The 72,089-nt window shown below is 41.9% G+C and overlaps 2 protein-coding genes across 2 annotated transcripts; one reads left to right on the top strand and one right to left on the bottom strand.

The window, feature by feature from the left end:
* Positions 1–20,696: 20,696 nt before the first annotated feature.
* NGLY1 (N-glycanase 1) lies at positions 20,697–43,281 on the bottom strand. The gene is made up of 12 exons (XM_075827184.1): positions 43,116–43,281; positions 39,842–39,956; positions 38,713–38,868; positions 37,260–37,422; positions 36,040–36,259; positions 35,392–35,513; positions 34,626–34,771; positions 34,232–34,342; positions 33,250–33,414; positions 32,473–32,658; positions 22,411–22,588; positions 20,697–21,736 (listed from the first exon to the last, which is right to left on the bottom strand). The coding sequence occupies exons 1-12, from the start codon at positions 43,220–43,222 to the stop codon at positions 21,564–21,566; spliced, it is 1,842 nt and encodes a 613-aa protein (XP_075683299.1). The 5' UTR covers positions 43,223–43,281; the 3' UTR covers positions 20,697–21,563.
* OXSM (3-oxoacyl-ACP synthase, mitochondrial) lies at positions 43,130–68,276 on the top strand. The gene is made up of 3 exons (XM_075827185.1): positions 43,130–43,337; positions 46,671–47,680; positions 67,675–68,276. Exons 2-3 carry the CDS (start codon positions 46,698–46,700, stop codon positions 68,075–68,077), a joined length of 1,386 nt encoding a protein of 461 aa, XP_075683300.1. The 5' UTR covers positions 43,130–43,337; positions 46,671–46,697; the 3' UTR covers positions 68,078–68,276.
* The last annotated feature ends 3,813 nt before the right edge of the window (positions 68,277–72,089 follow it).

The raw sequence follows: 72,089 nt of genomic DNA, 5'->3' as shown, positions 1-72,089 counted from the left end.
AGACGAGCGCCAACATCTAAACCGCCCGAGCCTGATGTGGGCATGTTTTATAGACTACGTGTTTGTCCTATGGGGTGGACAAGAAAGGAACTTTGTAAGCTACAGTAATGCATTGAACAAAAACATAATTGGTCTGAGGTTCAGATCTGAATCTAATCAAAGTTTATCATGTTTGGAAATATATACATCCAAGAATGGTAAAGGTCTAGTTTCAACTATATATAGAAAACCAACCTCCACAAACAGCCTTTTAAGATGGGAAAGTCATGACCCCGTTTCATTAAAGGGAATGTGTCGCTAGAAAAAAAATAAATAAATATATATATATATATATATATTTATTTATTTTTTGTTTTTTGTTAAACTGTTAGTATATAAATGATTACACATTGTTCTAATTTTTTTTATTTTTTCATAAGTCAGGAAATATTATATTATAAATTCCCAAAATTGCAGCATTGGCATGTGGTAAAGCAACCTCATTGCTTTATGCTGCAAAATTGGAGAAGACACACTCGCTCTAGTGTCCTCAAACAATTTATCCTGGCTAGTGCCAAGTGAAAGGAGGGGGTTGAATGTTCAAACCTCCTACACTGTGTGCCGCCATTTTTTGAGCGAATGCACAGTGTAGAAGGATTAGATACAGTGGTAATCACACAGTATAACACGAACATACACAAACATAACTTTCCTGCTGCCTCTGCTCCTAGTCCTTGCTTCTGAACATATGGACGGAAGCCGCGACCGGAAGTAGTCCTCTTACTGTCCGGCCGCGGCTTCCGGTCCACATGAAAATGGCGCCGGATGTTGCTCTGCCGAAGACCTTCCTTTTGGACTGTGTGGGAGCGGCGCATGCTATAGTGAATTGAACGGCTCCCGTTCGCATTCTCTATGGGGATGTATGTGCCGTATTCCATCTCTGTATGTGTCATTAATTGACACATACAGAGATGAAAAAAAATGGCAGCCCCCATAGAGAAGTAAAAGAAAGACAGAAAAATGTACAACACAAAAAAAAAAAAAATATTTTAATGACATACTACAAGCAATTACATATAAAAAAATAAATAAAATCGTGACACCTTCCCTTTAAAAAGGGGTATACCAAAGGGACAGTACCTCAGACTTTGACGTGACTGCTCCAATGAACAAGAATTCATAGAGCAAGCAAGTGATCTTAACCCCTTAAGGACTGAGCCTGTTTTGGCCTTAAGGACACAGCCTATTTTTTTCAAATCTGACATGTGTCACTTTATGTGGTAATAACTCCAGAATGCTTTTACCTATCCAAGCGATTCTGAGATTGTTTTCTCGTGACACATTGGACTTTATGTTACTGGCAAAATTTGCTCGATACATTAAGTATTTAATTGTGAAAAACACCAAAATTTAGCGAAAAATTGCAAAAATTAGCATTTTTCTAAATTTATATGTATCGGCTTGTAAGACAGATAGTAATACCACACAAAATTGTTGCTAATTAACATCACCCATATGTCTACTTTAGATTGGCATCGTTTTTTGAACATCATTTTATTTTTCTAGGACGTTACAAGGCTTAGAACTTTAGCAGCAATTTCTCACATTTTCAAGAAAATGTCAAAAGGCTATTTTTACAGGGGCCAGTTCAGTTGTGAAGTGGATTTTAGGGCCTTATATATTAGAAACCCTCGATAAGTCACCCCATTTTAAAAACTTCACCCCTCAAAGTATTCAAAACAGCATTTAGAAAGTTTATTAACCCTTTAGATTTTTCACAGGAATTAAGGCAAAGTAGATGTGAAATGTTCAAATTTCTTTTTTTTTTTGCAGAAATTCATTTTTCATCTATTTTTTTTGTAACACAGAAAGTTGTACCCGAGAAATGCAACTCAATATCTATTGCCCAGATTCTGCAGTTTTTAGAAATACCCCACATGTGGCCCTGGTGCACTTATTGACTGAAGCACCGGCCTCAGAAACAAAGGAGCACCTAGAGGATTTTGGGGCCTCCTTTTTATTAGAAAATATTTTAGGCTCCATGTCGGGTCTTGCGGTGCCAAAACAGTGGAAATCCCCCAAAAGTGACCCCATTTTGGAAACTACAGCCCTTGAGGAAATTATCTAGGGGTATAGTTAGCATTTTGACCCCGCAGGTTTATTGCAGAAATTATTGGAAGTAGGCCGTGAAAATGAAAATCTACATTCTTTCAAAGAAAATGTAGGTTTAGCTAATTTTTTCTAATTTCCACAAGGACTAAAAGGAGAAAATGCACCACTACTTTTGTAAAGCAATTTCTCCTGAGTAAAACAATACCCCGCATGTGGTCATAAACGGCTGTTTGGACACACGGCAGAGCTTAGAAGGGAAAGAGCGCCATTTGTCTTTTGGAGATCAAATTTAGCAGGAATGGTTTGCGGAGACCACGTCGCATTTGCAAAGCCCCTAAGGGACCAAAACAGTGAAAACACCAAAAAAGTGACTCCATTTAGGAAACTACACCCCTTGAAGAATCCATCTAGTGGTGTAGTGAGCATTTTGAACCCACAGGGGTTTCATAGATTTTATTAGAATTGGGCAGTGAAGATAAAAAAAATCCTTTTTTTCCAATAAGATGTAGCTTTAGCTCAAAATTTTTCATTTTCTCAACAAATAAAGGAATAAAAGAACCCCAACATTTGTAAAGCAACTTCTCTGGAGTACGGCAATACCCAATTTGTGGTCATAAACGGCTGTTTGGGCATACGGCAAGGATCAGAAGAGAAGGAGTGCCATTTGGCTTTTGGAGCACAGATTTTGCTGGATTGGTTTCTTGACACCATGTCACTTTTGCAAAGCTCCTAAGGTACCAGTACAGTGGAAACTCCCAAAAAGTGACTCGATTCACGAAACTACACCCCTTGAGGAATTCATCTAGGGGTGTAGTGAGCATTTTGACCCCACAGGTGTTTCATAGATTTTATTAGAATTGGGCAGTGAAAATAAAAAAAAATCCTTTTTCTTCAATAAGACGTAGTTTTAGCTGAAAATGTTTCATATTCTCAACAAATAAATGAAAAAAAGCACCCCAACACTTGTAAAGCAACTTCTCCTGTGTACGGCAATACCACATATGTGGTCATAAACTGCTGTTTGGGCACAGAGTAGGGCTCAGAAGGGAAGGAGCGCCATTTGGCTTTTGGAGTACAGATTTTGCTGGATTGGTTTCTGGGCGCTATGTCGCATTTGCAAAGTCCCTGTGGGACCAAAACAGTGGAAACCCCCCAGAAGTGACCCCATTTTGGAAACTACACCCCTCAAGGTATTCTCCTAGGGGTGTAGTGAGCATATTAACCCCACAGGTGATTGGCAGAAATTGGTGTGCACTCGATGTTGCAGAGTGAAAATGTTTTTTCAATAGATATGCCAATATGTGGCGCCCAGCTTGTGCCACTGGAGATACACACCCCAAAAATTGTTAAAAGGGTTCTCCCGGGTATGGCGATGCCATATATGTGGAAGTAAACTGCTGTTTGGGCACACTGTAGGGCTCAGAAGGGAGGTAGCGCCATTCTGCTTTTGGAGCGTGGATTTTGCTTGTAGTAGTTTTGTTTGGAGTCTTACTGGTGTTTCCGTTTATAATGTCGGGGTACATGTAAGGCGGGCGGAGTATATAAGGGGCATAGTCAGGTGGTATAGTGGGGTAAAAAAAAAACAATAAAATAATCCATAGATGTGTGTTATGCTGTGACACAATCCTTTCTGCACCGGCCGGTGTCGCACTAATAAATGGTCTTTACTTATTCCCCTTTTGGTCCACACTCCGCACCTTTGAAGTTTGGGGAATTTTGCTGGGAAAGTGTTGTCCTGGTATAATACGGGCACCCTCACTTCCAGCAGATATGTTTGGGCCCTCCCCTTCCTGGTTCCCTAATTTTAGGGGCCTTGATAATTCGCCACTTGAAACAGAAGAAATGTTCCCCTCGAGCCGGCACAACTACATATTTTTCTTTCCTGATTTATTGGTGCCTTGACTAATTTTATTTTTTCATAGACGTAGTGGTATGAGGGCTGGTTTGTTGCGGGACGGGCTGTAGTTTTTATTGGTACCATTTTGGGGTACATGTGACATTTTGATCACCTGTTATCCTTTTTTTTTTTGGGAGGCCAGGTGATTTTTTTAGTTTTTTTTATACAGCGTTCACCACGCATTATAAATTACATGTTACCTTTATTCTGCGGGTGCGTCCGATTCCGATGATACCTAATTTATAGCACTTTTTATGTTTTACAACTTTTTGCACAATAAAATAACTTTTGTAAAGAGAATGGATTTTTTTCTGTTGCCAAGTTGTGAGAGCCATAACGGTTTTAATTTTTCGTCGACGGAGCTGTATGAGGGCTTATTTTTAGCGAGACGAGTTATAGTTTTTATAGGTACCATTTTTAGGTACATGCGACTTTTTGATCACTTTTTATTAAAATTTTTGGAAGACAAAGTCACCAAAAAATAGCAATTATGTCAGTATTTTTTAGTTTGTTTTTTTTACGCCGTTCACTGTGCGGAATAAATAACATAATATTTTTATAGTTCAGGTCGTTACGGTCGCAGCGATACCAAATATGTATGGCTTTATTATTTTTTTCAATAATAAATGACTTGATAAGGGAAAAAGGGCGATTGTGTTTTGTGTTATTATTTGAAACTTTTATTGTATGTTTTACAACTTTTATTTTTACTTTTTTTACACTTTTTTTTACACTTTTCTTTAGTCCCACTAGGGGACTTGAAGGTCCAACTGTTTGTTTGATGTTCTAATACATTGCACTACCTATTGCACTACCTCCGGGCGGGGCCTAATCGGCTAACGTAATGGCAGATAGGAAGCCATTGTTAGGCATCCTGTTGCCATAGTAGCAGTCGCCAGCCTTGCCATCGCATGGCAAGGCTGCCGATTGCATACACACCACTTTGATGCAGCGATTGCATTGAATCGCTGCATTGAAGGGGTTAATGGCAGGAATCGGAGCTAGCTCCGGTTCCTGGCGATAGATCGGGGTGTCCGCTGTAACATACAGCGGACACCCACTGCTGATGACGCCGGCTCAGCTTCTGAGCCGGAAGCTGAGCCGGCGCCATCTTGCCGATGGTACCGGAAGCCTCCTGGGCCCCGCCGACGACGGGGCATAGGAGGATTCCGTTACAGGCTGATCGGGAGGTAAGCATTAGCCCTCCGATCGCCTTTGCAGCCACCGGCAACCCAGCGATCACGTTGCTGGGGTGCCGATGGCTATAAACTCCTCACATGCTGCGATCTCTATTGAACGCAGCATGTGAGGGGTTAATCGGTCGGATCGGAGGCTAGCTCCGGTCCTGGCCGATACCTCAGGGTGCCAGCTGTAACATACAGCTGTCACCCGGCGGTGATGTCGCTGGCTCAGCTCCTGAGCCAGCTTCATCTCCATCACGTACAGTTACGTGGAGATGCGCGAAAAGGCCATCTACCATCACGTAACTGTACGTGAAATGGCGCGAAGGGGTTAAAGCTTAATTCTTTGAGAGAGATTATCCGTTAAGAACCCTCAAAGAGGCCTATCAACATGCAAAACAAAAGAAGAGGGAAGAACTTCTTGTCCCAAAAAGAAAAGAATTGGCTAAACAACCTATACGATTAATTGGTACTTTCGATAGATCAGATCAAAAAATTAAAGAAATACTTAGGAAACACTGGGGGTATCGTGAAAATGGATCCAGACCTTAAAGAAGTCATATCCCCTTGGGCACAGGTCTCCTATAAACCATAAAAACAGATGTTACTGCCAAAAATATCCAAATCACAAAATATCCAAATAAAAAAGCAATACCCACTTCAATGGCTAAAACATTAAAACTATAAACCTTTTTTTAGGGGTTAATTGAGTGTAGTTATCTGTATTTGTTTCCACAGGTACTACATCTACACTACAAAGTTATATGTATATATAGATAAAAATGTTATCTATATATACATATACATTTTTTTACCGATAACATGACCCAGTAGTCGTTTCCAAGCCGACTCCTCTCCCGAGCTATATAACAGGGAGTTTGTCAATTTCAATCACTTGTACATCACCTGAGGAAGAGACCTGTCCGGTCTCAAAACATTTTTGTTGTGTTTTGTACAAAATAAAGACTTGTTTTACTCACCTTGTCTGTTGACTGAGTAGAACGAAAAAAATCCAACACCGGCTGCGCCAGAGGAAATATCCGCATTTTCCTATGTCCTATTCTTACTCTGTCACAGGATCCTCCAGAAGAAACGGACTGATCCTGCCAGGAGGCAGCCTCTCCAGTACTAGTTTGAAATGTGGACCTATGGATAGAACCCAAAGAGGAGCATGACATTTCCCTGGCACTTTTTAGCCTTTTACGTGACCTACCAACTGAAAAAGCATTGATCTGGGTGCTATTTGGGACGGTGTAAAAGGAAGTGTTTTATATATTTATATCTATGTGAGTGTAGATCCTATATATTTGTCCCTCCAGAAAGGGGTATATTCCTACCCTCCGGGGAGGGGGGAGAAGACAGGGGACACATCCAGTGCATTCCCACTGCCTGCCCTTCCCCCTCCCCTCACCAGGTAATGAGACACCCTCGGAGGTGGAAGCCATAAGCAGTGAACAAATCCTGTATTTCCAGGAAGCAGGAAGTTCCCACTGCTTGCCCCCCCCCCCATACCAGGTAATGAGATTCCATGGGGGGAGCCATAAAGAGTCACATGCCCCCACCACTTGCATGTGATGTCACACATGTGCACGGGATGGATTAGAAGTACAAACTGTCCCACACTCTTGGCTCTTCCCTCTTTTCCTGCCTCCCTCAGAGACCAACTCACCAACAGTATCCACGTGTAGCAGCAGCTACACATAACCCTCTCCACCCTACACACTTAACCCTTTACTGCTCTCCCCCTATATACTTACCCCTTACTTCTCCCCCTACACAACGAGCTGGTGACCTATCTGCTTACACAACACTTCCCTGGTCAACCCTTTCTCACCTGCCTGCACATTACCTGAACCCTTTACACAGCAACCCATTCCCCTTGTTAACCCTTGCTTACCTGCATATCCCCTGGTACACGTTTTAACCCTTTTACCTGATTAACCCTTAGTGTACAGGGACAGTTATGTTAGGAGGGAGTGGGATAGAAATAATAAGCGTGTATTGTATTGTAACTGTATTCGTATGTATGTTTAGGTAAGTGGGTGGTGGTATAAAGTAGGATTGTGATACCGTGTTTATACTGTACTACGTATAGTGTGAGTATACTCAGTATATATTGACTTGTTATATGTATTGGGGTATACTGATACTATACTGTGATCAGTTACTGTGTTCTGTGTATTTTCTATGCAAGTGTGATTATTGTTAGTAATACATATTACACTTTATTTACTATACAATTGTATTTACTATATGGTCTTATACGCTTACTTAGTAGCAAAGGAAGTAGACTACATTTAATACAAGAAAAAGGTAGGGGAACTAGGCATAACCCTAGTGACCCTGATTATAAAGGTGGTAGTAATAGTGGATGACACGAGTAGGTGAATCCCGCTATGATACCAGCCCTTTAACAGACTCTAAGCACTTTAGGGACTCAACCAAAGTGTGGGTGAGTCTGTAAATTTTCCCTAAGGCCTGAGTAAAAGACCTCGCCCATTCAGGGAGCGCCATATTCTGGGAGAGTGCAATATCTTGTGTGGTCCTGGATTGCAGGCACTGTGAGCATAGTGAGTTAGACTTGTCGCGAAAAACTTTAATACAGCCCTGCGGGCATAGTACATCACTAGGCCCATCTTAGGCAGCTGCCTGTCTGAGTCCTTCCCAAGATGAAGACCTGTCATAAGAGGCAGGATTGAACACTGAGTGAACTCAACAGGGGTTAACTATGAGGCACCTGACTGCACAATACTTCTGATTTAGTGAGATTATTCTATTCTCAGTTGCTATGATCCATGCTCTGTACTTTCTCATACCATGTCATAGTGACTAGGGATGCACGATGCATCGAAACTTCGATATTATTTAGATACTCTGCATCCCCAAACAGTTCGCTACCGTTATTTCATGTATTTCGATACTTAGCTGTGCGGCTGCGCTCCTGCCCTGATAACAAGTGCGCGGGGTCAGGATGATGCGATGCGGCTGGCGCTGCACTAATGAGCGGCGGTACTGAAGACATAACATGATCGCGGTCGCACTACAAAACAACCCCCATGTTCTGTCTTCAGAGCCCGTGCCGCCACTCATTAGTGCAGCTCCGGCCGCATCACCTCCTACTGACCACGCACGCACTTCCTGTCAGGAGTGGGGCAATGGCTGTATTACACAGCCACAGTCCTGCTGGCGGAGATTAGAGAAACCTCATCTCCGCCGCTATTCCCATGAATGCTGTGATCACAGCTGACTGCAGCATTCAGGGGAAAATTAGAAGGGGGGATTCCCCTTGGATCGCGTCACAGGGAATTCTTGTGACGCGATTGAGGGACATACCATATATGGGCAGACAGTCAAGGGTTCATTTAAGGACCCCAGGGCTGTCTTACCATATTTCCTGTTAAGGGCATACTTGGTACACAGGCAGTTAGGACATACCTATCAGTACACAGGCTAATGAACTGTAATATAGACATATATGCCAGTACATTAAAGTTTAAAAAATAAAGTAAAAACATACAGTAATGTTAAATTAAAAAAAATACACCTACACCTTTTTTACAATAAACATTAAAATAAGTCTCAATACATAAAATCTCCACATTCAGTATTGTCGCGGCTGTAATAACCTGCACAACAATTTTTTTGCATCTTTATGATGTGTGCGCTGTAAAAAAATAAGATGGGATGAATTTAACCTCCACGTGCCTCACAATAATAGTAATTAACCACATCATGTACCTTACACATTAACCCATTATGGCTGAGAAACATGATGGGGTTAATTACTATTAATGTGAGGCACGTGGAGGTTTAATTCATCATCATACCACGAGCTTCACATCAGAAAATGGAAGAACTTTTTTTTATTTTTTTATTACTGTTGGCAAAGTATTGAATTGGTATAGAAATCGCAATACTAAACTAAATTTCGGTATCGAAGTCCAAATTCTGGTATCGTGACATGTCAGAAGTTTGGATTGGTAGGGGTTCGAGAACTGAGACCCCCACCAATCTCTAGAACGCAGCAGCTGAAGTGCTCGTGTTATCGCTCAGCTGCTTCGTGTCTGTTCGCCTATTTCCGGAAATAAATTTATCGGTGTGCGGACTCCATGCAAAGTCTATGAGCACGTACACGATACATCGGCTTTCCGGAAAAAGCCGAACAGAAACGAAGCAGCTGAGCGCTAACACGAGCACTTCAGCTGCTTCATTCTAGCGATTGGTGGTGACTCAGTGCTCGGACCCCCACCAATCCAAACTTCTGACATGTCAGAAGTTTGTCGAATGTTTAGCTACACTTTAAGCTTTTATGGTTGAACATTAAAAAGTTATATTTTAGTTAAATTTATCACCTAAGCTGCGATTTGTATTCTGATTTTGATGGGGTGATATTGGCCATCTCCACACTATGAGAGGTAGGTCTGGCAACACTGCTGTTACTTTGGATGCTCCATCTAGAAGAAAATAAGCGACCCCCTAGAAAACAAAAACTGAAAAATAACCCTCTAGGCTAGCCTACCAGACCCTTGATGCTGTACCGCCAAATGTCCAAACCAGAGACTGCTGAAGATTGCTGAAGAGCAGACTGGGGCTGCAGGAAGATACAGAGCATGTCTGAGCTTGTGATGCCGCAAGAGTGAGCAATCTGTTAGAAGAAACGGCCGCTATAAAGCCTGCACTGACAGAGGGGTCACCTCCAAAAAAGTCTGCGCTGACCAGCGGTTGGATATCCAGGGGGCACTGGCCACCAGTAGCAAGCGCCACGTCCATATGCTCGATAGGACAGATGTGATCGCGGGATGACCACCAGATCTGTTGTGGCCGCTGGGGACTAAATTAAGTCCCTCTCAGTGGCAGCATGCTATCGACGCCAATTGGCAAAGGAGAACTGTTGCAGCCTAACTGCTGGGTGAGTAGTTGTGCCTTGATGCCCGGGGCTCTGACTTAGTCTCCCTTTGCTGCAATCAGGAGGAAAAAAAAGACTTCCGCAGGCAAGAGAGAACTATGCCGTTTGGCAAGGGGATGTCGAGGGGGAAAAAAAGCACCCATACACTCACCCTCCTGCGGCTTTGCGTGCGTGCAGGCTCCCATCTTCAGTAACCTCTCGCATATAGTTGGGTTACCGGCTTAGCACCTGCAAAAGGATTAGGTGACCGGCAGTGAAGAAAGCGCAGAGAATTGCCTTGTTTCGTGGCACCCACAGGTGGTTGATTAGGCTGGCAATGCAGGCTGACAAACCAACCTGAGCTATGAGGTAAAGAACTAAATTAAAATTACTGAGAAAACACTTTTCCTACCTAGTGTCAGCCTCCAAGTGGTGCTGGTCTGCCCCAATGATATTAATGAGAAATGTAACTTTTGTACAACTTTCCCCTAATAAAGTAAAAATAGTTATTGCTATAAAAAATAAAGTATGAACAGATAGCCCTGTTACGATAAAAACAACGCAAACATAATTTTTGTAGCCCCCCCACCCTCAAAAAAAAGGGGCTGTTAAACTACCAAAGCATATGTAATGGTCAGCGCACCCAGATGTAAGTAATGGTTCACGGATGGCAGCCATGGCACGCTGAAACTCCATAATAATAATAAAAAGGAGGATATCCAGCACTCATTAGATGATCAAAACCATGATTCTTTATTAGTCTAGATTTAAATTCACAATAAAAAAAACAACAATACAGGCAGCAGGGTACACTGATGCGTTTTCTGGATACACTAATGTCAGGGTAAACGTCCTTTTCCCCTGTTAGTTCACACGAATAACCACCTCTGTAAATTGAAAACTGAACCATGCATGGAAAAAAAGTACACCAGACAGACAAATGTTGGTAGATAGCTTTCCCTCAGTCAAGTAGGAAGTGAACTAACTTTATTTGAACAAAGAAACACAAAAGTTCCCTCCCTAGAGATGTGGGACGTGCTTAAGCCCCATTGGCTCCTCAGCTGTAAGTTCTTCTGTACACTCCTCTTGCATTCCAGGGGCGGTGTCTCCATAGGCGTGCCCCTAATACATTCTCCATTTTGTTAGATTCCAGTTCTTTGTGTAATATACTGATATATACATACATATATGTGAGGATATTTTTGCAAACAATATACATGGTAATGATCCCTGACAGTCCCCCCTAAAAATATTATTACTCTATCCCTGAGTCTTGCCTAGCAACCTACCACTGACCACTTGAACCAGGCGGGTAGGGGTTTTGATTTCTTCACCAGCTTGAGACGAGCCACTCCTTATGAGTAACCCCCCTTTGTACCTGGACTTCCAAGGTTTCGGAGTGGTCCTAACTTTCCCTATTCTCCTCAGGATACAGGATGGTTGTCTTGGTATAATCTACAAACCGCTGCTGGTTGTAATATATATAACTAATCCAGTCTACATTTTTATTAATGGTAATAATTGTTGCACTGTCACTTACTGTCCTAATGGGGATTTTACCCCTGCAGATATAACCGGTCATGGGCAGCATCTTCCCCCAAACCTAAAGACCCCCGGGTAACATGACCTCCGGGCTCTCATTGCTGCCATGTACTTCTTACATATGAGTGACCACAACCAGTGACCTCCACATAAACCTCCTAAGATCGTACTTTGCAGCACCGCGGAATATTTGCACACATTATAATTATAAACCTATAATTATAAGCCTCAGCTAATCATATAATGCTATCACCAATCTCATGCTATCACCCTCAGGTTTTGGGTCCCATCAGTTCATTGCCAGTCCTGTACATCATCGTCCTCTTCTTCTGTGGAGTCAGACTGCACAGTGGTGTCCAGTGGGGGATTTATTACTATCCTCCACCTGGTCACTTACTTATTAGAACACTTGATACTGCTGACTGATTCACTCAGGTCTTTGGTCTTTACTTTGATCTTTGCTGATGTCATTAGGACTTGGCTTGGTCCTTCTCATCTGTCAGACACCGTCTCTTTAGTATACGTCACCGGGCTGTACATAGCACCTCATGCTGTGAGCTTCGGGTGAGATCCCACGTAGACGGATTAGTGGAGTTTCATTGTGACTACCACAAACCCTCCGTATCCTCTTCCTCTGGCAAGTTACTTGTCTGCGCGGCTGCTTAGAATCGTGACACTGCCGTCAGTTCATGATAAACACGTTGTAGTGGCTCAGGCTGCGCCTGCCGCATCTCCGTGATGGAGTTCATCATATTAAAAGTCTTTTAGTTCATGTTTACTGGCATTTACCGGGGACCCCCAACCCTTGTCAATTGTTAAAATAAATACTAATCTGGTGATATCATCCGCATACACTATAAACGTTGTTCTAAGTACATACAGTAATAATGACAGGCCCTTAAACGACATCAAACAAACACCTTTATGTAAGAAAAGCTTCTCTGTTCCACTGGACAGGGCACCTAGAAAATGTGTAGTTACTGGGTACATTATATTTGAACTTGGTGTTTACACTTTCCAGCAGGATTTATAACTTATTCTCAGCTGATTACCTGGAACATCTTCTATTCACAGAAATATACACAGATTCCACATGTTTATCTGACAAGTGTCTCAAACCAATTTTTTTCCCCCCTACTCTGCTTCGTTCTACCTGGGAAGGCCTCTCAAGGTCTGTTCTCTTTGTGGGAGGCGGGTATGATAAGGTTGACACCGGTCTGCCAGGACTGTTCTGTAGGCAAATCAAACAGCTCTAACAGAATTTAGCAGCATCAGCTGTAAAACCTAAGGCATACCAATTAGATCTTACCACATCGATCCTTGCAGTCTTGGGGCATATGTGAGGTCACACCATCAATGCAAGTGCCATCAAGAGTGCCTTGGGTGGTACCGGTTTACCTTCCTTTATCCGTCCACATTCTGTCAGAATCTGGTTCTCACGCCTTCCGCTCCCAGTTGGACTCTTCCTGTGGAGAACAATCTTTTCAACGCATAATCAGTAATTGATCTTAATCAGATAATTAATTTGAAGAAAAACATTAACAAATAACATCTTTACATTAAACGTTCACATTGAGCAGTAACTAGAAGTGATACATGAAAACTCATTTTACTTCTTATATATATATATATATACACATATACACTGCACAGAATTCTCTGCTCTAAAATTTTATCTTTAAAATGACTTGCAACCATTTACCTGCAAAACATCTCACATTTTCCAAAATAACATTTAGGCAGCACTATAGCACGTGCCTCATGTGTAAAAACAATACAATTGTAATTAGTTATTCAATAAAACGGAAAATATTATATCTGGTAATAATTACTGCAACCCAATAAACTGTATATAAGAATAGGGAGCAGTGGGGGCACATACATTTTCAAGACCCCGTGTCTCACAATATCTGTAGTTTAATACATTTGAATTATCAAAACACATTAAATCTTATCACATCATAACACATAAATATGCAGCGTAACTTTTATCAACAACAGCGCATGCGCAGAGATAAGAAACTTTCCTGTACACAGAAAGAAACTGATTTTAACCCCATACACAAAACTCTAAGAATTTTTGTTTTTAGACATTCCTTCTGTTAACAATAAGAGCATACAATATAGATCCAAATTCAGTGCAATATTGTAATCCCCTTGTCTCATCTCATTTATGCCCTGTACAGCAGTCAGTCTGCTTTTCACACTGCACACAGCCCCCCTCCTCCTCCCAACCAAATTCTACAGGAGGGGGTCACACACACTCACTCCTCACAGCCTCTGTTCTCACAATCTTAACAATTTCAATGCTGGCAAAACAACGTACGTATCTGCAATCATTCATCACACTATTGTATAGGAATTATCTACGTTCAAAACATCAAACACAATCTGTAACAGTGTCCAATCTGTCGGCCACTATCTCTATATTATAATGACGTGTCTTCACACCAGTGCACAGCGTCCTGCAGGACGGAATCTAGAATAGAAAAAAAACACTGCAGCATGTGTTACTGAGGGAAATGACAAAATTAACAAGGCTATCATTTCATACGGATTGGTTGGGCCGGGCGTGACCTCATCAGGGGGTGGGGGCAGCCTCTCCCACAGGAAACACATTGCTCAGCTGTGAGGGGGGTTTTGCTGCCCACAATGAGGACACACTCAACATGAGGTACGGACGCCATTATAGGGCGGCGGCTGGTCCTGTGTATTCTAATACATATAACATACAATACCTTTCTTATTCCTAACTAACATTCGCTTCACCAAGTCATACGAATAGGATCGTCCGGGTACAGGTGATCCTGATGATTTGAATATGGACCGTAAACCATCCATTCTAACAGTCTATATTATACACATAATTTATATAACAATTTTCGGTCTACAACTCTCTTGGTCTGGCCGGAAATATTAAAATTTCGCAGTCTGCAACTCTCTCTAGGTCTCGCCGAAATATTACAATCTCCAGTCTGCAATTTTATTAAATCTCGCTGGAATATTACAATCCCCCAGTCTGCAATTTTATTAAATCTCGCTGGAATATTACAATCCCCCAGTCTGCAATTTTATTAAATCTCGCTGGAATATTACAATCCCCCAGTCTGCAACTCACAGGTCTTGTTGGAAAATTACTCACTACTTATCGTGCCCCTGTATAAAACAGGTTATATTTTCTATCTAGTCCCTAATTACCCAGAGGATGGTTAGTCGGACGCGACTAATTTCTTACGGGTTCGTGACCACACAGCGGGGATGTCGCCTCTGTCACTTGAGATAATCACGCCAGTCGACCAGGGTTCTACAGATTCCCACAAGACCGTCCACTAACACAGATAAGTCGAAAATTAATAAAATCAACTGACTTACCGTGTTATTGTGGAGGTGATCAGGCTCCTTCAGTGGGTAGTCCTGGGTCGTCTGTTTCACCCTGTGATTGTCGGTTGTCCGGATTCCGAAATCCCCTCAAGTGTGTCCCCACGTTCGGGCGCCAAATGTCAGGGTAAACTTCCTTTTCCCCTGTTATCTCACACCCAATAACCACCTCTGTAAATTGAAAACTGAAAGCATGCATGGAAAAAAGTACACCAGACAGACAAATGTTGGTAGACCTCTTTCCCTCAGTCAAGTAGGACGTGAACTAACTTTATTTGAACAAAGAAACACAAAAGTACCCTCCCTAGAGATGTGGGACGTGCTTAAGCCCCATTGGCTCCTCAGCTGTAAGTTCTTCTGTACACTCCTCTTGCATTCCAGGGGTGGTGTCTCCATAGGCGTGCCCCTGATACATTCTCCATTTTGTTCGATTCCAGTTCTTTGTGTAATATACGGATATATATATAAACATATATGTAAGGATAATATTTTTGCAAACAATATACATGGTAATGATCCCTGACAATATCACTTAGTCAAGCTACCACATGCTCAATATTGCTAAAAAAAAAAGTGTTTGGTCATTAAGAACCAAAACACATTAACCCCTTAACGCATTATCACGTTCACATGTGATAAGAGTTATAGGGAAGTACAGAGTAGCAGGCTCAAAGGCTGAGCGTGCTCCATACACTGCGGGTGTCTGCTGTGTATTTAACACCTGACACCTGGGAATAACAGGCGAAAAAAGTGATCGCCGGAAGTCAATGTATCAGAGTGTGGGCTCAATAGAATGTCTATGAGCCCGTACTCGGATACATCGACTTTTCGGAAAAAGCCGAACCGACAAAGCGGATGAGCGCTCACACGATCACTTCTGCTGCTTCGTTTTAGCGATTTGGTGAAGGTCTTAGTGCTCTGGCCCCCACCAATCAAAATTTCTGACATGTCACTGTGAAAAGGGTTCGGTCCTTAAGGGGCTTTCTCACAATACTAAGTAATGGTCATACCTTACTGATTATCCAACTGCCAGGACCCCAACAGATCCTCAGAGTGAAGCGGCAGCAGCAGTGGTTGAGCTCCTTCACACATTTGCTTTCTTTCTCATGATTGGCGGGTGTCCCTGAGGTCGGCTCCCCACCGATCATAATGTTTTGGCATATCCTAGTGATGTGCCATAACTTTTATTAGATGAAAATACTCCTTTAATATACACTGTTAAAATGAACCTGACCAGAGTCCTCAAAAGATAGGCTGACCTCTTCCCTGACAACTCCAATCACTTCTATTTCTTTTGCCATCTCAAAAGTGGTATTCCCCATATTACAAAGTGATGGCATATTCCTAGGATATGCAATCACTTTGATTAGTGGGGTTCAACCTCTAGATCCCCACCCTCGATTCTGATCATTTAGGGGCCACAGCGCTGATTTAGTTTTCCCTGCACATCGGTACTCTCGGCCATGCAAGGAACTGCAGCCAGCCCCATTTACTTGAATCAGCCCGAAGAGGAAAAACGTTTCCTAATTCTCCTGTGTTATAGACATTTTAGGTGGTTATTACAGATATTGCTGGACAAACCATGTGATCTCACAAATTGTTAACCTGGGATGATTGTATCTCTGCACTTGTGAATTGTATTGGAGCAGCAGTTGGTAAAGTTTTACAAAGAGAGTGGAGTAGAAGACAAAAACAGGCACTAGACACAGTATCTGTGGTGGTTAACAGCTACTGGATGCTGTAGCAGAGCGGAGGTTTGTTAGACTTAACAGACGTCAAATAACCGAACCTGAATCAGGGACCCAAGTGAGATTGTTCTAACAGTTTAATGCACAATGTATGGAGATGGGCAAAAGGTGGGCCTGTAGGGTAGCCGCAGACTCAGGAAGGTTGCTTTGCGACGGCTGACTTATGAACAATGGGAAAACTTTATTAAACAGAAAACGTGATAACCTGCAGTCCTTAACTGTGGCCTGGGGAATGTCGACCACTGCAGGAGTTCCCCTTTGAGTTGTGCCAGAGGATGTGCAGAGCTTAAACCGTTCTGTGATTTTCTCATGCCCCCATAGGAGCCACCCACTAGCACACCGCTTACTCAGACCTGACCCGGTTGTCCAAGCTGTACCACGGCCAACCCTCTGTCCACCCCGGGGAAGATCTCACGGCAGTAGCCCTCTACCTTTCACAACGACTAGCAGCTGACCTCTAAATGCGCTACACAATGAGGGGCAGTAGTAAGGTTCAAGACTGCTCAACACAGAACAGCAGTTCACACTCAAACGTTATTTTGATATACCACCCCTTTAAGCACAGTTTGCAAATAGTCTTAACTGGTGTAAAAGGCTTTCAAATTACTTTACAGTCCACAGGCTTACAAAGTCCAACATATGCTACATACAGACAAAAGATATTCACGTCCAGACGTTGTTCGCTTTCTATTAGTGAAGAGTAGTAGCGAGCAACAGTGTACTAGGCCCAACTTCAGATGGATACACCGTCTCGAACAAGGTATTCCTTACCTCCGCACCATAGCCACACTCGTAACATAGGCTGGTCTTCAACAACAGGACTCAGAATTATCGGGGGAATAATTCAGTCCTGGTTTTGGGCCTGGAGGCAGCGCATCACTCTTTTAATTTCTCTATCATGTTCCTCAGGGTCTTACTCTCTGTGGGCAAACACTGCCAGGTACTAGTCACGGTCTCCTTTGTGCCCTCTAGCACACGTGCAGGACCTGTATCTCAGTTACCTGTTTTTCTACTCTCCCTCTTAGGAAGTTCTGGTTGCCTGTTATGGTTGACAAATGGAGGACATCTTTCTGCCAACCAAGCAGTGAAGAATTAAAGAGGACACACACTAGAAATATGGCAGATGCAGAGGACACAAGAAAGCTAACACAACAGAGGACTCTTAATCAATATATACACTTCACCCTCTTACAGGCCAACCAAGTATTAAAGTAGGTGCTCATAATAAATTCCCCCTAAGTGTTTATTGTAATATTTCTGATCGGACGATCATATCAGAATCATCATTTGCGTGCCAATGCAGTTAAAGGGGTTTTCCCATCGTGGACGTTTATGGCATATGCACAGGATATACCATAAAAGTCCGACAGACGCGGGTCCCACCTATCTCTAGAACGGGGCCCCCTAAACCCCGTTCTAGCTTACTAGACTCCGCTGCTTCTCGGCCACTTTCTGGTTAGGTGGATGGGAGTTCCGGAAACAGCCGAGAGCTCGCTGAGTTACGCCATTTCTGTAACTCCCATAGAAGTGAATTGGAGTTCCGGAAACCGCGTAGCACACCTGTGGATATGCCATAAATGTCCAAGATGGGAAAACCCCATTCAAGGGTTGTGGCACTGGCGTTTGCTAAACTATTACATAATTGAAATAAAAAAGTGCCAACTGGCATGACATGTCTTTATCGCTCGCTTTGTGCATGTACAGAGGACAATTGTTAGTGAAAAAAAAAAAGACTGCCCACCCCCTCCCCAGAAAGATGCCATTCTTGTCCATGAGCTATGTCGAAGACTCAAAGGGCAGAGCTGCAATACCTGGCATAGCCCAGATACAAGAGTGGCACTGTTTCTAGGAAAATAGCAGATGCTTATAATCTCGCACAACCCCAAAAAGACAGCTTATTATCAATTGTATTGGTTGAAAATTACCCCGTGTACTGTATATGAGCCTTCATACAAGAACTATATAAATTGATATTAATAAAGCAGCTACTACAAATATATAAAACACACAATTAACATGGACACAAAAAGAGCTATAGAAGATGCAAAACCTATAGAAATAAAAGTGATTGATTTATTTAAATATGCAAGACATGACAATGTTTGTATGAACTCCGTTTGTGGTAATGCTGCAGTCAGCCTTCCCTAACTCAAATACAAGCTACACCGGGCTAGAAGGATCTGTAACAGTGATAGACTGCTCCAATGATAGCAACTTAGTGTTTTACATTGTAAAAACTGGAAAGCCCTTAGAACGCTTTATTGCACAGGATTTCATTCTTATTCCATTCAAAGATGTTCAGTCCTCCTTGTTGCCTTGTACATAAATACAATTAAAAGAAACATCTGGCCTTATGCAAATAAAAATCTAGAAATAGGCCCTCGATAGATGTCAAATCGCAACAGGACTACAAGTTACAGCACACCCAGCTAGCCAAGGCCAGATAGGGCAAACTGGGAGCTAAAAGTCCGCACTGGTTGCCTATCCACTACACATTGGAAGAACTGCACTACTGATGCTATACCCTCAACTTCCATCCTCACCGATATTGTGGTATTATGACTGTGACAGATATTGCGTTATACAAGCATTTTTTCTCTTCTCTGGAAAACCAAGAACAGATCCTAGGTAGGGCAGAAGGTTAAAACTTTTGTTTTAGGGTATGTTCACATAAACATCTTAAACTGAAGCTATAAATTAGTATTTGTTTTTTTGGTTTTTTTTTAAGAAGAAACCGTTCAAGAAACGTTCCTAGGGTTACGTCTATGCATTGCAGTCCACATGTAAAAATTGCAAATGCCATAATTCAATGAGGAAAAAACTGATGGAAAGTGTTTCTTAAAGGGAACCTATCACCAGCATTTCACCTATTAAACCAGCAATACCAGGTGGTAGTGGGTGAAAAATCATTTCTACATAACCTATAATTATCTTCTTAGTCGGCTCTGTAGCTTTAGTATGCTGTTTTTTAGTGTTCCCACACCGTATGCTGATGAGCATAAGAGTCAAATCTTCGTTTGAAAAGAGTCATATCTTCCTTCCTGAAGCCTTTCCGAGTTTACCCCGCCTCCTTACTTTTGATTGACAGCTCCTCGCCTTCCCCAGCACCCAAAATCCCGCGCTAGTGCATTGGTGTCCTCTTCTGGTGTGTGCGCACAAAGGGACACCGGATTATTTACCGTCTGAGGAGGAGTTTAGGAGAGGGGATAACGGCAATGAACTTTTTATAGCAGCAGCCAGTAAGGGATAAGTAAAGTTCAAAAGGTGAAATGCTGGTGACAGGTTCCCTTTAAAGAGGACCTGTCCACTATCCTGGCATGTCTGTTTTTAGTAAATACTTTCATTCCCTATAAAATAGGATTTCTAAATAATCTTTTACTGCAACTTTACATTACCTTTTTCTTTTGTTATTCCTCCTGGTAAAGTAGAATTGGCAACTGGGTGTTACTATTTCCCTTGTCAATGGGACATGTCCTTATACACGGACACTGTCCAATCTGTGCGGACCGGATTAGACTGTGTAGGGACACACCAAATTGGCAAGGAGAATGGTAATTTATTTATACATTTCCAGTAATCACAACAAAGTGAGGCTTCGTTCACATCTGCGTTGTGCCTTCCGTTCCAGCGGATCCGTCAGAGACCACAAGTACAGAAGTTAACGTTTCAGTCAAAAAACCCATTGATTTCAATGGGTATTGTTTTTGCATCAGTTAGGCTCCGTTCTGTCAGGTTTCCGTTTTTTTGACTGAAGCAATAATTCTGCTGTGCTATTGTTTCCGTCGGAAACCTGACGGAAAGGACCCTTCTGGGTTTTTTTTTAACATTGTTTCCGTCATCCATTGACTTCAAACGGATATGCCATCCGTTTGGATCAGTTATGCATTACGTTTAATGGATCATTTGTTTTTTTTCTGCACATGCGCAGTCTAAAAATGAAAGCAAGAAAGATGCAAAGATAAAACCGGAGACTTAAAAATCGAGTATAAGGCCCCATGCACACGGTCCCATGCAAAAGAATGGGCATGTTCCATAACTCTCAGAACATTTCTACGGTACGGACACCCATCCGTAGCGATACGGAAAGGTGTCTGCGGCCAATAGAACTGAATGGGTCAGTAATTGCGGACTGCATTATGGTTCGCAATTACAGACAATTTTGACGCTCGTGTGCATGGGGCCTTACTGATGACAAACGGAAAGAAGTCTTTATTTTTTTTTGGACGGATCCGGTAAACTGATCTGTCACAAACAAACATATTTTACCTTCTGTTGCATTCAGTCTGGCATCAGTCAGTCTGTCTATTTTTTATTTCAACTGATACAACGCAGATGTGAACAAATCCTAACTGCTCAATGTTGAGTTCTGAGAATAGATGCTTCATGATGGTTATGTCATGCGGAAAACATGTATTTACTGTGAGGAGAGGTCCCAGCATAAAAATTGCACATAAAGCAGTATGTGTTACCATACCCGAAAATCTGTTGCCACTTTGCATGTAAAATGCCACACCTGTCAGCGCCCTATGCTTCCTTCTCTATCAAGCTACAGATATGGTTTCCTATATAAAGAATTTTAATAAAACATCATAATGTCCAATGGGGTTTTTTTAAAACGCATTATCACCTTTCAAAGTTTTATATCCTGGAAACTCCGATCCAGAAGTAAACCAGCGTTCTGAAGAGCCAGTGTGTCCTTATATGTGAACCTCAGGGAAAACTGTACAACAGCAAAGGTAAAAGCTGTAATCTCCAAATCACATGTCTGGATTCCAAAAGAGACATCTTTTCATATCAAACAAACTATACTTAAAAGGTTAAAAAAAAATTAAGACCGATTTCTAAAGTTCTTTAAGAATTATAATAATTTCCAAAGAGCATTCAGTCGCACTTAGGCTCTCTCGAAACAGTTGCGTATGTTGCCACGCAGTATTTCCTTCTCCACCACATAGATCGGCTTCCAATATTACTTCTGATGCATTAACAAACTCTGGATAAGAATGGAGGTTCTTATCTGCAAGTACAAGACAAGTTTGTATTGAGTCATTGTAGATACATCACAAGGAAAAATATATTCAAAAAGGGAATTTTCTGGGTCAAAACTAAAAAAACTGAATTACACCAAATTCAGAGTGCAAGCCTCACTCTCTAAGGTGCCCTAAGCTCCACCAGGTAGAGGTGCCAGGGCAGGACATAGAAAGATGACAGTGGCGGTGTATCTCTGGAACGGTGTCTTGCATCTGCGGAGTACAGCACAGGCGGGGGAGCCCACTGCATATAGATTTATACAGCTCCAATTTGATTCAATAATCTGTATGTAGTAAGCTTCTAAGCTCCCCCTAGTGGCAGCTAAAGGTAGGCTGAATTTTACTATGTAAAGAGCCTCGGTCAACTTAGGATATTTAAATTCCTCCATTTTCACATCCAGATCAGTTTACCCATACTTTAATTTAGATAAAAATGATTGGCTCGGGGGCAGGGGAATAAGGGCTTATATCCTCTGCAGGAAATACAGAATTATACCCACCCACCAAGATTAATGGATTAATCCATTGTTCTTGTTATACACTGATGGTCCTCCAGAGCTAAGAACTTTAATATTTTCAGGCTTGGCTAGGAGCTATGGTGCATTTTTTTTCTCTTCTAAAACTTTGATAATTGTCATAATAAAGATTAATGCAAGCTTACCGGAATTAACCTCCGCTTGTGTTTCTAGATAGCGTAACTTCCAGTCTATTTTGCCATTGTTGAAGGTCTGGCTACTTGTGCGCACACTTATACTTTCAACACTCAATCCCACTGATGCACATTCAAACTTCCAGCCAATTTTAGCGGAGGATGAACCTTCTGTGCGTGCTAAATATACCTAGAAAATATTAAACATATTTAGTTATCGATTCTGGAAAGAGAACTGGTATTTATATTCAATAGTTTTTCATTATTTACATATTTTCATTTTAAAATGACTTTTAGATTAAAATACATATAATTAACCTATAAAATAAGGATTCGTGAACAGAGGCCCTCATAAACTAGGTCATTTTTCAAACCTTGCTTTAGGCCCTGTTCACATGGAGTTTTTTTGCCACGGAAACATCGGCAAAAAACGGACGAGATTGCCTCCCATTGATTTCAATTGGAGGCGGAGGAGTTTTTTTCCCCGCGAGCAGAAAATAAATTCTTCGGGCGTTTCTGTCTCTGACCTCCCATTGACATCAATGAGAAGCAGATTTTTGCACTGCGTTTTTTGCCCACTGCGCCCAAAGGCCGCGGGCGAAAAAAGCAGCAAACTACATTCCAGACGGAATTTTGAGGCAGATTTTTCTGCTTGCAAAAAACTCTGTGATATACTTGCGGGCGACGCGCGTACTTTTCACGCGTGTCGTACGCACCTACATTAGTCTATGGGGGCATGCAGACAGTCCGTGAGTTTTGCTCAGCGTGAGTCCGCTGAAAAAAACTCACGACATGTCCTATCTTTGTGCGCTGTTCGCGCATCACGCACCCATTGAACTGCGTGATTCGCGCAACAGCTGTCACTCTAAATGTAAACAGAAAAGCATCACGTGCTTTTCGGTTTACAAACATCCAAACGGAGTGTCATAATGATGGCGGCTGCGAGAAAATCACGCAGCCACGCATCATACACTGATGACACACGGAGCTGTTAAGTGCCTTTTGCGCACGTAAAACGCCACGTTTTTTGCGTGCGCAAAATGCACACGCTCGTGTAAATCAGGCCTAGAGGCCAGTATTAAACAAGAATCGGTATCTGTAATATAATGAATTTAAATGAACTATAACACTGCAGAGATAAAGGGTTGTGTTGGATTACAAAAACTTGTCTGCGTTCCTCCAGAAACAGAACTACTATTGTCCTTTGCTTTAAAGGGCATGTGTCGCTAGAATTTTTATTTTATTTTTTTCAGTTAAACAATTAGTATTTAAGTGATTACACTGTTTTAATTTTTTCACAAGTCAGGAAATATTATAAATTAGATTCTAATTTATAATATTTCCATGTGCTGGGCACTAGAGGGAGCAGTTCCCAAAATTGCAGCATGGTCACTGTGGTAAAGTAACCTCATTGATTTATGCTGCAAATTTGGGGTGGACACACTCTCCTCTAGTGTCCTCACACAATCCCCCCTCCCTTCTTCTTGCTAGTGCCAGGAGAAGGAAGGGTTTGACTCTTCAAACCTCCTACACTGTGTGCTGCCATTTTCTGAGAGACTTCACCGTGTAGGAGGGAGGATTAGATACAGGGCTCAGCAGACCGTATCACACTAACATAATACACACATCACATACACGAATATAAATTACCTGCCGTCACTGGTCTACGCTCCTATTCCTTGCGCCTGAACGTATGGCCGGAAGCCGCGGTCGTTAGTCGTCATCTGACTGTCCGTCAGCGGCTTCCAGTCCACATGAAAATGCCACCGGATTTCCCTCTGCGAACGAGCTTAGTTTTGGTCTGTGTGGGAGCGGCGCATGCACCGTTCCCACACAGACAGCGTACGCTTCTGAGAATGGAACGGCTCCCGTTCGCATTCTCTATGGGGATGTATGTGCCGTATTCCATCTCTGTATGTGTCGTTAATCGACACACACAGAGATTAAAAAAAAATGGCAGCCCCCATAGAGAAGTAAAAGTTTGAACACAGTAAAAATTAGAACGTGACAACACTAATAAATTTTTGTTTATTTTATTAATCGCCATATAATTAAAAAAATAAATAAATCATGACACCTTCCTTTTAAATGTGACGGAGCTGTAATATCAGATCCTGATAGAAAGCAGACATGTTTTTTCTAATCTCGTACAACCCCTTTGAAGCTGGCTATAAACCCGAGATCTAAGGCTTCGTTCACATCTGCGCTAGGGTCCCATTCCGACGGAGCGGGACCCTGACTGACTCAAACGGAAACCAAAGATTTCCGTCTCCATCACCGTTGATTTCTATGGTGACGGATCCGATGCCAATTGTTTCCGTTTGTCTCAGTTGTGCGCAAGGGTTCCGTAGTTTTTACGGAATTAATAGCCTAGTCGACTACGTTATTGATTCAGTCAAAACGACGGAACCCTTGCACAACTGAGACAAACGGAAACCATTGGCATCGGATTAGTCACTGTTGAAATCAATGGTGATGGAAACGGAAACCTTTGGTTTCAGTTTGTGTCAGTCAGGGTCTCATTCCAACGAAGAGCTCAGACGGAACGGGACGGCATGTTTGGGGGGGGGGGTTTGTGTGGTGGTGCGGGTGGGTTGCGGAAAGTCTGTGTGGGGGTGGTGTTGGAGGGGGGGTTTGAGGGGCGGCTGCATTTGGGGGGGGGGGGGTAGTAGTCACATGATGTGACAGAATTATTACTAACTATTAATATTTCTGGCACATCTTTAGGTCTCATGCATCACAATAGAAACTAGTTAATTAACCTATTTTGTTTTGTGGTGCAGGGGGAAAACAGACGTCTGCTGTAGGGGAGTATAAGATTTTTTTGTTTTTCATATTACTAACGTTATTTTTTGGGTTTTGCAGGTTCCGCTGGACCATTTGAACTACATCATAGATTTGATGGACAACTGAGATGATTTTGTTTTTTTTTTGTTTTTTTTTAAATAAAATGGTTAACGAGGGTCTTGTGGGGGGAGTTTTTATTTCAATATAAAAATATATTTTCTTATGCCTTTTTGTTTTTTTAATACTTTACTAGCGCCTTAGTAATGGCAGTTGTCAGTTTGTAGCATCCATTACTAAGGCGGGGCTTATTGTTAGCCACCAGGGGTACCGGGAACAGCCGGGTATGATCTAGTACCCAACCATCTGTAGTGATGGTCGGGCATTGGCGTGGCCGCAGGTTGGTATCATTAAGCTGGGAAGAGCCAAAAACAGTGGCCCTTTCATCCTGGTAATGTTAGGCTGTGGCTTTATTGTATCTGGCTGATTATGAAAAGCAGCCACATCTTTTTTTCAAAAATAAATAATTGATGAAAATGACGTGGGGTCCTCCCCATTTTCATAACCAGCCAGATACAATAAAGCAGCCACAGCCTACAATTACCAGGGTGGGACGGTCCACCGGTTTTGGCCCTTCCCAGCTTGCGGCCGCCCGAGTACACAACAATCACTATGGATGGTCTGGTACTGGATCGCACCTGGCTCTTTCCGATACCCCTGGTGTTGGTGGTGGTTACCGGGGTAATAATGGTGGGGGTTCCGCAGGACCATTTGGACAACATCGTAGATTTTTTATTTTTTTAAATAAAATGGTTACCGGGGGTTGTGTGGGGGAGTTATTTCAATAAAAAAAAAAAATTCTCAGGGTGTATTCACACAGTGTGGTTTTGCAGTGCGGCTGAAAACAGATTTAAAAATTTGCGGTGAAACTTGGTTTTCTACTGCGTGGGGAAAACCGCACTGTGTGAATACACCCTCAGGCTCTGTTCACACTGAGTTTTTTTTGCAGACAGAATTCCGAGGCAGAGTTTGAAGTGCCTGGACTTTTTTGTCCGGTTTTTCTGGCAGTTTTTGCAAAACAAAAAAATAAAGTTTAGTAATATGAAAAACAAAAAAAAACTGTAAACATGTCAAATACACTGTTTCTTTGGAGTGCTTTTTAAAATGCAGGTATTTTTTACATGTTTATCGCGTGTTCTTTGACGCATTTTGTGTGCGTTTTTGCCGCATAATTAGGACTCCTATTGACTATGGGAACATTTGGCGTGTTTTACGCACCAAAGAATTGACCCAATGCCTTTTTTATTGCAACGTGTTTTTTTAAAACTCTTGCATAAAAAAAGCGCCTTGTATGTACGAACGGCTCGCTTTCCCATTGATGTAAATGGGAAGCCTAATCAAGCGTTGACGCATTTTTCACCGTGTAAAATGTGCCAATAGACTCGTCAAATACACGCCGTGTGAACCGGTCAACTGAAAAGTCATTCAACACAGGGTATTCCCTCTTGACTTTCATCATTCTTAGCCTTTTGGTGTCCGCTATAGCTGCTGCCAGCTACCATTTGTAGAATCACTTAAAAAACGGAGACAATGCTTGGTAGTTTGAAGACACCTCTTCCGGGCTTGTAGCCAAAAATAGGGAAGGGGGGGGGGGGGGTCTCTCCCCCCACACTTACAACAGCTGTGAGTTGGTTTGCTTTGCCCGATTCACCTTGCTGCAATACTGGGAAGTGCTCCTCCTGGTAGCCAACACAGGAATACATGTTAATTTAGTATTTTATTTTTAATACTTCCCACCTTGGAGAAGAGAGAGAAAAAATATATATTTTCATTTGCGACACATTCCCTTTAAGGCTCGGACCCCATTTTTCAAATCTGACGTGTCCGTTTATGTGGCAATAACTTTGGAAAACTTTTATTAATCCAAGGGATTTTTAGATTGTTTTCTCGTGACACATTGTACTTCATGTTAGTGGTAAAATTTGGTCGATACATTCAGTATTTATTTGTGGAAAAATAGCAAACTTGAGAAAATTTGCAAAAATTAGCAGTTTTCTAAATTTAAATGTATCTGCTTTTAAGACCGATAGTGATACCACACAACATTGTTACTAATTAACATTTCCCATGCGCTTACTTTATGTTGGCATAGTCTTTTGAAAGTCCTTTTATATTTCTAGGATGTTACAAGGCTTAGAACTTTATTAGCAATTTCTCAGATTTAAGAAAATTTTAAAAGCCTTTTTTTCCTCTAAAGACCAGTTTAGTTCTGAAGTGTCTTTGAGGGGGCTATATATTCAGACACACCCTATTTTAAAAACTGTACCCCTCAAAGTGATCAAAACAGCATTTAGAAAGTTTCCTAACCCTTCAGGCGGTTCACAGGAATTAAAGCAGTGTGGAGGTGAAATTTGCCAACTTAATTTTTCTTGCAGAAATTAAATTTACCAGAGAAACACAATATTTATTGCCTATATTCTGTAGTTTTTAGAAATATCCCACACGTGGGAAACACAGGCCTCAGAAGCAAAGGAGCACCTAGAGGATTTTGGGGCCTCTCTTTCTATTAGAATATATTTCAGTCACCATGCCAGGTTTGAAGAGATGTTGAGGTGCCAAAATATAGAACCCCCCCCCCCAATAAAGACCCTATTTCAGAAACTACACTAATCAAGGAATCTGTTTTGGTTGTTGTGACCATTTTGACCCCAGTTTTTTTCATAGAACTTATTTTAATTGGGCTGTGAAATTATTATTTTTTTCCAATAATATGTTTTTGCTAAAACCGTCCTACTTTTACAAGGGATAAAATACCCTATTTTATTGCACAAATTTCTCCTGGATGTGGCAATATCCCATTTGTGGTGATAAACTGCTGTTTGGGCCCATGGGAGGGCTCAGAAGGAAAGAAGCGCTGGATTGGGTTTCTTGTGCCATGACTCATTTGCAGAACCCGAGGTACCAGTACAGCTGAAACCCCCGGGAAGTGACCCCATTTTAAAAACTACAACCTTAAGGTGTAGTGAGCATCTAGAGGTATAGTGGGCATTTAGATCCCACAGGTATGGTGTAAAAGGTAACACGCAGCAGATGATGCAGAGTGTGATTTGAAATTTTCTATACATATATATGCCATTTTAGTGACCGATATATTGTGCCCAGCATGTGCCACCGGAGAAATACACCCCATAAATTGTAATGCGGGTTCTTCCGGGTATGGCAATACTCCACATGTGACTGTTATCTGCTGCCTGGGTACATAGCAGGGCTCAGAAGGGAGGGAAGAGGGAGATAAGCTGTGAATCAGGGTAAATAAAACTCGGGTAAATTAAAAATCAAGGGAGGTATGATGAGTTTTAAAACACTCTTTCGTACAGAGACTTTTTTTGGGACATGTATCGTATTGGTATATTGCGTCCATCCTCTTTGGCCAGACTCTGCACCCATTTTGACTCTTTCCCTTCTTGCCAGTTTTGGAAACTTCTCCTGGAAAGCGTTGCCCTGGTACGATCCGTGTGGCCTCTCTTCCAGAAGTTCTGGTTGCCCGTCCTTCCTGGTACCTAAAGATTAGGTTCTTGATAACCATTCTTGAAATTTCAGGGAAGTTCTCTTCTGGCATGTGAATCAATGTAGCACGTACGCATTGTACAATGCCATCTGTATGATGTGTACAGCCAACTTTGATTTCCGCATGGCGCTGTAGGGCTTCAGGACTTGATCTAACAAGCTCACCCCTCCCATGTACCTATTGTCGGCCAGGATGCAGTGTGGTTTAGGGGTCTCTGTACAGGTACCTCGTACTGATATATGGGTGCATCTCTCCTGTACTTGACACAATATGTTGCTGCTGGATTGTGCCTACTCTCATCCCTGCTGTGTCAGTGTCTTAGGGAGGCTTCTCATTTTTTTCTAGCAGTGCCGCATGCCACAGTACTTATGGAAGCAAGGCACTTGAAGAGTGGGACGCTGGTATAAAAATATCCAGGTAGAGGTGGTAACCCTGATCCAGAAGTGGGTGCACCAAATCCCACACAATTTTTGCGTTAACTCCCAGTAATGGGGGGGGGGGGGGGGGGGGGGGGGGGGGCATTCTGGGGGCTAAATACTGGTGTCCTACCTTTCATATACCCTAAATTTGTAAGTATACCCTGATGCACTCTCATCCATCTTCACACCTTGCCCTCTTACTCGGCAGATACTGGCGGAATTTAAGCCTCCCTTTAAAATGTATAAGGGACTAGTCATTAGAAATACCCTTCTCGGGGGTGTATGCTTGGGCATACCGGACACTGAAATTGTCTAACAGGGGTCTCCGTTTATTCAAACGGTCAAAACTGGTCGTCCTCTCGGGTTGGGCACTGCTCATCAGCATAATGTGCGAAGCCTTGCCTTATAACGCATCCTGGACATGGCCATGTGGTACATCGGGGTGTGGTATATAAGATGTCTGTGCTCCAGTAGGCCCTTTTGGATGGCTTCTTCAGAAGTCCCATGTTCAAGTGCAGTCCACAGAACCTGCCCAACTCTGCTGTGTCAATAGGGGTCCACCTGTGGGATTGGGCATAAAATTATGTGGGGTTCTTGGTAATATACTGTTGGGCATATTAATTTGTCTGGGACGCAATAAGCTCTATAAATTCAACTGTGAAATAGAACTTGAAAAAGTCCATCTCACTGAGCCCTGCCGTATTAAATTTGATCCCCGGGCTGCCCGTGTATACGGGGATTTGGGGCTTATAATTGTCTGGTTTGGGGGTTCAAATGGGGTCACTTCTCTCGGGGGTTTCAACTGTGGTGGTGGTCCTGGGGTGGTTCCTAGGGGGACCCTCCTCTTCATCATTAGATGAGGAGGTTAACAAATAATAAAAAAAAAAGTCTCACCATCCGACGAGTCCGGGTCGAAAGCAAAAAATACATATTCCTCTTTGGCAGTAAATGACCGTTTGGACATATTTATTTATGTTGTGCTTAGACGTGTAAAAAAAAAAAATATATATATATATATATATATATATATAAAAAAAAAAAAAAAAAAAAAAAATCGGTATTGGGTATACGGCAAAAAAAAATTAAACCACAAAACTATGGAAATCTTGAAAAAAATAAATTAAAAAATATATACTTCATTAACTTGAAGCAATAGTATGCTACCTAAACTAGCCAAAAAGTGTTGTTTTATAGAACAAGTGGTACACTAAACCTAACTAGATTTTATGTGAACTTCCCTGACGCTGAACCTAACTATGTCGACGAGTCCCTGAAAGTAAACCTAACTATATTATTCCGAGACTCCCTTACACTAAACCTAACTACGGTGATGGATTCCTGATGCTAAACCGAACTACGGTGATGGATTCCTGATGCTATACCTAACTACGCTTTTTGACGGTTCCCTGACACTAACTTACCCTAATACTAAACTAACTAACGACTAAACTAAAGTTTTGTTGTTTTTTTTTGTCCTTTTTTTTAAATTTTTATATATATTTTTTTGTTTTATGTAGACGAAAAAAAAAAGCCCCCAGAGACCAACAAAAAATATGGATCTGATGTCCAGATCGCCGCTATTGGTCAGTAGTCACTGACTAACCAATAGCGGCGATCACCGAGACAGGACCATCGCAATTGGTCTCTGGGGATTGAGCTGTGTTATCACAGCTCATACACGCGCCAGGGAAAAATGGCACTTTATTAAATCTTCAATGTACCATTACTGAGATGAGTGCGAACGACGCGCTCAGCCCGACGTAATTGTACTGCGGAGAGCAGGAAGGGGCTAAAGGGGTTATCTGGGACTTTTAAAAATCTTTTCTAGGGCAGGGAGTGCTATAAAATATTAAATTATCTGGTACTCATCCCTAAAACTCTCCTACTCCAGCGCAGTTGCTCTGTTCCCCCCCGGTCCTGGAGGCTCCAATCACTGGCCTCAGTGGTCACATGCCGTTCATGGCAGCATCACCTCTGAGACCAATGATTGGCTGCCGCGGCACGTAACGGATGAACGGCATGTGACTGCTGCAGGAGCATCCGAGACCGGAGTGGCGGGAGTGCATTTCAGGGGTGAGTACCAGATAGTTTAATTAATAGCATTCCCTGCCCTAGAAAATATTTTTTTTAAAGTCCCGGATAAAGTGTATATACATGTAGATCATATATCTCCAAATAAGATGAAGAAGCCAGAGATAAAACGTTCTTAAGTGTAGCTCTATTTTAAAGGCCCCATTCCAAAGTAACAAATTTTGCGGATTTTCCATGTGGTTTCCTTACAGTACACTTCTCCACTGCTGAATGAGTGCATGCTGTGGATTTTCAAAGCACACAGCATACCTAATATATTGCGGATTTGCAGCAGATTTTACCCTTTGCAATGTAAAGCAGCATGACATCCGTGGCAAATACTCAGCAATTTCCGAATGTAGTACATACAAATTTTACAGCGGAAAATATCCGCCATATTTGCATTCTTGCAAAACTCTACACATCCTTGGGTTTTCGGGGCAATTGAGAACGATATACCCATGTGCAGGTAGGACCGCAGGAACAACAGTGTCTTCTAAGGGAAGAATAGAGGAGCTTGTGCAAGAAGAAATTTTACAGGTACAGATTCTGATACTCAGATGAAGCCAACCTTTAAAGAGTAACTGCACTCTTTTTATGACAGATATGCATTGTACTAGAAAATTATTAAACTTTATTAAATAGTTTCATCAGCCGATTTTTGTTAAAAATCTATTTGAGTTACCTGTTTGTTCTATTTCAGAGCTTCTCAAATTTGTCCTCCATCGTCTGTTGCTACGTCTATGTAGTCTTCAGCTGCAGGGAAGGGAGCTTACGTCAAAGAGCCATATCACGGGTAGTGGACCACCTAGAACAGTGGTTCAGGTGGCATATGCCAGGATCACAGTTCTAGCTGTGACACAACTGGCGATATGGCTATTTGAAGTGAGCCCCCTTCCCTGGGGCATTCCTAGAGCTGAAGACGACATAGCCGTAGCAACAGACGGTGGAAGACTAATTTGAGGGGACCTGAAATAGAACAAACAGGTAACTTGAAATAGATTAACAATAAAAACAAACAAACTGGCTGACAAAGCTATTTAATAACATTTATTGATTTTCAAATACAATGCATATGTCATAAAAAAGAGTGCAGTTACTCTTTAAGGCTAAAATGTAATTTTTATTAAACATAGAAATATAAAAATAAATAAATTACATCATGACAGACCGTAGACTAAACGTCTGCTTATACAAAACAGAATAAATCACAAGTTTATATTCTAGATTTACCATGTTCCAGTCATTCTCGACTTTCCTACACATGGACTCCATCATCCAGACTCCGTTTTCCCAGCCACTGATCTCCTCATTGCTATTTGAGACCCTTGTATAGCGATCGTCAACAACACTGTACTGGAGATGGAAACACTTGTCAGCTTTCTCTTTTTCAGTGGGTACGAAGACAAAACTCTTGGTCTGAAATGAAATAGAAGCATTACAATAATTACATTCTGTAGATTTACCTACATGTATTGTTTACAATGCAGAAATACAGCAGTAAGAGAGAAGCCCTGTCAGGACTCTATACTCCCCTTCTCAGTCTTCAATCCAGTGCCAATTCCGTTTTGAGCTGAAGACTACAGTAATTTGAAACAGACTGGTTTCTAGGAACATGCTGCATGACAACCCAAAAGAAAATATTTTGTATCCCTGTCAACTAGACTTTAAAAGGACCTATCACGGGCGGTCATTCTCGGTTTTTAATTAAAAAAACGTTTCCCACCATAAAAATAAATATTGTAAAAAAAATTAAATAATAATAATTACAGGGCATGTGTATAATGTGTAAATGAGCGGATTCACCGCAGGAGTCGGCTCCGAACTTCCCGTGTGCTGTTCACGGATGTTACGAAAAAATGAAACCTTCAATGAATTTGCTAATTTTTATAATGTGATATTTTCACATCATTAAATCCCAAAACGTATGCAGAATATCTGTTTCTCTTCTTATATTCTGTGTCCAAATAAAAGTTTCTGACAACTACAGGAAAGCTTAAATGTAATCACCTGCAAACTAGATTCTCCTCGTGCCAACCGCCAAGCTAGAGATCCCGATACTCGACCGCCAAGCTCACCGGGTTTAGGTGTCTTTGGAGACATAAATTCCACAATCTCCACTATCAGCCTGCCAAGCAGCTCCTTCTTCCTTTGTTCTGGCAAGGACTGTTGCCGCTAAAGTTGATAGACAAAAATAATCCACGCCATTAGAATGTATAAGTATGGAGTCACACAATGAAATAAACGGGTTGAACCTTTTGGATAACGTCAAACTGAAAGTAGACGAGTAAATGTAAAAAAAAAAAACTTGTAAGGCCAATGCAATGACGACAGCGGTGCGACAGCCCGTCTGTTGATATCGATCTTTCCAGCATCAACATCTATAACAATTTTCAGCTTACTGCCACATACTGTTTGGCTCAATGTGAGTGGAAGGGCCACAAAGCCCAATGGAAAAAAGCATGCAGCCCCAATAATAATAATTTGGTCACTTGATCCAAAAATTGCTGTTAGTGTTCTTTTTTATGCACATGCACACCAATAATAATAATGAAAAAAAACAACAAAATTTAACACAAAAACCAGGAACGAATAATGATTTATAAATTTAAGGAGTCTCTTTAAATTTATAAATTATCCGAAAACCTCCCTAAACTCCAATAATCAGTATATAGTTTAAAAGACGCTGATCCCGAATCTGCAATGTTTAGCTTTCCACTCACATGCATTTCCCCACTGTAAGCCCGCAAACGGGTCGTGCGCTGCATGCTGATGCCTAGACAGGACTCCTAAACTCGGTGATATAGTGGAGAGAACTCGTCATCAGTATGCAGGGCACGTGCAGTTTGCAGACTTACAGCGAGGGAATGCAAGTGAGTAGAAAGATTAAAATTAAAGATTTGTTTCTTCAACTGGGTATGCAAAGCCAGAACACTGTCAAGTAAACGCACGTAATATAAGACATGCTTATTTAATGACGATATTTCCTTACCGTCTTGTTGAGGCCAGAAATAGTTTCCCTTAACCAACTTTCTCGAACATCTTTTCTCCTCGAGATGACGTCTTCATGTTTACATGAATACCTCCAGGTGACATCTACAACCTATGCACAGAATTTAGAGGACACTGTAAAGACCACTGGGATACACTAAACTAGATTAGGGTACACTATGTAGGAGTGTTATACCTTAGAACCTTGAATGGTCATCTACGGTTATAAAATATATATAGAAAAGAATGGAGGAAAATACTCTTCGCCAGAAATGTTTTGTTTTTTTTAGGTGCTGATATGTTGATTGAAAACCGCTAAAGTGTGATTTCCACAGCTAGATATATGGATACTAACATGTAGATTACCCAAGTTACTGATGGCCAGTTGGACATACCTCATCTTTGGAGAATGCAATGATATATGAAAGCTTTTTCTCCCATCCGACTTCATACAAAAGTGGCTTGTCACATGCATTCTCACATGGGTCACAATGAAGCCATCTGTTTTGAGATGAAGAGAACACCTCCGTCCAGACATGATCTGCAGGGCGTGAAAACATGCACTTATATAACGGTATGTTCAAATATTTTATCCGGGGATTACAACAAGACACGTGTAAAAATACAGGCATGAATGCACTCATTTAATACAAAAAAGGTAAAGATTTTGCTAAATATATGGCAAATTAAAATCTTTACTGGAGGTTTTCCATATTAAAATAACTTGATTAAATCCTTATTACAATGACCCTGGGAGTGGCTCCTATCAATGACACAGGAACCGGGCATCTCCTGGCACATAGTGACCAATCAGCAGCCATCTTTCATCATCTGTACCCAGTTTTGATAGTTACAGAAATATAAGGAGTAGAGCCAAGCGTAGTCAAGCACAAATACCACTAACCTAGTAAATACAGGAATTAGTGGCAGCCCAAGGGGTCAGATCGCACCCATGAATCAATGAAAGGAAACAAGTTATTAAAAGTCATTATAAAGAGTCTTTCAAGTAACCGTAAGCACAGAAAATCATTTCTAAGCTTTGTCACACAACTTTACACTATTGTTTCCCCATTCCTGATATCTACCACTTGAATATGGAGTTTGCAATGTATTTTAGAAACCGAAATAAAGACTTGGGGAGTTCTTCAGGCTCCGGCTCACCTGTAGAGTCCCACACATATCTTGCTTCCAGCCCTAAAGCCCTGCAGCACAAGGTAAAGCAGTTAGCCCATTCTCCACACCGCCCAAGTCTGGTTTCCAAAAGCTTTCCTGGGTCATTGTATCTAAAATAGTTAAAAGACGCAATATTTTTTAACTACTTTATTTGCGCATAGAAAAGAATTGTAATAACATATACTTAATTGTATCATTTATTAAACACTTTACAGAATTAAAAGCAACGAAAAATTATTTTAAGCTTTCATCAGTTACATTTTCCGCTGCCTGCCAGATAAATCCGAACGCCCAAAAAACTGAAATCCAGGGGTGCCGGCAGTGAATCTCAATATCCCTTTTACCTCCATGTCACTCATGGGTGATTTTTTTTTTGCTGGAAACCTTATACTAGAGAGAGTCATTTAATGCCTGCAGTGACATGGAAAGAACTCTCTGGTAGTTATGGAAGCTCCAAAGGGTTGCAAAAAATCTCTATTACACTCTAACCTTGCACATAGACATCCCTCCTTGCCTTTTGCACAAAAAAAGAAAAACATTTTAAAGTTAAATGCATCACTACTAGAGATGAGCAAAATTTGATGGGAAAATTCAAAAAAAGAGAGGAAAAAACCATGAGCAGCCTGTAAAACCCACCTTGGGAACCTGTTGATGTACTGACACTTATTGCAGAAATGATTCTCCACCCGCCCTGCCCCCCACCGCAGATCATCTGCAGAAGGGGAAAGTGATTCTTTAGCCTCAGTCTGCCCTTTACATTGACTACAAGGGAGACTGTTCACCCAACTGAAGAATTGTTCCTTAAACCAGCGTAACAGCTCTAACGTCAAGAAATCATCTTCATTCACAGTGGTTTCTGGAAAGAGAAGACAAAAGAATATTAATGTTATATATTTTTCCTAAACTTTTTCTTCCCAGAGGAAGAGAGGGAAAAAGGAATCGGGTTGCAGCTTACTAACCAGATTAGGGCATTTTTAGGAAGTGTGGATTGGTGATGGCAGAAGGAAGTAAAAAGGGTGAAGACAAGTAAGAAAGTTCAAGGAATGGTGCCACCAACTAACAAACCGTGGTCAGGTGATCGTTTATGTCACGAAGAGCAAACAAATTCTGGGCAAGATTACCTGTGACTTGTTATTAGCTACTGGGGTCACATCGGTCACTTTATTGGGCAAAGCTCTAACTCTTCTAGTGATTTTTTAGAAGGATTCTATACTGCCCACTGCTATTACAGGTATCGATATTAAAGCCATAACCACTGGGCGCACTGTAACGGGTTGTCTTGCTTTCTGGCTCCATGAGGGAAAAAAAAATATATATACATTTGGTATTCCTGTAGCCATAACAGCCCGTATTATAATGTTAATGCTATTCTTATTGGTGTATAGTGCCAGCGTAACAAAAAAATATATATTAAAAAAAATAATTGAGGAATTGCATTATTTTTGTATTCTGCCATTATAAAAAAATTATATAAAACATTAACTGAAATATGTTTCAAAAATATCCTTAAAATATCTGCAACGTGTCCTGCCAAAAACAACTTGTGGTCCTAAAAGCCAAAATTGGCTTGGATGTTAGGGGATTGAGGGGACTGTCAGAATTGGAAAAACACAGCTGCTTTCTTTCAAAAACATTGCCACACCTGTCTACAGGTTGTGTGTGGTATTGCAGCTCAGCCTCATTGGCGCGGTTTCTGGAAGACAGCAGCCATGCTCAGATCCATCCAACCCTATTAGAATACATAATTTAGTAGAAGAATGCATGAAGCTATATAATAAGTCATAATATACTTTAATATCGGTCAGTAATAAATTCCCTTGTACAATACAAATCAAAAAGCGGGCATAATTCCTTACCGGGTTCAAGACTTCTGGCTTGCTGCAGTTTTTCCTGAGCGCTCGCTTTTAGTTCCGATACAGGAATGTGTTCTCGAGCTTTTTGCTGAAGTTCTGGCTGCTCATACATTAGAACATGTTGAGAGTTTGACTGCAACGTCTTGAAAAATTTGATTTCAGATGCCTAAAATAAAAGGAGCTTAGTAACTTATCTTCCGAAATATTCCATAGAATCCAAATTCATTGGTAACTGAAGTGCGTGAATAAAAAACAGGTTGTATGAATAAGCGAAAAGGACCAATATATAGGCACTGAGTTATAAAGGGGCTTTCAGACTTCTCAAATACTTTTTCATTCTCAATAGGTTTTAAAAAAACAATCTGTAATATATTCACCTTTTAAATTCCACGCAGATGTCGCACCGCCGGTGCCATGGTCCCCTCTGAATCTTGTTTATTTGGGCATATCATGGCATGGTCAGTAGGAAGAGGAACGTACATTGCGATCACATATCCGGAACCATCATTGTGCTACCCATGTAAACAAACCGAACCAGAGGCGCAGGAATTGCACGGAATTTAACCCATTCCTCACATCCGTCATGCATATACAGCAGAGGTCGGATGAGGGAGCATGGAGCGGGATCATGGGCTCCATAGAACAAGTGTGTGTTACAGCCGACACTTCAGTGTAACAAACGGGATCCCGTTAGTCTAACCCCATAGATTCCGCGGGCAATGGCAACCACAGCATCTAAGCCCCCTCCAACGTGCCATCGTCCCCCCACGATGTGAAAGCAGGATGCAGATTGTTGCCATGGTGGCCTGGGGGTCTAATAAAGGCCCCCAGGTTTGCCATCTTTGTACTCCTAAAAACCTATTTTCCCATTTGTCTTCTAAAAGCAATGTAAAAAAAAAAAAAAAAAAGACACACAACATATCTGTAAAAGTCCGAACTATTACAATGTAACATTATTCAACCTGCAAGGTAAACACCGTACAACAAAATTAATACGCCGCTGTATGCTATGTAATCGCTGTAGCAGTAGTACAGTGATTTCCTAGAGTACAGCGGTGTCGTGTCGTCATGGAGTTAGACTGTGCCCCTACATTTCTGGTCCCCCGGCAGCGCTGTAAAAATCTATTAAAATATCATAATAAGCGACGGGGGACCAGAATGTATATTAGCAGTGTACTCACATACTGCAGTGTATACACTGCTAATCATTTTCCGTCCCCACATAACCCCTTTAAAAAGGAAAGTATATTTTTGAGAAGATGGACAATCCCTTTAAGCAGAAGAAATTGTAATTACTACATAAAAAAACTGCACTAAAGATTTTAGTATAAACCACCATGGTCATGAAGAAGTGCATGGTCCATACATGCAGTAGTTGATGGTAATGTAGAAATTAAAAACAGGTTTCCAAGTTGTTTGATCTGCCCTCTACCCCCTTATGATGTAATGAAGTTACCAGGCTTGGGCTTGGCGTTAGCGGTGCACTCCCTGTAGCGGGTACTACCACGTTAGAACTGTTGAGGCGCTTGTCTCTTTCTGATGCGATGCAGTCTCTGACCTTCTTCAGCTGCTCTACTGATGACTCCTTAGGAAATACAAGATGGGTTTCTCCCTGTGGAATAAAATGGTTTCATTAGATGTGTAAACCTTCCTTCACAGCAACACATTTTAAAGGTCTAATAATATTAGGAAACCAGCTCAGCACTTGAGTATTTTCATCCGTCCCATATAGAATGAATGGCGAGGTAGCACACGCGTGTCGGTCACATCCACAGATATTATACATATCACATGGATAGGTGATAAATTATTTTTATGGGGGGAACCCCTTTTTGCTGGCTACATAAATAAGATAGATGTGAACTGTGTTCTCCAATTTCCTTTATAAACATGCACCTGCTAGAGAGACATTCTCTTGTATCTTGGAGACAGCTGGCCCTCTGCGGTTCACATCAAGGGGCAGATTTATTCATAGGCCAGTCTTAATTTAAAGAGCAGTGGAGTAAAACGCGTCTAATTATGTAAGCGACGAACCTCTTAATTAGGCGCATCTCTGGCCATCCTTGCACCAAAAAGAGAATGAGATGGTGTGGATTTCCACTAAAATTTACGCCACTTTCTAGAGGAAAGTATAAAGAATTTGTTGGGCCATGAGTCACCCCGCCCTCATGCTAAGCTTCACCCACTTTTTGAAAAGCACCGGAGGCAGCCTAAAAATGCAGGAGTCGCTAAATGTGTTCGCAAAACGGCCCTTTTTGCGCAAACTGTGACTACTCTCTGCCAGAGTGCTTGATAAATTTCCCCCATAGAGTATAGAACACTATAGAGTATAAAAGTGTAGTTACTCCACAGGGACAAGTTCTATTTCATGGGTAAGTATACCTGCTATTGCAAATAAAGCTTAACCCCTAGACGTCACAATCATCGTTAGCGATCCTAATGAGGAGTATATGCCAGTGTCAGGCGGGCACACTCTTCTCAATTAACTTCTAAAGCAACAACCTATACTTATCAAGGGGGTTTACATTTAATCACAAGTTATAGGAACATATTTTTAATCCAAAAGTTTTTATAAACCAGCATACCTCTTCAAATCCCATTTCAAATAAACACTCAACAGCACCTGGAACTGGCAAGAGTCTGGTAGAAAATGCGGTGTTCCCAAGTCGTATGGATCTGTACTTTTCTTCATTTGGATTCCTGTTGGATTAAGATTTAACGGTTAGTACATACTGTACATTCAATAGCTCATTCCCTTGTACCACAGTATTATTAGGGCCCCTTCATATCACATTCTTTACGTTTGGCATATATGTTAGGAAAGCACGCGGCTAAACGTGTTCATAGGGCTCCATCAACCCGTTGGAAGGCGAAAATAGTGGCCTTTAGGCCTCCGTTGGGCTGGTATAAGACAGTATAGTTTGTGACATCGAGAGATCACGCTGTGCTGTGATTAAGTCCCACACAAACTTTACCGAAGTGTCGGGAGTGTGAATAGACATCGCATCCTGGCTGGAGGTTATGTCTATTCACTCTCAAGACACTTCAGCAAAGTTAATGTGGGTGTATGTGACAGCACAGTGTGATCTCGTGAGATCACGCTGTGCGGAGTAAAAATGGACATGAATGGAGAGAAGTGTATGACGCTGATTGGTCACTGATTGGTCCGCATCATACACTTCTCTTTAAAACGGTAAAAAACGCCCTGTTGTCTATTAAGAAACTAATTAGCATAAATCAAAAAATTGCTCAAAAATGATCGTTTTCAAAATACAAAACCACTGTTATCTACATTACAGCGCCGATCACATTATGTAGGAGATAAGCCACTTATAATGTGGTGACAGAGTCTCTTTAACATATACATCATGAGCTTTTGAATAGAATTTTATGTCATATCCATTAAACAGATACGACATATTCATTAAACAGATACCATTTTAGTCTGTGGGTGACAAGTACGTCATGAACACTCATGACCCCAGTTCATGACATATCCATTTAATGGATAACATTATAGCCTATGGGTGATGGATGCCACTGTTAAAGGGGTTTTTCCACAAAACACATGTATCCCCTTTCCACAGGATAAATCCCCTATCACAGGTGTGATCGCTTGGGGTCCAACTGCAGGGACCCCCAGCGTTAAGGAGAGCGGGGGACCGAGAGTCCCCAGAAGTGCTCCATGACAATGGAGCGCTAGTGTGCATGCTCGGCCAGCACTCCATTCATTTATATCAGACTTCTGGGACCAATGTCTCCGATAGCTCCATAGAAATAAATGGAGCGCTGACCAAGCATGCACACTAGCGCTCCATTGTCATTCTTGTGGAGAACGTCGGGGGTCTTTCAGTCCCCCATTCTCCTCAACGCTGGGGGTCAGGCCAAGAGCAATCACACTTGTATCCTCTATCCTATGGATAGGGGATACATGTGTTTGTGGGAAAACCACTTTAGGCATCCATCACAGGCTATATTTAATGTATATGTCGGGAGCTTTTCTTGGCGTATATGTCATACATTGCTCAATAACGTGGTGTGAAGGGGGCCATAGACCTATAAAATGAAGGGGTTTTCCAGAAGTACCTAAAGTTTATTTAACAGAACACAATACATGACACATTCAGGTCCCCCCTCCCCATGATTGTGTTGTTACTTGTCACATAGTCAGGACTACGGTGCCGTCCAGTCTAGCCCCCTAGGGAGGTGACTAGCCACCTGTCCTCACTTCCCATCTCCGTGTGTCTCCTTGCATATACCGTACGTACACCATCATGATATATATGTTAGCCAATGTTTGTCACCCCGGAGTATAACACAAGAGGATCTACAGCTCCTAGACACAAAAGAGAAGGAGGACTACCGGACTGTCCACTGCGGAAAACTGCACGTAAATTCAAATAAAAAGTTTCATACTTATGTAGCCATGGTGAAGTGTCCCTCTTCCATACTGCAGCCCAGCTTCCTGGGATGACGTTTCATCCCATGTGACTACTGCAGCCTGTGATTGGCTGCAGCGGTCACATAGGATCAAACCATCCCAGGAGGCCGGCCTGGACGAAGAAGCACAGAATTCTGGGTAAGTATAAGATACTTTTGCGGCAAAATCGCAACATCTGCTATTTGTTGCGGGTTTTAGCTCCCCATTGAATTCAATGAGGAAAACCCACAACAATAAAGCAGCGATTACGCAAATACAATTGACGTGCTGCGGATTAAAAAAACTCACTGCAAGTCAATTTCTGAGCATTTTTTTCCACACATCTTTTATGCAACGTGTGGATGAGATTTGTTCAAATCTCATCCACCCTGCTGCTACCGTATTATGCTGTGGATTTTCCGTAACTAAATACATTTACGTCTAGTGTGAACTCAACCTAACAGGGCACATAGGCAAATACAACAACCCCATCAAATGGGCTTTCTGGGACAAATAACTACTAAAAGAACGGCATTGCCAGATGCCCATTCCTGGCAGAAGAGTGCCACACATACACAGTCTATCTCCATCAATGCAACGGTTGAAAGTCTTGTACACAGGTCCTCAACCCTATGACGCCTAAGGTAATACAGTTACCACCTCAACTGTACCACTTGGCGCGCAGCAACATTGCTCTGTGCCCAATGTCAGATTGGGTGGGAGATTAAAACTGGAGGTACACTAAACAGTGATATATATCTTTATATACTTTTATCTCCTTTGCACTTTGATTGGGTTTTCCATGATTAATACATTGATGACCATTAATCAGTGGGGGCTCCACAGTTCCCTCAATGTTTATCCAGACACAGCAACTTGGCCGGCATAACTGAAGGTGCCCTTTAGCGTGCATGTGTGACCGCCGCTTCATTCATCAGGGGACTTGGGGTCCTCGTTCTCGTGATTGGGGTATTTCCGTCGGCGATCACTTATCACCTATCCTGTGGATAGGTAATAGGTTGTTATGGTGTGACAAGCCCTTTAACAATCTGAACAATTTCCCGATTGTGAGTAATAACCGCTTTGGTACTAAAAACTATTTTATTATGATAATACTAATAATTTACCATGAAAAATATCCACACGTATATGTACCTTTAACGAAAGCGTTGCTAAAAGAATTGGTACGCTCGTGGTATCCGTGCAAAATCTTTTAGTCTATGGCCCCCTTATTAGCCACTCTTCCGATTCCCAAAAGTAGACAGAACAGGTAACACATTAATAAAATGGAGAAGATCATTGAACCCTGACTATTCCAACTAAGGCTAATGGGATGAATGACGTCATGCAGCTACATACAGCGTCATCATCCTGCAGACCCTTCCGTATCCAGTGATGTCACGACACCGGAGCATACTATAGAGACAGCCCAGACTCACCGGAGTATATTGTCCGCATAGGTGAGCAGCAGCTGGCAGGCGTCCATGAACACCTGGCGACCATTCTGACACAGCTCGGTGACGGCGGAGGACTCGTAAGAAGCCATGACTGAGCCCGGGGCTGCGGGGAGGGAAGCAGAGCGGCGCACAGCGCAGGGCCGGATGTGAAGACAAACCCGGAACAAGCGCCCATCGCTACCCAGCTCTGCAGCTCCTCCACAGGTACAGCGGTAACGAGACACTCCCATCTAATGCCACCTCCTGGTTATTATACTCCACATGACTTAACTTTTATATTACTTTAAAGCATTGATCAATAACATGTAGCACTTTAGCTGTTCACTACGACTCCCAGCATGCCCTGAAACGAAAGCCCTTGCTTTCAGGGCATGCTGGGAGTTATAGTTTCACGACAACCCGTTACATGCTCTGCTGTACATGATTGCTAAGTGTGCCTTGTATGCGTGTTAGTTGGTGTCAAAGCATAATATACGTAGGGCTTTAGCAGGGGGGGGGGCAAAACATCTGAGTGGGACCCAACCCAGTGCCCCCCCCCCACGCATGTTTACAACTGAAGAGGCGCATTCTAATTATAGTGGTCATTATTCTGAATGAGTAAGAGCGCTGTACTGTATATGCTGCTATATTTCCCATTCTTACTGAAGTTTAATCTTTTCTCTGACAGAGGGGTTTGCATTAGAAATTGTGGTAGACGTCTCTGAAAGCAAGTGAATGGCTATATATCCCCCATCACCCCTTTATATAACCCCATCACCACAGTGTGTACAAGCTATCATCCGTGTATATAACCCAAATCATCCGTGTATATAACCCCCATCATCCGTGTATATAACCCCCATCATCCGTGTATATAACCCCCATCATCCGTGTATATAACCCCCATCATCCCTGTATATAACCCCATCGCCACAGTATGTACAAGCTATCATCCGTGTATATAACCCCCATCATCCGTGTATATAACCCCCATCATTCCTGTATATAACCTCCATCATTCCTGTATATAACCTCCATCATTCCTGTATATAACCTCCATCATCCCTCTATATACCAGCCTGGCTGGTATGTACAGAGAAGATGGGGGTTATATACAGGGAAGATGGGGGTTATACACAAATGATGGCTGGTATATACAGGGTTGATGGTTGATCTATACAGGGATTATGGGGTTTATATACAGGGATGACAGCCATCATCCCTGTATTAATCCCCATCATCCCTTTTTAAAGCAGCCATTATCCCTGTATATTTTCATAACTGGATCCATCGGGGAGGGGTGCTTGCTCACCCTTTCCTCACACGCAAGCCTCTGCTCCTGGCGGGCAGCATCAGAGGCGTGCTCTAGCAGACGTGCCTAGCGTGCAGCACATCTGCTTACTTGAATAATAATACAGCGGCGGGTGGAAGTGGCAGTGCGGAAGGCCCCACCATCTCAGTGGGCCTGGGGCCACCACCCCTCCCCCCCCCCCCCCCCCCCCCATGCTAGCTACGCTACTGCACACGTTTTTCAAGCCACAACCACGAGTGGATTCAAAAAAAGATTAGAAGCAGAATCTTTCCTGTATACTTCCCTTCCTTTATGACCCACTCCTGGCTGTTGATTCAAAAACTGCATCCAAAACTACACTGTGTGAAACAGGCCTAATGCTGAGTTTTGACATCGCAGTCAAAATGCGTTTCTTTGCCACGATTTTCGCAAATACGTAGCAAAAACCCTGCATTTTGACTGCGACATGAACCCAGCTTTACTGTGAATTATAAGACTATTAGAAGTCGCTGGGTAGTTCCTTTATACTGCAAGCTGAGCATTGCCATGTAAAGGGGGTTTTACTCTGGGTGATTATCGGGCAGACAAGTGTTTCTCGAACGCTCGTTGCCGATAATTGCCCTGTGTAAACAGGCTAGCAATCCGCAGATGAACGAGCAAACGCTTGATCGTATCGTTTTTAAAAAAGTTAGATATGATCGTTGTCAGCAGCACATCTCCCTGTGTAAACAGGGAGACGTGCTGCCGACGTGAGAATAACGTATGGGGACGAGCGATCGAGGTAATGACTGCTCGTCCCCATGCATAGCTCCTTGTGACAGGAGCAAACAAGCGCTGGTCAACGAGCTGTCTCATTCATCAGCGCTCGCTGCGTCGGCCAAAATCGGCCGTGTAATAGGGCCTTTAGGCACTGAACTCCAAGGTTATTGTTACTTCCAATATTCTTAAAGGAGTTTGCCATTTCGTGTATATATATATATATATATATATATATATATATATACACACACACACACACTTCATTGAAGCAAATCACACTGTCCTAAAGAGGAATGGGTACTTCCTTTCCGTCGTAGGTGACGATGGCTAGTGTTTCCACGGTTTTTGCCATTCACCCTCTATGGGGGCAGAACGTATAATTGAATTTAACACTAGTTGCAACACCATGTAATACGCAAATCAGCTGCTCCAGAACCTGTGAAAAGCAGAGACATAAAAATCTCCCTAATTTTAAGAGTCGCTGCAAGATCTGGAATCTGTTTTAAATAGAACATAGGCGATGCTGCAGCTTCTGCAGAAGTTCTTTTAGAAAAGGTAATGGGAGCTTTGTTACATCGTTTATTACGCTATGTTTTTCGTGTACGTCGGGAAAGCTCCCGACGTACACGATAAATGTGTCCTTTTGGTCTGTATCGGGCTGGTATACATAAGTATACGTTTTTTTTTTGTTTTATTTATGGCTAGAATAGCGTAGCAGACTACACTATTCCATCCTGAGGGATTCCACATTAAAAAGTATACCGCACTGTAGACATTTTTAAACATGGGAGCCTATGTGTGACGGATGCTATTGTGTGGCATCTGTGACTGGTATACGCTGAACGTACACCTCGGGGAACTCCTGTCATCACTGTCCACATATGGACAGTGATGTCGGGATTGTCCTGGGCCGGACTCCGGCTTTGCAAAGCTTCTGATGTCACTGTCCATATATGAAAAGTGACGTCAGGAGCAGTGCCGGAGTCCCCGGCCAGTGTGTTAGTAGGTTCTCTGCCCTGGGACTTCAGCCCCTGACCTCAGGAGTTTTCCCAAGGCTAGTCCCCAGGTGACGTATCCCACCACATGCCTGAAGTCTTCCCAACGAATATCTCCAATGGACGGCTAAAACGTGATGTGAATGGGACCTAACTAACATAAAGAACCTCCTGAGGAGAAATTGTTGAATGGCTGAATCATGATGAAGGAGGGCGCAAAGGAAGAGGGGCGCCTAAGTGGACACTGTTAGTTCTGTATAGAGTAATGTAGGCTGCTACACTATTCAGTATACTATACGTTTTTATTTTTCAAAGAAAGTCAATGGCAGATGTCTACAACTGGCCCTAACTTTAAGGCCCTTTATGGTCAAGTCATGTTTGCCATAAATTACACAGGTCAACATCATTTTACTTCCGTTGCCTTGCCATATCCTATAGTACATTTTTATTTTATCACAGTATTGTATAGACCAATAATAATACTAATGAAAAATGTTTATTCCTTTTTTTCAGACTTCCAGAAAATATCGAAAATCACTCATGAGCATTCACCTTATAAGAGTTCGAGGAATGGGTGATGTCTGCCCCTTCTTGGTAAAACGCCTTGGGACATTTTTACTCCATAAAAGAGGTTTAGGTGTTAACACAGTTCAGAAATGTCATCGAAGAGTCGTTGTAACTGGTGTTGGTATCGTATCACCTATTGGCACTGGCACCCAGTTAGCATGGGATCATCTGATTCAAGGCAAAAGTGGAATTGTTGCTCTAGAAGCGGAAGAGTATCGAAATATCCCTTGTAGAGTAGCTGCTCGGGTTCCAAGGGGTCATGGAGATGGCGAGTTCATTGAGGAGCGATATGTTTCAAAGTCTGATATAAAAACAATGTCATCTGCCACAATTTTGGCATTAGCAGCTGCTGAGGAAGCTATTTGGGATGCCAACTGGTTTCCAAAGACTGAAGAAGATCATGGGTCCACTGGCGTGGCAATAGGAATGGGGATGGTACCTCTTGATGTTATTACAGACACTGCCATGTTATTTCAAACAAAAGGGTATAACAAAGTGAGTCCTTTTTTTGTTCCTAAGATCTTGGTCAATATGGCGGCGGGACAAATCAGTATTAAGTACAAGCTCAAAGGACCGAATCACGCTGTTTCCACAGCCTGCACTACAGGAGCCCACTCTATCGGAGACTCTTTTAGATTTATCACTCATGGGGATGCTGACGTCATGTTGGCTGGTGGGACAGAAGCTTGCATCAGCCCCTTGTCCCTTGCTGGCTTTGCGAGAGCCCGAGCACTGAGTACTAGCTATAACGCAACTCCACAGAAAGCGTGTCGGCCTTTCCATCCTGATCGCGAAGGTTTTGTGATGGGAGAGGGGGCAGCAGTGCTTGTATTAGAAGAACATGAACATGCGATGGCAAGAGGTGCCAAAATGTATGCTGAAGTTCTAGGCTACGGATTGTCAGGTGACGCTTGTCATATAACGGCTCCAAGTTCAGAAGGTGATGGTGCATTCAGGTACATTTTATCGCTTCAGACATATTTTATCTTCAGTTTATTCAAGCTTGAAATTAATAGCTAAATCTATTACCAGTCTTTGATCTCCCAGAGAGGTTATAATCAACTAGTATATCGCTGAGACAAATCAGCATCTGATGTTTTTTATGTCCTACTTTTAACCCCTTGCCAACATTTGACGTATCCATACGCCAAAGTCAGGTAGGGAAAGTATGGAGCGGGCTCACGGAGTGAACTCGCTCCATACGATGCCGGTGTCCGCTGTATGTTACAGCCGACACTTCAGAGTAATGAGCGGCATCGCGCTCGAGCGCGATCCCGCTCGTTTAACTCGTTAAATGCCACGGTCAATAGCGATCGCCGCATTTAAATCGTTAGAAAGAGGGGGGCGACCCCCTCTAACAGCTCGCGGGGGGGCGATGGTTGCTATGGCTGCTTGGGGGCCTAATGAAGTCAGGGCTTAATAGATGCCTGTTAAAATCACGATATACTGCAGTACATTAGTATTGCAGTATATCGTGCAAGCGATCTAACGATCACTGGTTGAAGTCCCCTAGGGGGACTAATAAAAAAGTAAAAATGAGTTAAATAAAGTTGTTTTTTTTGTGTAAAAAAAATAATATAAAAAGCAAAAAAAAAAACTATTTTCCTCCTAGAGCATAGTAAAAAAATAAATAAACCTAATTGTATCGCCGCGTCCGTAAAACTCTGAACTATTACAATATATCATTATTTAACCCGCACGGTGAACGCCGTAAAAAATAAATAAAAATTTGAACGCCAGAACCCCTATTTTTTGGTCACCTAATCTCCCACAAAAAATGAAATACAAAGTGATCAAACCGTCGCATTTACACCAAAATGGTATTATTAAAAACTACAGCTTATCCCGCAAAAAATAAGCCCTCATACAACTTAATCGACGGAAAAATAAAAAAGTTATGGCTCTTGGAATTTGGCGACACAAAATACGTTTTCTTTTTTACACTTAGGTTTTTACTTGTAAAATATAGAAAAATCTATATATATTTGGTATCGCCGTAATCGTATTGACCCACAGAATAAAGTTAACATGTTGTTTTAATTGCACAGTGAATTCCGTAAAAACGGCGCGCAAAAAACCATGGAGGAATCGCTGTTTTTTTTCATTTTCTACCCCACAAATATTTTTTTTTCCCGTTTCCTAGTACATTATATGGCAAAATAAATGGTGCTACGAAAAACTACAACTCGTCCCACAAAAATCACGCCCCCATAGTACTATATCGACAGAAAAATAAAGACGTTATGGCTTTTGGAAGTTGGGAGGAAAAAACGAAAATGAAAATCTGAAAAAGGGCTGCGGCGGGAAGGGGTTAATTTATATATTTTTTTAGAAAAATTGAATGTTTTAAAGGGGCACTGTGAGGTCTCCAATGTTACTCTATCTGAGTGCAGCATATAAAAGAGGGGGAGATGCTTAGCTCATGGATGTATAGTTTTCTGTGGTTTAATGCAGTATTTTCATGTAAAAAGCGGTTTAAATACTACCAGAACCCATAGGGGTAGTTCACACAGCGTTTGATGAGGAAACCGGGTCGGGACCAATGCCAAGAAATGCTTCATAACACCCCTCTTTTTGATTTCAATGCGAGACAGAGGCTTTTTTTTTTCTGGGTAACTTTTGTCCGCTCGCGGGGAAAAAAAGCGGCATGCTCTTTCTTTGAGCGGTTTCCACCTCTGACCTCCCATTAAAATCAATGGGAGGCAGAAAATCCTGTGGCACTCGTTTGGAGCGATTTTTGTGGAGTTTTTTTGCATTGGATTTAATGGCTAAAAAAACGTGAAAAGGTGAACTCCCCTATAGAGGACTTCTATTGAATTTGTATACCTGGAGAGCTGTCAATCACTCTGTGTGGGCGGAGCGTGCAGGACTCTCGGGCTTTCACACTCCAGCTTTATAACTATATATCCCCAATCCGGCTCTCTCCCTCTCCGCTGCCTTCAGATCGTGTCATAGGAAACCTGACCGATTTCTTCCCAAATTTGAAAAACAAATCAACAGTAAATTTATACCATGGAGATGGATTTGTTCTCTTTTGTGAAAATGCCTTTTCTTATTTATATCTGTGTTTTGAAAGGCTGATGACAACCACTATTGGTATGAGCTAAAAAAAAGATATGAGACATTTTATTGTCCCGGGAAATCCCTGCCGAATCTGCGACTGAGGCCCCTAACGGCACCTCCGATGCAGATGTGAACGAAGCCTTACAGGTCATTTGTTTTATTTTAAGAGAAAATGGTACTGGCACAGCTAGATATTGGCTTCCTAAGATATCGTTAGTATTATTTAACACTTGCTTTTTTTTTAGACAGTCGTTTTGTGGAGGCCAAACATGTCTGCCTGACACAGATGGCCCATTAAATCCCCTAATTACTGCAAATGCTTAGGGTAAGAACACATGGAGCATCATCCGCATGTGGAAGAATTCACGCGAACACAAGTTGGTGAATGGCCACTCGAATAACGGCAAAATTGTAAAGCCATTCGCCACTGCATGTGGTTTTGGCCGCATGCGTCTGCCGCCCGTGTTTTCTCACCTGTAGTGTCAGTTCACACATTGCGTAAATACTGCGGATTTTCCGTAACTAAATTCAGAATATCCGCGGCATTATACAGTAGCAGCAAAGTGGATGAGTTAGAACAAATCTCAACCACACGCTACGAAAATATTGAGCGGAGAAACTGCTCAGAAAATTACATGCGCCACAGAACTTCATTCCGCAGCATGTCCATTGTATTTACGTAAACGCTTATTTGTTGCGGGTTTTCCCCATTCATTCGGGAGGTAAAACCTGCAACAAATAGCAGTTGTTGCGTTTTTTGTGGCGGTATCGCATCAATTCCGCCGCAATTTACTCAACTCCGAAAAATAAATCTTATACTTACATAGAAGTCTGTGTTTCTTCCTCCCGGCTTCCTGGGATGACGTTTTATCTGATGTGACCGTCACTGCAGCCAATCACAGACTGTAGCGGTCTCCTGGGATGAAATCCAGCAGTTTTCCAAAGCAGACATTCCCGGGAGAAAAACTGCACCACAGCGGCCACCGGGGCGGATACGCAGTGTAACTTTACGCAGCGTATCCACCTCGTGTGAACTCAACCTTGCTGTGACCTCTTACATAGTTATTAAAAATGGCTGCTGGGATTTAGCTACTTCCTACACTCTGTAAGTATAACTTCCTTTTTCTCCTCTCAATAATTGCAACACAAATATGCATCCGATTTGGAAACCTTCCACTATTGTGGCTCTATCTCCAAAACCGTAGTGATGATGGTGGTTGCATTTGCAGCTTGGTGCCTTCTGTAGCACTGTTAGGCTAAGTTCACACGTAGCGAATTTGTTGCATAACATTTTTGATACTTTCGTCTTCTGGCGCTCGCATGTTACATGTAGGTTTTGCTGTGGATTTTATTCCTTCTATATTGAATCGGTGAATATGCAGAACAGAATAAGCGTGCTACGGATTTAAAATTCCTAAAACATCCAATTTGCTGCTGTTGTATTTCGCTGTGGATTTTCCGGCGAAAAATCTTGTTGGAAAGACACGCGAACGTTGCCGATAATTGCCCAGTGTAAACAGCGCAGCGATCAGCAGATGAACGAGCAAACACTCAATCATCTGCTGATAGTATCGTTTTAAAAATGAAAAATATTATCGTTGTCGGCAGCACATCTCCCTGTAAACAGTGTATGGGGATCGAACGATCGGCGTAACGAGCGCTCGTCCCGATACTAGCTGCCTGTGAAAGGAGCAAATAAGCGCCGATCAACGAGCTGTCTCGTTGATCAGCGCTCATTTACGCGGCCCAGGACGGGCCGTGGAAGAGGATCTTAAGGGTGCGTTCACATACATCAGATGTATCTGTCTAGTTGTTTTACGCCTGAGCCAAAGATAGATCTTGTGCACTGGTCCAGTTGGATCGCCAGACATAAATGAAGGGCCTTAGAGGTAGTGGAGCGACACTGTTTACGCCCACGTAGCAGTATTGTAGATCCGTTCTTTTTAATTCCAGCTTCAATTACGTCTTCGGAATCTTGTATAGGTCCAGTTGCACTAAATATATTTTTGTTTGCATTTCGAGCAGTTTGCATTTGATAGAAATTGATCTCATTTACAAACATTAAATGTGAGCTGTCCGGTACTCTGTGGTCCTCGCACAATCCATATTCCTAGCGAAGTCTTGCCTATCATCCATTGCATGCGAATACCTGTTTCCATGGAAACCAGGCTTTCATTCACCTTTTTTGAGAATATTTTTTTCTGTTTTAATTGGCTCTTTTCTTTTTCATGGTTCATGGAGCCCTTCCTGTAACCACAGCAGAATACAAAATGCAGTTATCAAAAAGCAGCGGTTTCTTGGAAAAGATTGTAATCTTCACCGAGGAATAAATCTATAGCTAATATCGTCCCTGAATTGAAGCTATCTGGGGAATGAAAGCTTCCGGCAGATCTCATTTTGAAGGAACAGTAACTTTAGGAACTCATTGTTCTGTTTTCTTAAGGCACAGTCCAGTTTCGGGTAGGTGAATGTGAAATAGTTTACACTCCTGTGACACATGTATCCACGTATGGATGATATTTACCTTATATTGGGATTCTTTAAGTGAAATTAGATCCTGGAAAAAAAATTGACAATATTTTTCGGACCTTTGATAAGACTTCTACATGAAGCGCTCAAGATGAGTAGTGTTGGGAGTCATAATCCATTATTATTTTATTTTTCTGTAGGTGTTGTATGCCAGGTGCACAAAGCTAGAAGTTATATATACATATACCACAAAGAGACAAATAAGAGCCTTTAACGCCAATGTGTATATATAAAAGTATAAATCTTTATTACACAAACACTGTACATAATTAAAATAACATAAAGAGACAACTCTAGTATAAATAAGCGGAGACCGCATCAAGTATTGTTGCTACCTATCATCCAAGGGTAGCTATATGACTATTACAGTAAGTATCTAATTACAAATCATCATAGCAGTAGTACACCATTCTTTAAAATGTAAGAGAAAAGAGAACAATGTCTCCATAGGTAACAGGTTTATAAATAGACAGAGGTGTAGTACATATCATAGCAGATAGTAATATACTCCGAACATGACTGCTAAGTCACAGGCTTACCCATAGGTAGAATCAGGTGCGTGTAAACAGGTGATGTCCGCTCCGCTGCATAGACCCCGACGCGAGTTTCGCCACGTAGTGCTTCCTCAGGGGGATGTATACTAATGTGTGCTCTATGTTTGCCCTTATATGATGTCCAAGCAATTAGGCCTCATGCACACGACCGTAAAAACTCCCGTTATTACGGGTCGTAATTACGACCCGTAATAACGGGCTCATAGACTTCTATTGGCGACGGGTGCCTTCCCGTTTTCTCACGGGAAGGTGCCCGTGCCGTTGAAAAAGATAGAACATGTCCTATTTCAGGCCGTAATAACGGCACGGACAGTCCATAGAAGTCTATGGAGCTCTCGTAATGACGGGTGGCTACATGTGTGCACCCGTCATTACGGCAGCGTTGCTAAGCGACGTCAGTAAATAGTCACTGTCCAGGGAGCTGAAAGAGTTAACTGATCGGCAGTAACTCTTTCAGCACCCTGGACAGTGACTACCGATCAGTATAAACCTGTAAAAAATAAAAATAAAAGACTTTCATACTTACCGACAACTTCCTGCTTCCTCCAGTCCAGTCTCCCGCCCGTTGCCTTGGTGACGCGTCCCTCTCGACATCTGGCCCGACGTCCTGGATGACGTTTCAGGCCATGTGACCGCTGCAGCCAATCACAGGTCAATCACAGGCTGCAGCGGTCACGTGGACGGCCGCGTCATCCAGGGATGTCGGGCTGGATGTGAAGAGAGGGACGCGTCACCAAGACAACGGCCGGGTAAGTATGAATTTCTTTAACTTTTATTACAGAAAAGGCTGTCCCTTCTCTCTATCCTGCACTGATAGAGAGAAGGGGCTGCCGATTAGTGCAGTCCTATTTTGCCGCCAAAAACGCGCTCGTAAATACGGGTGGAATACGTGTGACACCGGACCCATATTTACGGGCACGGGTTCGTAAATACTGGTGCAAAACGGGTGGAATACGTGTGACACCGGACCCGTATTTACGCCAGTATTTACGGGTGGGAAAAAATACGGTCGTGTGCATGAGGCCTTAGACTGTGATGCCGTACAGCGGCGCATCCACGCTGGGACCGCCGGAAGCGAGGCAGCCCCCACATCCGGCTCCCGGCACGGCAGCACGTGTCCGGATTCCCGACGCGTAACGGGAGTTCCGGACATGCGCATTGCGCCGAAGGAGGCAGAGGGGGACAGCATCGCTGACAGCCGCCACAGCGGGCATGCGCATAACGGCACCAGAGTCTAAGTATAGAACCCTACACCAAAGTATTAGGCCAGTCATTCTCCTGATCCTCTTACTCTAAATAATGCTGTCACAGTACTTATTAGTGAACCGAGTAGCCATAGCTATAGAGCTATAGCCGTAGCTATAAACTACCTCTACGTATTTCTATATGTACTTGTTATGTGGAGGGATGTAGATGTTTAAACAGCAAAAAATTATTCAATTATGCATTACTTAGTGTGTATATATGTTAGTGTGAAAAAACGGAGTGGTATGAGATTACAGCCACTCCCACTTGTATACATGAAGACGGATATGTATGGGCTTTTATGAGTATAATATAAAGGGGAAAGAAAAGAAAGCATAAATAACCAGTGTGTGTTACAAAAACGTGCCACGAAGATAGTGATACTATTAAGGGGTACATAAATGACCCAATTGTAAGTCAAAGAACAAAGGAAGCATGTGCCATAAAGTAAAAAAAGGAAAAGAAAACTAGATGATGTGCAACAAAGATAAAGAATAAAGTTTTAAATAGAAAACACAATACATAAGGTGCACCTATTCCATACTTGAATAAATGAATCACGAACAATACATAATCATCCCATTTATAAAATTAGGATACCCCATACATCACATAATTAAAGTATTGAGAATTACATCAATACACACCCAAGTAGCTTAAAAGCATAATACTCCCAATACTCCAAATATATACATCTAGCCCAGAACACCGGATTTATATATAGTGATGAATTCATACCATATATATTAAAAAATAATAATAATAGATAGTGGTAATGGGGAGTTGATCACAGGGGATCAAGAGAAGGCAGAGTTACTAAATGGGTTCTTTAGCTCTGTATATACAACAGAAGAAAGAGCAGCTGATGTAGCCGGTGCCAGTGCTGTTAATATATCAGTTGATATACTGAAATGGATGAATGTAGATATGGTCCAAGCTAAATTAAATAAAATAAATGTGCACAAGGCCCCGGGACCAGATGGGATACACCCTAGAATTCTTAAAGAGCTTAGTTCAGTTATTTCTGTCCCCCTTTTCATAATATTCAGAGAATCTCTAGTGACTGGTATAGTGCCAAGGGACTGGCGCAGCGCAAATGTGGTGCCTATTTTCAAAAAGGGCTCTAGGTCTTCCCCGGGTAATTATAGACCAGTAAGCTTAACATCCATCGTGGGGAAAATGTTTGAGGGGCTATTGAGGGACTATATACAGGATTATGTGACAATAAATAGCATTATAAGTGACAGCCAGCACGGTTTTACTAAGGACAGAAGTTGTCAAACTAACCTGATCTGTTTTTATGAAGAGGTGAGCAGAAGTCTAGACAGAGGGGCCGCTGTGGATTTAGTGTTTTTGGACTTTGCAAAGGCATTTGACACTGTCCCCCATAGACGCCTAATGGGTAAATTAAGGACTATAGGTTTAGAAAATATAGTTTGTAATTGGATTGAGAATTGGCTCAAGGACCGTATCCAGAGAGTTGTGGTCAATGATTCCTACTCTGAATGGTCCCCGGTAATAAGTGGTGTACCTCAGGGTTCAGTGCTGGGACCCCTATTATTCAACTTATTTATTAATGATATAGAAGATGGGATTAATAGCACTATTTCTATTTTTGCAGATGACACCAAGCTATGTAATATAGTTCAGTCTATGGAAGATGTTCATGAATTGCAGGCATATTTAAACAAACTAAACAGATAAAAACAAGGACATTTATTCAAAAACACCGAAAAAGGCCATACTTACAAATGGACACAGCCAGGTCTGAAACGCTGATGAAGGCGAGTGAGCAGGTGCTTTAAATAATAATAGCCACTCCCACTAGTCTTGAGGGGAGTGGTATGTGGTGCATGGGATGTGTAGTAAGAAATAATAAATGAATAGTGTATGTGCAAGTGTAATAATGTGAGTGAAATATAGGGGGCAGTAATGAGTGAAGTGCCTAAAAAATAAATGAATAATGGGATGCAAGTGTGTGAAACATGGAGGAATAGTGTGTAAGTCATGAGGCGCAACGTGACTAGCCAGGTAGAAGCCTATTTGTGACGCCTTGATAATTCATAGAGCGGGCTACCCTGCTTGCTAGGCCAAACAACAACACACCATGCTCTCCCAGCATCAAAGACCTGGCTGTGTCCAAAAGAAGCGAATATAAGTAATAATGAAAAATACCTGGGGTATTAGTGATCATTTTGGCCAAAAGGACGCAAGCTCGCAATCCACGACAAGGATCCCCAGACTTGCGAGTCCCTAACTGGAGCGAAAAGCTCCTGATGTACAAACAAAACAGATAAAAACAAGGACATTTATTCAAAAACACCGAAAAAGGCCATACTTACAAATGGACACAGCCAGGTCTGAAACGCTGATGAAGGCGAGTGAGCAGGTGCTTTAAATAATAATAGCCACTCCCACTAGTCTTGAGGGGAGTGGTATGTGGTGCATGGGATGTGTAGTAAGAAATAATAAATGAATAGTGTATGTGCAAGTGTAATAATGTGAGTGAAATATAGGGGGCAGTAATGAGTGAAGTGCCTAAAAAATAAATGAATAATGGGATGCAAGTGTGTGAAACATGGAGGAATAGTGTGTAAGTCATGAGGCGCAACGTGACTAGCCAGGTAGAAGCCTATTTGTGACGCCTTGATAATTCATAGAGCGGGCTACCCTGCTTGCTAGGCCAAACAACAACACACCATGCTCTCCCAGCATCAAAGACCTGGCTGTGTCCAAAAGAAGCGAATATAAGTAATAATGAAAAATACCTGGGGTATTAGTGATCATTTTGGCCAAAAGGACGCAAGCTCGCAATCCACGACAAGGATCCCCAGACTTGCGAGTCCCTAACTGGAGCGAAAAGCTCCTGATGTACAAACAAAACAGATAAAAACAAGGACATTTATTCAAAAACACCGAAAAAGGCCATACTTACAAATGGACACAGCCAGGTCTGAAACGCTGATGAAGGCGAGTGAGCAGGTGCTTTAAATAATAATAGCCACTCCCACTAGTCTTGAGGGGAGTGGTATGTGGTGCATGGGATGTGTAGTAAGAAATAATAAATGAATAGTGTATGTGCAAGTGTAATAATGTGAGTGAAATATAGGGGGCAGTAATGAGTGAAGTGCCTAAAAAATAAATGAATAATGGGATGCAAGTGTGTGAAACATGGAGGAATAGTGTGTAAGTCATGAGGCGCAACGTGACTAGCCAGGTAGAAGCCTATTTGTGACGCCTTGATAATTCATAGAGCGGGCTACCCTGCTTGCTAGGCCAAACAACAACACACCATGCTCTCCCAGCATCAAAGACCTGGCTGTGTCCAAAAGAAGCGAATATAAGTAATAATGAAAAATACCTGGGGTATTAGTGATCATTTTGGCCAAAAGGACGCAAGCTCGCAATCCACGACAAGGATCCCCAGACTTGCGAGTCCCTAACTGGAGCGAAAAGCTCCTGATGTACAAACAAAACAGATAAAAACAAGGACATTTATTCAAAAACACCGAAAAAGGCCATACTTACAAATGGACACAGCCAGGTCTGAAACGCTGATGAAGGCGAGTGAGCAGGTGCTTTAAATAATAATAGCCACTCCCACTAGTCTTGAGGGGAGTGGTATGTGGTGCATGGGATGTGTAGTAAGAAATAATAAATGAATAGTGTATGTGCAAGTGTAATAATGTGAGTGAAATATAGGGGGCAGTAATGAGTGAAGTGCCTAAAAAATAAATGAATAATGGGATGCAAGTGTGTGAAACATGGAGGAATAGTGTGTAAGTCATGAGGCGCAACGTGACTAGCCAGGTAGAAGCCTATTTGTGACGCCTTGATAATTCATAGAGCGGGCTACCCTGCTTGCTAGGCCAAACAACAACACACCATGCTCTCCCAGCATCAAAGACCTGGCTGTGTCCAAAAGAAGCGAATATAAGTAATAATGAAAAATACCTGGGTTAAAATACCTGGGAAAAATACCTGGGTTAAACAAACTAAGTGTTTGGGCGTCCACTTGGCAGATGAAGTTTAATGTAGATAAATGTAAAGTTATGCATCTGGGTACCAACAACCTGCATGCATCATATGTCCTAGGGGGAGCTACACTGGCGGATTCACTTGTTGAGAAGGATCTGGGTGTACTTGTAAATCATAAACTCAATAACAGCATGCAGTGTCAATCAGCTGCTTCAAAGGCCAGCAGGATATTGTCGTGTATTAAAAGAGGCATGGACTCACGGGACAGGGATGTAATATTGCCACTTTACAAAGCATTAGTGAGGCCTCATCTAGAATATGCAGTTCAGTTCTGGGCTCCAGTTCATAGAAAGGATGCCCTGGAGTTGGGAAAAAATACAAAGAAGAGCAACGAAGCTAATTAGGGGCATGGAGAATTTAAGTTATGAGGAAAGATTGAAAGAATTAAACCTATTTAGCCTTGAAAAAAGACGACTAAGGGGGGACATGATTAACTTATATAAATATATTAATGGCACATACAAAAAATATGGTGAAATCCTGTTCCTTGTAAAACCCCCTCAAAAAACAAGGGGGCATTCCCTCCGTCTGGAGAAAAAAAGGTTCAAGCTGCAGAGGCGACAAGCCTTCTTTACCGTGAGAACTGTGAATCTATGGAATAGCCTACCACAGGAGCTGGTCACAGCAGGGACAGTAGATGGCTTTAACCCCTTAAGGACGCAGCCTAGTTTGGGCCTTAAGGCTCAGAGCCCATTTTTCAAATCTGACATATTTCACTTTATGTGGTAATAACGTCGGAATGCTTAAACCTATCCAAGCGATTCTGAGATTGTTTTCTCGTGACACTTTGGGCTTCATGTTCGTGGTAAAATTTGGTCGATATATTCAGTCTTTATTTGTGAAAAATTGCAAAATTTAGAGAAAATTTACAAAAAATAGCATTTTTTAGAATTTAAATGCATCTGCTTGAAAAACAGACGGTTATACCACCCAAAATAGTTACTAGTTCACATTTCCCATATGTCTACTTTAGATTGGCATCGTTTTTTGAACATTATTTTATTTTTCTTGGACGTTACAAGGTTTAGAACATAAACAGCAATTTCTCATATTCTTAAGAAAATTTCAAAAGCCTTTTTTTGAAGGTGCCAGTTCAGTTCTGAAGTGGATTTGAGGGGCCTATGTATTAGAAACCCCCATAAAACACCCCATTTTAAAAACTAGACCCCTCAAAGTATTCAAAACAGCATATAGAAAGTTTTTTAACCCTTCAGGCATTTCACAGGAATTAAAGCAAAGTGGAAATGAAATTTGCAAATTTCATTTTTTCTGCTGAATTTCAATTTTATTCAATTTTTTTTTAGTAACAGAGAAGGTTTTACCAGAGAAACACTACTAAATATGTATTGTCCAGATTCTGCAGTTTTTAGAAATGTCCCACATGTGGCCCTACTGCGCTCGTGGACTAAAACACAAGCCCTAGAAGCAACGAAGCACCTAGTGCATTTTGAGGCCTCTTTTTTATTAGAATATATTTTAGGCAGCATGCCAGGTTTGAAGAGGCGTTGAGGTATCAAAACAATGGAAACCCACCAGAAGTGACCCCATTTTGGAAATTACACCCCTCAAGGAATTCATTTATGGTTTTTGTTATCATTTTGACCGCACAGTTTTTTCACAGCACCTATTTGAATTGGGCTGTGAAATGAAAAAAATGATATTTTTTCCAATAAAATGTCATTTTTGATCAAATTTTCTTATTTTCACAGGGAACAACATACCCCATTTTGTTGCCCAATTTGTCCTTAGTGCGGCAATACCCCATTTGTGGTGATAAACTGCCGTTTGGGCCCATGGGAGGGCTCAGAAGGAAAGGAGCGCTATGTGTTTGTTGGAGTCCAGATTTTGCTGGATTGGTTTTCGGGTGCCATGTCGCATTTGCAGAGCCCCAGAGGTATCAAAGCAATGGAAACCCACCCGAAGTGACCCCATTTTGGAAACTACACCCCTCAAGGAATTCATTTATGGTTTTTGTTATCATTTTGACCGCACAGGTTTTTCACAGCACCTATTTGAATTGGGCTGTGAAATGAAAAAAATTATATTTTTTCCAATAAGATGTCATTTTTGATCAAAATTTCTTATTTTCACAGGGAACAACATACCCCATTTTGTTGCCCAATTTGTCCTTAGTGCGGCAATACCCCATTTGTGGTGATAAACTGCCGTTTGGGCCCATGGGAGGGCTCAGACGGAAAGGAGCGCTATGTGTTTGTTGGAGTCCAGATTTTGCTGGATTGGTTTTCGGGTGCCATGTTGCATTTGCAGAGCCCCAGAGGTATCAAAGCAATGGAAACCCACCAGAAGTGACCCCATTTTGGAAACTACACCCCTCAAGGAATTCATTTATGGTTTTTGTTATCATTTTGACCGCACAGTTTTTTCACAGCACCTATTTGAATTGGGCTGTGAAATGAAAAAAATGATATTTTTTCCAATAAGATGTCATTTTTGATCAAAATGTCTTATTTTCACAAGGAACAACATACCCCATTTTGTTGCCCAATTTGTCCTTAGTGCGGCAATACCCCATTTGTGGTGATAAACTGCCCTTTGGGCCCATGGGAGGGCTCAGAAGGAAAGGACCACCATTTGGCCTACTGGAGCTTTTCTGGTGCTAAGTCATGTGTGCAGAAGCCCCTGAGGTACCAGTACAGTTGAAACCCCCGAGAAGTGACCCCATTTTAAAAACTACACCCCTTAAGACATTCATCTAGAGGTGTAGTGAGCATTTTGACCCCACAGGTACTGTGTAAAAGATAATGCGCAGCAGATGGTGCAGTGTGAGATTTGCAATTTTATATATGTATATGCCATTTCAGTGTCCAATATAGTGTGCCCAGCATGCGCCACCGGAGATATACACCCCTTAAATTGTAATGTGGGTTCTCCTGGGTACGACAATACCCTACATGTGGCTGTTATCAGCTGCCTGGGCATACGGCAGGGCTCAGAAGGGAAAGATGAGGGGGGTAAGCTGTGCGGAGTGCATCAGGGTAAATTAAAAATCAAGGGATGTATGATACATTTTAAAACAATCTTTTATACAGAGCCCTGGTTTTTCGGGACACGTGTCACATTGGTATATTGTGTTCTTCCTTATCCCCCTCTTATAGCAGACTCTGCACCTCTTTTGACTCTTTCCCTTTCCACCGGTTTGGGGACCTTCTCCTGGAAAGTGTTGCCCTGGTACGATGCGTGTGGCCCCGCTTCCAGAAGTACTGGGTGCCCCCCCTTCCTGGTCCCTAAAGATTAGATCTTGAAATTCCAGGAAAGTTCCCGTCTGGCCTGCACATCGACGTAGCACATACGCATTGTACAAAGCCATCTGTATGATGTGCCCGGCCAGCTTCTTATACCACACCGCATGGCGCTGTAGGGCTTCAGGACTTGATTTGACAAGTCCATCCCTCCCATGTACCTATTGTAGTCCAGGATGCAGTCTGGTTTGGGGGTGGCCTTTCCTTCATATATCCTAAACCTGTAGGTATACCCTGATGCACTCTCACAGCTTATACATCTTCACGCCATACCTTGCCCTCTTACCTGGCAGGTACTGGCGGAATTGAACCCTCCCTTTAAAATGTACCAGGGACTCATCAATAGAAAAACACTTCTCGGGGGTGTATGCTTGGGAAAACCGGGCACTGGAACGGTCTAATAGGGGTCTCCGTTTATACAAACGGTCAAAACTGGGGTCACCTCGGGGTGGGCACGGCTCATTATCAGTATAATGTAAGAAGCGAAGTATTGCCTCATTTATTTATTTTTTTAGGTTCCAGTTCATTTCTGAAGTTGCTTTGAGGGGCCCATATATTAGAAACCCCTATGAAATACCCCATTTTAGAAACTAGACCCCTCAAAGTATTCACAACAGCATTTAGAAAGTTTATGAACCCTTTAGGTGTTTCACAGAAATTTAGAGCAAAGTAGAGGTGAAATTTACTCTTTTTATACCATTTTTTTTATAACACAAAAGGATTTATCAGAGAAACGCAACTCAATACTTATTGCCCAGATTCTGCAGTTTAGAGAAATATCCCACATGTGGCCCTCGGGCGGTAATGGACTGAAGCACCGGCCTCCGAAGCAAAGGAGCACCTAGTGGATTTTGAGCCCTCTTTTTTATTAGGCACCATGTCCGGTTTGAAGAGGTCTTGTGGTGCCAAAACATTGGAAACCCCCCAAAAGTGACCCCAATTTGGAAACTAGACCCCTTGAGGAATCCATTGTAGTTTTCTTGGGGTGCATGCGGCTTTTTGATCAGTTTTTATTCCATTTTTAGGTGGCGTGGTGACTAATAAACAGCAATTCTACTATTGTTTTTGTATACTTTTTTTTTTACAGCGTTCACCGTGCGCTATAAATGACATATTCACTTTATTCTGCGGGGCGATACGATCACGGCGATACCAGATGTTTATAGTTTTTTTTTATGTCTTATGGTGTTTGCACAATAAAATACGTTTTGTAAACAATCATTCACTTTTTGTGTTACCTTATTCTAAGAGCCAGAACGTTTTTATTTTTCAATCAATAAAGGCGTGCGAGGACTTATTTTTTGCGTAACGAACTGTATTTTCCATCAGTACCATTTTTAGGTACATGCGACTTTTTGATCTCTTTTTATTCCATTTTTTGGGAGGTGAAGTGACCAAACAATTGTGATTGTGGTACGGTTTATTAATATTTTTTTTTACGGCGTTCACCGTGCGGGATAAATAACAAAATAATTTTGTAGCTCAGGCCGTTACGGACGCGGCGATACCAATTATGTATAGTTTATTTGTTTGTTTATATATTTTTATTAATAATAAAGGACTGATAAGGGAAAAAGTGGGACTTTTACTTTTATTACTTTTAAAACTTTTATTTTCTTATTTTTACACATCTTTTTTTAACTTTTTTTTTACTTTATTACTTTGTCCCACTAGGGGACATGAGGGCAGGAGGCCCTGATCGCTAATCTAATACACTGCACTACATGCGTAGTGCAGTGTATTAGAACTGTCAGCTACTCACTGACAGCAAGCATAGTGGGTCCTGACGTTGTCAGGACCCACTAGGCTTCCGTCTATGGCATAGCCGGACGCCATTGTTTGGTGTCCGGTTGCCATAGTCACCATCGCCGGCCGCTATCGCGTAGCAGGCCGGCGATGGCAGCTTAACCCCTAAAAAGCCGCGATCTCTATAGAACGCGGCTTTTAAGGGGTTAATCAGCGGGGACACAGCGATCGGTCCCCGCTGTAGGAGCTGTGACAGCTGCTGAACAAGACAGCAGTGTCACAGCTCCTGTATGTGTCGGGAGGACGGCCGAAACGGCCGTTACTCCCGAGACGTACTATTACGGCATGGAGCGCGAACGATACAGCTGCCATGACGTAATAGTACGTCAAGGAGCGGGAAGGGGTTAAAAAAGGGTTAGATAATTTCCTAGAACAAAAAAATATTAGCTCCTATGTGTAGAAATTTTTCCTTCCCTTTTCCCGTCCCTTGGTTGAACTTGATGGACATGTGTCTTTTTTCAGCCGTACTAACTATGTAACATGTCACAATGATACACATATAGAGAAATAATCACTGATGGTAAGACAGTAAAATATCCCGCCCCACATATACCAATAATACCACATTAGTCAGATACGTCAATGGATATAAGGGAATACATATGCGAATAGTAACGCTAACTTTACTGTGGTTCTATAACCAACTGAGAAGATGCTATATATATCCAATCACATAGATACCCATAGGGATACATTGCATGTACTAAAGGTTAGTGTCCATATAGTAAGGTACACATCACAAGGGAAGGATATTTACACACTGCCCAAGCATAACAAATACAATTTCCATACAATAGAGATGAGAGGACAGGTGTTATACAAATTGTTCCACGGGGATCCAGAAAATTCCAGCCCAATCCTCGAAGCAGGATAGCGGGTACTTGGTATATCACATATAATACCTAATAGAAGGGACATATAAGGCAACACAAGATTAAAATACAAAAAATACATAGAATAAAACCGGATGAACGGAAGAGATTACAGAAATGGAACAAAACTAAGGTTTTCGTTAAGTCCCCTTGGTGTCATGGATCCCAACATAACAATCCATTTGCATTCCCTTTGCGCCAAAACCTTCTTCACATTACCCCCCCTGATGCCACAGTGTATCCTGTCAATACCTCTAACCGAAAAAGTTCTTGGATTGCAATCATGATATATCTTAAAATGCCGAGGTATGGTTTTCAATTGTGTCGGGTCATCTACCTCCCTGGCCCCTAAAATGTCACGTACATGTTCTCTAGTACGGATTCTCAGTTCTCGAGAGGTCAGCCCGATATATATCTTTGGGCATCCACATGTAGCGTAATAAATCACATGTGTTGTGCTACATTAAATATATTCCCGGATATCGAAGTGACGTGATCCGTCTGCTGAGGAAAAGCTAGTTGCCCGACAGATGTTGGCACATGCTCTACATTTGCCACAGGGATAGCATCCCTTTCTGGGTCCACGAGAACCGAAAGGTGATATCTGACGAGGGACATAGTGGCTTTTTACCAGAAAATCCCTCAGGTTTCTCGCTCTTCTCGCAATCATCAGAGGTCTATCAGATAGACTCTGGGCTAAATGTGGTTCAGACCTAAGAATGGGCCAATGGTGCTCCAAGATACTCCGCATCTTGTTCCACTGCCCATTATAGGTAGATATAAAACGTACCCCGGATTGATTGTCTAATTGTTTTTTAGGTTTAAGGAGGTCATTGCGCAGTGTCGTTTTTGCTCTCTTATAGCCCAACTTGATGGCCCTATTACTATATCCTCTATCCCTGAATCTATTCCTCAGGTCTGCTGATTGGTGTTCAGAGGGCATCAGACGAGCAGATCTGCCTCATCCTAAGAAACTGACCAACCGGGATGGCTTTGATTGTGGATGGAGTATGAGCCGATGAGGCATGCAGCAGCGAATTAACTGATGTGGACTTGCGAAATACATCTGTATGTAAAAAGCCTTGGCTATCAGAAAAAATCTGTATATCCAGAAATTCCACTTGGTGACGATGATATTTATATGTTAACTTAATATTAAACGGATTTCAGTTAAGCTGCTGCATGAAACCCATCAGGTCAGACTCCGATCCCTGCCAAATAAAGAAAATGTCATCAATATATCGCAGCCACATCTGCACCTGGTCGGCACCGTGGGCGCCGTCCCCAAGGAAAACCCGTGTCTCCCAAAGTCCGAGAAACAGGTTCGCATAGGACGGCGCACACGCTGCCCCCATCGCCGTACCCTGCCGCTGCAAATAGAAGCAGTCCTTAAATACGAAAAGATTGTGGCTTAAAATAAACTGTAACAACTCACATCCAAAGAAAGGCACTGAAAGAGCTTCAAGCCTTGGATGATGTAGTGTTCAAGGCTGCGGACAAGGGGGGAAATGTTGTGGTTTGGCCAACAGCTAAATATGAGAAATATGCTTTCTTTTCTTTCCCCTTTATATTATACTCATAAAAGCCCATACATATCCGTCTTCATGTATACAAATGGGAGTGGCTGTAATCTCATACCACTCCGTTTTTTCACACTAACATATATACACACTAAGTAATGCATAATTGAATAATTTTTTGCTGTTTACACATCTACATCCCTCCACATAACAAGTACATATAGAAATACGTAGAGGTAGTTTATAGCTATGGCTATTGCTCTATAGCTATGGCTACTCGGTTCACTAATAAGTACTGTGACAGCATTATTTAGAGTAAGAGGATCAGGAGAATGACTGGCGTAATGCTTTGGTGTAGGGTTCTATACTTAGACTCTGGTGCCGTTGTGCGCATGCCCGCTGTGGCGGCTGTCAGCGATGCTGTCCCCCTCTGCCTCCTTCGGCGCACTGGGCATGTCCGGAACTCCCGTTACGCGTCGGGAATCCGGACACGTGCTGCCGTGCCGGGAGCCGGATGTGGGGGCTGCCTCGCTTCCGGCGGTCCCAGCGTGGATGCGCCGTTGTACGGCATCACAGTCTAATTGCTTGGACATCATATAAGGGCAAACATAGAGCACACATTAGTATACATCCCCCTGAGGAAGCACTATGTGGCGAAACGCGCGTCGGGGTCTATGCAGCGGAGCGGACATCACCTGTTTACACGCACCTGATTCTACCTATGGGTAAGCCTGTGACTTAGCAGTCATGTTCTGAGTATATTACTATCTGCTATGATATGTACTACACCTCTGTCTATTTATAAACCTGTTACCTATGGAGACATTGTTCTCTTTTCTCTTACATTTTAAGGAATGGTGTACTACTGCTATGATGATTTGTAATTAGATACTTACTGTAATAGTCATATAGCTACCCTTGGATGATAGGTAGCAACAACACTTGATGCGGTCTCCGCTTATTTATACTAGAGTTGTCTCTTTATGTTATTTTAATTATGTACAGTGTTTGTGTAATAAAGATTTATACTTTTATATATACATTGGCGTTAAAGGCTCTTATTTGTCTCTTTGTGGTATATGGATTATCATAGAGCTGCCTATATGATATGGGGGACACAGTTGTGGTGTAAACAGCTCCCAGCCCTTGTTACAAACTCTGTTTGGAGTCTATATATTGATTCTAAGTTATATATACAACCTGCTGCACATTGCAAACCAGTGAGTCTGGGCCCGCTTATATGACCCTTTGACCACTGGCATGAACTTTTCATGATTTTGTACTTTTTACAGTGACTTGGTGTTGTCAGGCCGCTTAAAGGGATATTAAACCTTAAAATGAATAAGAAAAAAATGGCTATTTTTTAAGGGGATTTTACACAGGGCGATTATTGGCCAGACGAGTGTTCATATAACGCTCGTTGCCGATAATTGCCCTCTGTAAACGGGAACGATCAACAGATGAACGAGCAAACGCTCGATCATCTGCTGGTCGTATAGTTTTAAAAAAGTTTAATATCGTTGTCGGCAGCACATCTCTCTGTGTAAACAGGGAGACGCGCTGCCAACATAATAATAATGGATGGGGACAAGCGTTTGGAGTAACTACCGCTCGTCCCCATCTATAGCTCCGTGTGACAGGAGCAAAGGAGCACCAATCAATGATGTCTCGTTGATCGGCGCTCGCTGCACCAGCCTCTTATCGGCTGGTGTAAAAGGCCTTTTAGTCTGCACCATCTTCTGCAAACTGATAAAATAATAATTGTAGGGAAACAAATCCCTAACCTCCTAGTCCACTCCATGATTGTTTCGTATATCAGAATAAATGGGGTTTGGGCTTGCTTGGTCTGCACTGCGGGCAACGCAATGGAGGAAGGTTTCTGCTGCAGCAAGCTACCTTCCAGCCAGGGATAGGGGAGCTTAATCCCTGCCCTTTTCTCTTATCTAGTGTCCATATTTTCTAACAGTCAACTAATACTAATATGACTAATTCAAGTCATAGGAATATATAAGCAGGATGAGAACCGTTGTTATGACTAATGGTGGCTTTTTTTTTCCCATCAGGTGCATGAGGGCAGCCATTATGAATTCCAAGTTACGGATAGAAGATGTGACCTATATTAATGCTCATGCCACCTCCACTCCTTTAGGTGATGCTGCTGAAAACAGAGCTATAAAAAGACTGTTTGGAGAACATGCACATTCGCTGGCAGTATCTGCAACGAAAGGAGCTACCGGTCATCTTCTTGGTGCGGCAGGTGCTATTGAAGCAGCATTCACAATTCTGTCGTGTTATCACGGAACATTACCACCTACTCTAAACCTTGACAGAACGGAGCCAGAATTTGACCTGAATTATGTCCCGCTTAAAGCACAAGAATGGAAAACCGGGAAGAGGCGTGTAGCTTTGAGCAACTCATTTGGCTTTGGAGGAACCAATGCTGCACTTTGTTTTGGAAGTTTGTGAAAAATATAGTTTTGTATTTGTAGAAGATAAAATTGTAATTTATTTGCATAAGTCCTAGATGCGGAGTACAAAGTCAATGCTATGCTGTTTCCCCACCTCAGCATTATTTCAATTGTGCACTTGGAATCTTTAAACTTGAATCCTGACATATTTATATGTAAATATTCTACAGAATAAAATAGGTATTTTATTATGAGAATTTTTATTTTTAGTTCTGCTTGTTTGTTGAAGGTGCTTAGTTTAGCATTTTTATAGAATTCTCTTAATCTAAGCTGTTCACATATTTTCATTGGGTTTTAGCACATTTCCAATGATCTGGACAACACATATATACAGATAAGTTATCCATATAGCCAAAATAAGCTCTCATCACAGCATAAGTGAACAAATATAAAACGTAACTTTTAATAATGTTAGTTAAAACTTGACAAATAGTCATATAGACCAATGTAACTGTTCAAAGAATCCCATCTGGGAAAGCAACAAGCCACATACAAATACATGAAACAAAACAAAAATAATCAGTATCCGCTATTACTGAAAGGGGTACTTAAAGGGACTGTCCAGGCTGGGGGCTGATGACCTATCCACAGTATAATCGGTGGGGGTCTGACCCCCGGAACCCACACCGATCAGCTGTTCTGGCTCCCTCTGGGTGCCGGAAGATATGCAGGGTTGGTGCTGGAAGCAGATGGCTCTGACCGCTGTATAGTGGCCGTTCTGCAGTACTGCAGCTCTGCTCCTACTCAAGTGAATAGAAGCAGAGCTGCAGTAAACCAGCATGGCTGCTATATAATGTACAGAGCCTTCTCCTTCCCGGCACTGACCCTGCATAGCTTCTGGCAGCCAGAAAAACTGATCGGTGCGGGGTCCGAGTGTCTGACCCCCACCGATTTAATATTCTGATGACCTAACCTGTGGATTAGTCATCAATATAAAAAACAGCCCCGAGCCTTAAGTCTTAAGCCCAGTCTTTTAATAGAGTAGGGACGGTTTTACCGTTAGTACCAAATATACGGTACACAATCATCTCTGCATTACAAAAAGTTTCTAGTTAAACGGGTTTCCCGCTTTGGCCAATCCCTACTTGTTAGAAGGGTCTCTTTAAAAATAAGCAAATCGGTGTGTTCCCTGCTGGTATCCTCCGCAACCTGCTTTGATCTATAGAGGAACCTGGCAGCAAGTGTTCATTTTCCCTGCAGCTCTGAATCCCCTTCTATTGACTCAGAATTCCCTGACGGGCTATATGAAAATGGGTTATCTAAACTAGACAACCCCTTTTTTACCTTTTTTTTTTTTTTTTTTTTTTTTTTTTACAGCATAATCCCTTCTTTGGCATTCGTTAGATAGTCATTTTTTTTTTTTTCTACAGTGAAATTGCCTACCTTTCATAAAGTTCTTCCTTTCTATAAAGTTATTTTAGAAAAAAATATTTTTATGCCATTTATCCATTCCCCATTTATAAAGTATAGGAAAATTTAAGACCACTTTTACAACAAGCATACGTTCATTTATGTGAAAAAAATATTGGCTACATTTACATACGTTTGACACCTAAAAAAAGTAAGGTTTCTCCCCTCCTCATTTTTAACTACTTAAAGGGGTATTTTCATCTTAAGGTCCTCGATCGAATGTGCATGATGTCGATCGGCGCTCATTTGCTCTATTTACATGGAGAAATTATTTTACATATGAGGACAAACGATCGTTAGTCTGATATAGGCCATAAATGTCTGATGTGAGTCCCCCACCGCCATCCCGCCTGGTGATACAGCTGTTGGCTGCCGCAACCAGGCAAAGAATCAGTGGAGAGGAGATGAGGAATTACAGAAAAAGCTGAGTTTGCATAGAAGTTAATGGGAGTTACAGAAACAGCCAAACACAGAGAACTCCGCTCTTTCCATAACTCCCGGCCACCTCTTCACTGATTCTACGTCTAGATGCAGTGGCCAGCGGCCGCCTCACCAGATAGAATGAGATTGGGGGACACCTATTTGAGAGTTGGGGTTTCCCCATTTTTGGGGATTTCTCTTTAAGCCATTCGCTCTGCGGTATAACTGATATGCTAACTGTGATATCAAATATGTATTATTTTTTTTTTTTTTAAATGTTTCCATAATATAAGCACTTTTATTGTATGCCAAAAATGGGAATGTATACTAAAGTATGATTGTCACATTGACTTCCATTCTAAAGGAAAAACCATCTTGCGTGTATGTAATGTAAAGCCCTACACAATTCCCTACTCTAGAAAAGGTATATTTGAGACGGGGCACAAAAATATAAGCTAGAATGGCATATGTTTGCTCCATAGAAAACAATGGAACACTTCCAAGATTTATTAAAGATAATTATATTTTTGGGACAAAAAAAACAACACATTTTCAAAAGTATAGAAAAAAAAAAGTTCTGTGCCACGGGGGTAAAATCACTGTGATCTATTACAAAGCTATGAATTTAAGATCTAGGTAAAAATAAAGAGAGCAATCGGCACATACACCTTGTACACAGGTGCAAATAGCAAGCAGCGTTATCCACGTGAATGGCCAGCAGCCTTCCTTGGAAGATATAAACCTTTGTGGTGCTCAGTGTCAAAAATGGATACAGTAATGCAAAATTCACAAGCAAGGAAGAAAAAAGACACATCACTCACTAGATCCAAGTTTTCTTCACTTTGTTTTCTTATTTCTATTTGGTAAAAGTCACATGGGTACAGGGATACAAACGCAGTACTCCCTGAAAAGACCGGCACGACAGCCGGTTCATGTCACATGACCCTTCATCCTGGTGCCTCACATGGTATGTATCACATGTGTTTTTATAGCGATCACATGAGTGCAACATAGTATCACGTGTGTTGTATAAAAAGCATAACATAAAACAACATACAAGACATACAGAAGGTAACAAATATGGTTCCATGAGACCGCACAAATGCCTAAAAAGGCAATGATAATTTATACTTTGTATCTTAACCCTTAGTTAGATGAGCATGGTGTTCCAATCATTGCGATCATTTAACCCCATAGGTCCCAGCGCATCGAAGCGTACAATCCACAGTGATTCGAATTTTAACAGCTTTTCATGCCTATCATGATCCGGATTTACCTGCATTAATCCTGCAAACTTCATACACCTTCATGACATTCTCATATATGTTGGATTAAACGTGGGGAATCCTTCCCCGTAATAATAGATCTGCAGTATTGCCTAAACCTAATAAACCTAGGTCGAATAATTTTGCCAATGTAAAGGAAGGGGCATGGACACTTAATATAATATACCACATAATCAGTCCAGTATCGGCGAGCCCACTTTTATACACCTTTCACCTATAATAAATTTACAAAAGGAGCATGTGCCACATCTGTGGTTACCAGGAGACGGGAATCGATCCAACCTTGTGCCCTGACTCGAGACAAACTGAATTTAAGACGTAGAGCTATTGACGCGAGATGAAAAACAGATGAAAAAAAAGAGCACTAAACTACCAAAATATACCGAAAATATTAAAAGTTTATTTAAATGACATAAAGGTTAAAATAAATTAACAATCCTAAAGAGGCAAATAAAGCATAATTACAAAAAAGACACCGGCTGTATGTGGACAGACGAGAGGGGGAATCATGAAAAACGTTACCTTATCTGCATAAATGCGCTGTTATGTAGAAGGTCAAGATACCTCACTCAAAGAATCAATTACGGTATCTATTTCCCACTAAAATATAACAATGCCAGAAATACAAACAATAATAATGGCATATAAACCTCAGCAGGGTACATTAGCCATGATCCAAGGTCTCATCACCATGGCGAGATAGATTGATTCTTTGAGTCACAGTGAATTTATGCAGATAAGGTAATGTTTTTCATGATTCCCACTCATGTCCTTCCGCAAACACCCTATGTATTTTTTGGATTTATTTTCCTCTTAATTTTTGGTAATTTATTTTAATCTGTAATTTAAATAAACACTTTATATTTTGGGTACATTTTGGTAGTTTAGTGCTCC

The sequence above is a fragment of the Rhinoderma darwinii genome, chromosome 5, assembly GCF_050947455.1.
Source record: "Rhinoderma darwinii isolate aRhiDar2 chromosome 5, aRhiDar2.hap1, whole genome shotgun sequence".
NCBI lineage: Eukaryota > Metazoa > Chordata > Amphibia > Anura > Rhinodermatidae > Rhinoderma > Rhinoderma darwinii.
This window is presented reverse-complemented; position numbering and strand designations above follow the sequence as displayed.

Coding starts and splice junctions, on each gene's coding strand:
- NGLY1 (XM_075827184.1), bottom strand. CDS start 43,222: ATGGCTTCTTACGAGTCCTCCGCCGTCACCGAGCTGTGTCAGAATGGT. Junction 39,957..43,115: donor TATGCGGACAATATACTCCG/GTGAGTCTGGGC, acceptor TTAATCCAACAG/GAATCCAAATGAAGAAAAGT. Junction 21,737..22,410: donor ACAAGCGGAGGTTAATTCCG/GTAAGCTTGCAT, acceptor TTGTACTTGCAG/ATAAGAACCTCCATTCTTAT.
- OXSM (XM_075827185.1), top strand. CDS start 46,698: ATGAGCATTCACCTTATAAGAGTTCGAGGAATGGGTGATGTCTGCCCC. Junction 47,681..67,674: donor GAAGGTGATGGTGCATTCAG/GTACATTTTATC, acceptor TTTTCCCATCAG/GTGCATGAGGGCAGCCATTA.